The following is a 72,089-nucleotide window of genomic DNA, read 5'->3' as shown; positions in this document are numbered from 1 at the left end:
TGAAACAAAGAAGAAAGAACAAGCCATCTACTACCTGAGCAAAAAGTTCCTTGATTATGAAACCCGCTACACGCCACTAGAAAAGACGTGTTGTGCGTTAGCATGGGCAACACAACGGCTCAGGCAGTATATGATTAGGCATACTACTTGGTTGGTTTCCAAAATGGACCCAATTAAGTACGTGTTCGACAAACCGATAATCACTGGGAAGATTGCCCGATGGCAAGTGCAATTATCAGAATTTGACATCATACATGTCACACAAAAGGCCATCAAAGGTAGTACCCTAGCTGATTACCTAGCACACGGGCCGACCAATGACTATCAATCCCTTCAGGATGATTTCCCCGATGAGGATATAATGCATTTACAACATGAAGATCCTAAGGATGATACGTGGACCATGTATTTTGATGGAGCCTCCAACATGCTTGGACAGGGGATTGGAACAGTATTAATCTCCCCACAAGGAAAGCATATCCCCTTAACGGCAAGACTCAACTTCGACTGTACAAATAACATGGCCGAATACGAGGCTTGCGCGTTAGGAATCCAAGCAGCAATCAACAATGGTATCCTAAAGCTCAAAGTATTTGGAGATTCGGCTTTAGTCATCCACCAACTGCGAGGTGAATGGGAAGTCCGAAATCCTAAGCTGATACCATATGTTGAGCATATCAAAGACCTGATACAATTCTTCCAAAATGTCGTCTTTGAATATATCCCAAGGGAGGAAAATCAGTTCGCTGACGCCCTTGCTACACTATCATCGATGTTCGCCTTGGATAAGGAGCATGAAATGCCCATCATCAATATCCGGCGGCACGATAAGCAAGCGTTCTGCCTACTGATAGATGAAGCTGTTGACGATTATCCATGGTTCCATGACATCAAACAATATCTGTCAAAAGGGGAATATCCTGATATGGCTAGCGATAATGATAAAAAGCATATCCGAAGAAGGGCCATGGGATTTCTGTTGATTGGAGAAACCCTCTACAAAAAGAATTATGACTCGGTCTTGTTGAGATGTATAGACCAGGTCGAAGCTCAAAATGTGATCAGAGAAATACATGAGGGGGTTTTCGGTACCCATATCCCCGGGCCTACAATGACAAAGAAAATCCTTAGGGCGGGATATTATTGGTCGACCATGGAAAAGGATTGTTACCAATACGTTCGAAAATGCCCCAAATGTCAAGCATACGCCGACAATATTCATGTTCCACCAACTCCACTAAACGTGTTGGCTTCGCCTTGGCCATTCGCAATGTGGGGCATGGATGTTATTGGACCCATTGAGCCAAAGGCATCTAATGGACATAGGTTCATTCTTGTGGCCATTGACTATTTCACCAAATGGGTAGAAGCGGCATCGTATGCTCATGTGACCCGAAAGGTGGTAACATCCTTCATCAGAAAGAATATCATATGCAGATACGGTATTCCCGACAAAATCATCACTGATAATGGATCCAATTTGAACAATAAGATGGTGGAAGAACTGTGCAAAGAGTTCAAAATTCAGCATCACAACTCTTCCCCATATCGACCAAAGATGAATGGGGCAGTCGAGGCAGCCAATAAGAATATCAAGAAGATAGTACAAAAGATGGTTGTCTCATTCAAAGACTGGCATGAGATGCTACCCTTCGCTCTCCATGGTTATAGGACTTCAGTACGTACATCCACAGGAGCTACTCCATTCTCCCTTGTTTATGGAATGGAGGCAGTTCTGCCGGTTGAAGTCGAGATACCTTCTCTGAGAGTAATCATGGAAGCAAAACTTTCCGAGGCAGAATGGGTTCAAAGTCGATACGACCAATTGAACCTTATCGAAGAAAAACGACTGAACGCCATATGCCATGGTCAAGCCTACCAAAGGAAGATCAAAAAGGCTTTTGACAAGAAAGTCCATCCTCGAATCTACCATGAGGGAGAGCTGGTGATGAAGAAATTGCTACCAGCTCAAAAGGACAAAATCGGAAAGTGGGCCCCAAATTACGAAGGACCATACGTGGTGAAGCGAGCCTTCTCCGGAGGAGCATTGATTCTCACAGACATGGACGGAGAAGGACTTCGATACCCAGTCAACGCTGACGTGGTAAAGAAGTATTATGCTTGAAGACGTTGCTTGCATCAGCCCGCTAGGATGAAAACCCAAAAAGGGCATCCTAGGCAAAAGTTAGGGCAAAACGAAAAGCCCGCCAGTACAAGGGTACTAGGCAAAACAAAGGCAAAATTATCCCCGCTAGGACATGTCCTAGGCAAAAATTAGGGGCAAAAGAATAAGATGCAAAAAGTAAAGCAAGCAACGATCACTTGAATCGAAAACCGAAAAGGTGTTTCAAGTGATAATCTTCTAGAAGCAAGCGTCTTGCAGCATCTACACTCCTGGCTCAGGCATCTCACCCGAAGCAACTAGGGAACGAGAAGGGCAGCAATCACAGATGTAATTGTTTAAGCCAAAAATGTACAGCCTACCCTGGCCAGCCATTCTTCAGAAAATCCCTTTGTAAATCTTTCTGTATAAACATTTGAATATCAATAAAATATCCATTTGTTTCTTTTCTCTCTTGACCATGTGATTATGCCTCTAAATTGATGTTTCAAAAATTGTATGAAACTCTCTTAATAATCGGTCAAATAAAGAAAATTGGAGGGGTTCCTAAAATCCGTAATCTCCTGCATAAAAGGCTCACAAAAATATTCCCTCACGTCAATGACAGAAATTCCTCCAAGAAGAGGAGGATAGGGAGAGCCATTCATTTTTCTAAAAAGCGTTAATAAAATAATCAAACTTGCATTTGTGCATCACACACACATTAGTTGCACATTCAAAGACCTTATCATGAGGCAATTGCATAAAATAGAAAAAAATAGAAAATTGCTTGTGTATGACAGCAGTCAACAGAAAAGGCAAAAAAATACAGAAAAAGTCAAAAGTCGACAAAAAAAGACAAAAACTCCGCATCATACAGAATAACTGAGCCTGGAGAGGCTTGCCGAAACAATACTCATACAGAATAATTGAGCCTGGAGAGGCTTGCCGAAATAATACTCTTTCAGAATAACTAAGCCTGGAGAGGCTTGCAGAAATAATACTCCCCCAACTGTACAGAATAAATGAGCCTGGAGAGGCTCGCAGAAATAATACTCCCCAGAGAAACCTCAACTCACGCTCTTGGACTCAAAATCCCCAGCAAGAGCTATCAAAGCAAAATCGTCAAAATCCCCAATGGAAGTACGATCTCCCAAGCAGAATATCCAAGTCAAAGGACTTTAAAGCTTCCTCAGTGAAGATAGCTCTTCAACTCAGGCGTTGAGTGAGGCTAAGCCTGCAGAGGCTTCCTAAAAAATACTCTGGGATACATAAGATCCCCAAATCCCCAGTCGCCTACTCAAGAGGCATCCCTGCAAAAGGAGAAAAATCAAAAAATATCAATAAATATTCCCCAAGCGGAATCCGGCACTCAGCCGAACACTGAACCCCAATTCCCCAGTCGCCTACATAAGAGGCACTCCTTCAAAAGGAAAAATCATAAAAAGATCAATAATCATTCCCCAAGTGGAATCTGGCTCTCAGCCAATCATTGAACATCAAGGTGATATGCCTAACAGAAGAGGCTAATCAAAATCAACGACAAAATCCCCCAGTGGATAACAGCCTACACAGAGGCAGCAAAATCAGAAAACCAAAAGAGACACCCGAACAAGGATAACCGGGATACTCCACCAACGTCGAAAGGACGTCAGCCAATCATAAGGCACCGCTCACATCAGAAAGAGCATCTTTGTGTCTGCACCCCTAAGGAATCAGAAATTCCCCAGTGGGCACCAACTACGCAATGGAAAGTTGGGACACAAGAACCTATGAGTAACTGCACATCCCCTAGACGGATCCCTGCGTTATCCAGCCCTCAGTGGCACAAAAATCAAAAAAACAACCGTCTAAGCAGCATCGTGGACTGTGGAGACAAAATCATCACAAATCCCTGGAAAGGAGATATTCACGCTACCCCCGTCGTCACAAACACGGAGGTATGCAGCTTCCGGCTCGAGCAATGAGCGAAGCTATCTCTGGAAAGGAGGTACTCACTGCTCACCGTCGTCACAAAGGTACTTAGCTTCCGGCTCGAGCAAAGAGCGAAGCTAAGCCTGGAGAGGCGGTACTCACAGCTTCCAGCTTGGGCAGCAAGCAAAGCAAAGCCTGGAGAGGCGAAACTCACACTGCTCACCGTCGTCACAAAGGTGCTTAGTTTCCGGCTCGAACAAAGAGCGAGACTAAGCCTGGAGAGGCGAAACTCACACTGCTCACCGTCGTCACAAAGGTGCTTAGTTTCCGGCTCGAACAAAGAGCGAGACTAAGCCTGGAGAGGCGAAACTCACACTGCTACCGTTGTCACAAGGGTACTTAGCTTCCGGCTCGAACAAAGAGTGAAGCTAAGCTTGGAGAGGCGGTACTCACAGCTTCCAGCTTGGGCAGCAAGCAAAGCAAAACCTGGAGAGGCTACTCGACAATTTTCCACCGGAAGACGCTACAAGTCAGAAGGTTGGCACATCACCCGGACAATTGGGTCAACTCCTTTACTTGTCAGTCGGTACACCAAAAGACCGTTTGACTAAGTAAAGGGGGGGCAGCTGTAGACCTCTAAAATTGTCCGGGTCGGAAATAAGACTCGAAGACTCTCAAAGATCGAAGGAAAGTCAGCCAGAAGGACTCCTAGAAGACCATAGGATGGCTATCTGTAGGTTTAGAGGTCTTAGAGTAGCTTAAAATAAGGAAGTGGAGGGAATGAAGCCCAATACGGCCGTACTAAACTTAATACGGCCGTATTGAAGCTTCAACACGGCCGCAGTGAACTCAATACGGCGTATTAAAGTTTCTGAAACTTCAATACGGCCGTACTGAAATCAATACGGCCGTATTGAAGCTTCAATACAGCCGTAGTGAACTCAATACGGGCGCATTGAAATTTCTGAATTTCAATACGGCCGTATTGAAGTTCAAAAATTTCAATACGGCCGTATTGATTCCATAGCCCATATTGCGCCTATTCCCTATAAATATGGCGTCATTTTGATGTCATTCCACACTTTTACACACAGTTTTAACCCTCTTCTTGAGGATTCTGGGTTTTTTTGAGTAGTGCTCTGCCTAGAAATCACTCGGAGAGTTGATCCGACGAAGTTTTTGAGTTCTGAGCATTTTGCTTGAGTCTCGAACTAAGTCGAAGGGAAATCCATCGGATTTCCAAGTCAAAAATTATTTTTTAGGAAGGAGTGAGCGGGCTTGTAGAGCGAGGGAACGCCAAAAAGCTTCCCAGTTTTACTTGATATATAAAAAGCACGCTTCAAGAGGTTTCTTTTCTAAAAATCCCTTCTTTTACTGCTTTCTGTGTGCATATTAAACTGTCATCATGTAGATAGTTAATTTATAATTGCTTAGAATAAATAGGGGTAATTTAGTAATTTTATACTATTATTTTTAGAAATAATCTGTCATAGGGAACCCGAAAGGGGCGTTGTGGGGTGCTAACACCTTCCCCACACGTAACCGACTCCCTTACCCAACTCTGGTTGTAATGGCCGAAGTTGATTTATAAAATCAATTGCCTTATCCCTTTTTCCAATGTTTTGAGTAAAACATTGGTGGCGACTCCACGAACCCTTCCTTTTACTACGAAAACCACTAATCCATGGAGGGTCCCGCTTGGGATTAACATGGATTGGTGAGACATTTAATAAATAAATTGGATAAGATCGACAAGGTCTCAGTTTGAGAACAAGTCGTTCTAATAATCCAATACATTTTCAAAACTAAAATAAAAGCGAGCTCGACCGTCTTCGCGACCGCCGAGGCCCGTTTGGGCCGGTGGCGACAGATGGCGACTTCACTGGGGAAGCCTCGAGAGTCAGTCCCATTTAGTGACAGATTATTTTTAACAAATAATAGTTAAAATTACTTTATTACCCCTCACTTGTATGATAACATGTTTATCTATTTGGCTTTAATAACTGTTGTATTTTTAAATTTACGCAATTGTTTGAAATAAAAACTGCACACAAACCTTTGCACACAACAGTTCCCTCTATACCCGGGGGCATGAGTGATTAACCATAGGGAGTGGATGTTAGTACGGCCGGTTGTCGAATGGGTCTATAGGTGCCCGTAGACCGTTGTCGGAAAACATCACTCAAGGTGATAACCATGAACTTAAGTCCGACGGTGCGTTGGAGCTTTCCATCGACCTACGATGAGAGGAATTGGGTCCCTATAATGGGGGCACCTTGGGGGCCTTGGACTGGTGAGAACAGTTAGAACCTACCTTGAATATGCACCTTTCTGCAGGATACCCCTACCTCGTGATTCGCTCGTGACTGTTCGTGGATGAGTGAATTGTTTGTGTAAATGCTTATGTGCAATTGTTTGTGCATTAATAAAAAACCTCGTGATAAGGTCTAAGAATAATACCCATGCATGAAAATACCATGACATGAGAGGAAAAACCATGTGTGAAAATATAATAAAAGTAAGGAGCATAGGCATCATTATCAATAATACCTCATGCATCCTCATCATCATTTATAGGTTCACTAATACCCTCTCGATGTGAGTGAAAGAGACCCGTGACTATTGAGATTCTCCGTTGTGGAGAGATCATAGGCTAGGGAGGGTGATAAACTTTCATCTTAAAAAAAAAAAAAAAAAAAAAAAAAAAAAAAAAAAGGCAGCGCCTTAAAGATGAAAGATTATCAAGCTCACATCGACAGTGTATTCATATCATAAATAAGCTAATTAGAATAAACATTCATTTTAGAAAGTGGCTGGTCATCTCTCTGTCCTCACACGCGCAAAGAAGATCAAGAAAATGGAAGCATTCGAGGAGCAAAACAAAAAGCTCACAACCGAGCTTTCACAACTTAAAGACCAAATGGCGCAAATGATGGAACTCATGCGTCATCACAACATCCATGGATCTCATCACAGTGATCATGGGTCCCATCATGAGGGAGAGGAGGAAGAGCATGAAGAAGATCCTCCACATGCTATACCTATAGGGGCTGGAATTGTAATCAAAGAGCCCGAGGTTTCAAAAGAACAATTCCACGCCCTAGAGGATCGGTTGAGGGCTATGGAGGGACATGATTTTGACATCAAAGATGCCGCCGACATGTGCTTAGTGAGGGACATTCAATTCCCTCCTAAATTTAAAGTGCCGGATTTCCCAAAGTACGTGGGATCGACTTGCCCCAAAAGTCATCTCACCATGTACTGTCGCAAGATGGCTGCATATGCCACAATGGCATACGGGATGCCGAAGCGGGTAACCAGGTTTTTCCAAACAAACTTCTGAACGTTGGCTGCGGAGATGCAGGCGAGCGGTTCGGCTTCTATCCACTTTGTAAAGTAATCTACCGCGACGAGAAGGAATTTAACCTGGCCTTTTGCTACAGGGAACGAACCGAGCACGTCTATCCCCCACAAAGCAAACGGCCACGGTGAGCTGATACTGTGCAACTCGGCAGCCGAAGCGTGGATGAGGTTTCCATGCTTTTGACATTGTACACATTTTTTAACAAACTCAGCACAATCTCCTTTCAAAGTTGGCCAATAGTATCCGGCACGCAGGACCTTGGCTGCCAAGGTTCGCCCCCCGGAGTGAGAACCACAAATACCTTCATGGACTTCCCGCATAACATAATCGACTTGTAGGTTGTCGACGCATTTGAGCAACGGGGTGGAGAATCCTCGCCTGTAGAGCTCGTCGACTACTATGAAGTACCGAGCCGCTTGTGTTCGTATCTTTTTGGCTTCTATCGGATTAGTTGGTAATTCCCCTCAGACAATAAAGCTCTGGATGGCCGTCATCCAGGTCGATGTCTGAGTGTCAGCTGCCATGCACTCCACTGTCACACTTGGGGAGGGAATCTCCAAGTGAATGGTTGTGCGCAATTATCCTGGTTTCTGGCTGCTGGCGAGCCGAGCTAACTGATCAGCTCGTTCATTGTTGCTTTGTAGGACGTGTCGTATCTGAACCTCAGTGAAGTCGTCCTTGAGTTTTTGGAAGAGGTGGTAGTATTGCAACAGATTGGAGTCTTTGACCTGAAAGTTATCAATGACCTGTTCGGCCACGATTTTCGAGTCGGTCCAGCACCTGACTTTTTTCAGGCCTATCTCGGTTGCTAACCGCATCCCGGCCAGCAAGGCTTCATATTCCGCTTGGTTGTTAGATGCTCGAAAACTGAAGCGAAGGGATTGTTCTATGGTGATGCCTGAGGGACTAGCCAAAATTATACTTGCCCCACTTCCTTGGGCATTAGAGGATCCATCGACATGCATGGTCCATGGTTCGTCTTCAAAACGACCTGGAGGAGTGAGCTCGTTGACAAAGTCGGTTAAATGTTGTGACTTGATGGGGCCTCTTGGCTCGAAAGATACGTCGAACTCTGAAAGTTCGACCGACCATGCCACCATCCGGCCGGCAATCTCTGGTTTTCTTAGGACTTTTGCAATTGGACAATCAGTTCGGACAACTATCTTGTGACTTTGGAAGTACTGCCTAAGCCGACGGGCGGTGTAGATGAGCCTTAAGGCTACTTTTTCTATCAACTGGTAGCATCGTTCGGCATCCTGTAGTGTCCGACTGATGAAATACACCGGTTGTTGTTCATCTTGCTTCTCTTGAATCAGGACGGCACTGATTGAAGTGCCGGAGACAGCTAAATATACAACCATGCCGAGGTTGGCAACTGGTTTGGAAAGGATCGGAGGTGTACTGAGATGCTCCTTCAATTGTTGGAATGATGCTTCACACTCCAGAGTCCATCTGAACCGCTCCGTCTTCTTCAGTAAGAGAAGGATAGGTTTAGCTATCTCGGCTAGGCAAGGAAGGAACCGAGAGAGTGAGGTGAGTCGGCCTGCCAACTTCTGAACCTCTTTCAGAGTACCTGGACTTTTCATATCTAGAATGGTTTGGCATTTGTCGGGGTTTGCTTCAATGCCTCGGTTGGACAACATGAACCCCATAAATTTTCCACCTGAGACCCCGAACACGCATTTTTCGGGATTAAGTCTCATCTGATGTTGCTGAAGCGCTTGGAAGACATCAGCCAGGTCACGCACGTGCGTGGAAATGTCGCTTGATTTGACGACCATGTCGTCAACATACACTTCCATACTTCGACCAATCTGTTCATGAAAAATTTTATTCATCAAACGCTGATACGTGGCTCCGACATTTTTCAACCCAAACGGCATGACCCGATAGCAGTAGTTGGCCATTTCAGTAATGAATGCCGTCTTTTCTTCATATTGGGGATGCATACGGATCTGGTTGTATCCTGAGTATGCATCCAAGAAAGACAAGAATTTGTGACCCGATGCTCCATCAACGAGTCGGTCAATATTCGGCAATGGGTAGGCGTCTTTCGGACAGGCTTTGTTCAAGTTTGTGTAATCAGTACACATACGCCACTTTCCATTCGGTTTCCGAACCATGACAACGTTGGCCACCCATGTCGTATAGTGCACTTCTCGGATGAACCGAGCATCTAGAAGTTTTGATACTTCAACTTCGATCGCGGCTTTCCTCTCTTCTCCGGCCTTTCGACGCCGCTGTGCAATCGGCTTTGCCTCTTTGCTGATTGAAAGCTTGTGGCAAAGGAAATCCAGGTCAATGCCAGGCATGTCAGAAGGATGCCATGCAAACAAGTCTTTGTTGTCAAGAATTACTTGTCCGATAGCACTCTTTTCTTGTTCAAAGAGGACGGTCCCTAGGTAAGTAAGCTGGGAGTCCGAAGCTCCAACTTGAATCGATTGCTTATCTTCAATAGGTTCTACCCTCTCTTCTTGATCGATCCGGGGGTCGAGGTCCATGGCCGATTGCTGTGACACCGAGTGAACGCCTCTCGGCTCCTTAGGCGCTTCGTCCTTCACTCTTGGTAATCGCAAGCTGGCAAAGTAGCACTCTCGCGCAGTCTTCTGATCAGCATGAACCGTGATGACTCGTCCTGACTCGGCCGGGAACTTCATGGCTAAATGAGGGGTGGATACAACCGCACCAAGCCGATTCAGGGACGGTCGACCGAGTAAAATATTATAAGATGTGCTGGCATGAACTACCACATATTTGACTGAGATGTCACGATATTCGGCTCCTTCAAACCCAAATCGGGTTGACAACTTGATATATCCCTTTGTCTTGACTCGTTCGCCTGAGAATCCAACCAGAGGTTCATCATAAGGAATTAGCTCGGATTCTGGAATACCCAATTGCTTGAACGTGTTCCAATACAGGATGTCGGCTGAACTTCCCTGATCAACCAATGTTTTACATACAATACAATTGTGAATTTCAATACTGATTACCATCGGATCATCTTGGTCCGGGTCGATGCCTTTGAAGTCGGCCTCGGTGAAAGTGATGGTAGGAAGGCGACGACGAACTGTTTCTACTACATGCACGTGCCGAACGGCTCGCAGGTGTCTTCGTTGGGCCGATGAGGATGAGCCCCCGCCAGCGAATCCACCAGCTATGGTGTTGATGACCCGCCTAGGTTGCGCCGAAGGCTCTTCCTCTCGTCTATCTCTCGACCGACTACATTCCCTGTATGAGTGCGTTCGCGCTCTCCTCTGCTTAGGCTGATCATGCCGCCGAGACTGGTCCGCGTGTCGGGATGAGGTCGGACGGTCTATGAAGCCTTGCAGTTGCCCTTGCTTGATTAAGTCTTCAATTTTATCTTTCAAAGCCGTGCATTCCTCTGTGGAATGCCCCCGATTACGGTGGTACCTGCAAGACTTTGTTGTATCAGCCCTGGGAGGGGTCGAAGCTCATTTTGGGACTGCTAGCACCTTTGAGGCAAGTGCTTGCTCTAGGACGGCCCGCGAGGAGGCTTCTCGCGAGGAATCAGATCTTTCGGACGACTCCAGAAATTAGTCTCGGTCGGCTTGTCAAGTTTTGTCGACACCTCTGCCCTAGCTTGGTTTCGAAACTCAGCCAATTCTTCCATCTGCATGTATTTGTCAGCTCACCGACGCAAATCATCCATGTCAGTAAGGGGTTTCTTACAAATGCTGTTGGCGAAAGGCCCTGGTTTCAAGGCGGTGGTAAGGTGGTGCAGAGCTACAGCGGGGTTCAGGTCTCGGATTTCAAGCGCCGCCTTGTTGAATCAGCTCATGAATGCCCGAAGGGACTCCTTTTTCTCCTGACGGATGCTAACTAGTGCCAAAGAGGTCAACTGGTGGGGCCGGCTTGTAGCGAACTGGATGGTGAACTGGGAGGCTAATGTGTTGAACGAGTCAACGAAATTAGCAGGAAGCCGAGTAAACCAACTCAGTGCTCGCCCTTTTAATGATGTTGGGAAGATTCGGCACAAGGCGGCGTCATCAGTAGTGCTTAGAGTAACTTGAGTTAATAACACATCGACATGCTCATCTGGGTCGGTGGTACCATCATACTTGTCTAGAGGCAATGACTTCCAATGGTCAAGAAGTGTAGACTGCATGATGTTTGGGGTAAAGGGGTGTCGGTGTGCTCCGGCCGGCGTCGGTTGTATCGGCCGGCTGACCGAAGCATGGATGGCTGGGGCAGCAACAGAAGTATGTGGGATAGAGGTGTGATGGTCGTGCGAGTGGAACGACCCCTAGGTTGTCTCAGAGGGTTTCCATGTGGGATCCTGGTACTGGTTCTTGAGGGCAGCATTCTCTGCTCGCAACGCGGCCATCTCGGCGGCATCTCTTTCCCGCTGCTGTTTCATGGTGGCCATTTCCTCCTTCATTTGGCGTACCATATCAGTCAAGTTTGTCTCCTCTACTATTTCGGCATTGTCCGCCTCGGACTGGTGCTTATCTTCGGACTGGTGGTCTTCAACGTTGTTTCTTCTTGTCTTTGCCATAATGTCTTCAAAAAGTCTTCACAGCTATCGGTTCGGCCCCACGGTGGGCGCCAAAATGTACCTGCCTGAGGGTACTCTCGTAGTCTTCCTGGTGGTGAAGGGCCGAACGGATGCTTCAAACAGACTCCTCAAAGGGGGGAGGTACCTGCAAAAGGCACTCCGACGCTCAAGTTAGGACAAGCACGATATTCTAGGACAATTAATGAACAGTGACGTACCTCGTTACGTGTGACCTATTTATAATACCTGACATGGGCCTGAACGTGGTGGGCCTATTCTAATCTTTACCAAATTAGGTAATATGATGCTAATCAGCTAATCATGTCTTAATTATGCACTTGTCCTTGTTAACTGATTTGTACTATAACCTGTTTAACCTATCGGCACATTGCCAAGCCGACATGCTAATGCTCGGGGGTTGCATGTCTTCGGCTGTTGGCCGGGCCGGTAAACGTTTACTTGGTAATCCTATCGGATCGGCATTGGGCCGAGCCGATACGTAGTATGCGGGGATGCATCATGTTGTTTGCATCGGCCTTCAGCCGAGCCGATACGTGCCAGTTGACTAATCTCGGCCTTCGGCTATAAGCCGAGCCGACGTTAACGTCAGCCCTGAGTATGGTCCAGTTCGCATGGGTGTTTGACGGAACGGCACGTGTTGGTCAACGTGACCGATAGGGTCCTTCCGGTACAATAATAATAACAATATATTAAAATTTAAACTTAAAATTATAAATATATTATTATATAGATATTTTTATTCCTTTATAATATATTTATTTAATCCAAAAAAAAATGGTAAATATGTAATTTAATTTTTAATGGGTTGACAATATTTTTTCCCCATTCTCGCACAAAATCTAAGCTGGAGTTTTTTTTTTCCACTAAACTATTCTCTCTTCTAAAAATTCCATTCTCTCTTATTTCCTTCTCACATACTTTTATCTTCTTAAAATCATCGGTTCTCTTTTTTTCCTAAAGAATAAAAAATTCCATTCTCTCTCTGATTTCTTTCTCACATACTTTTATATTCTTAAAATCAGATAACCAAACAAACCTTTGATAAACCTCGTCTTAAGTTTTTTTTTTATTAAAAACTAATAAATAGATAACTCATTTGGTTCATGTCTTTTTGAAAATAAATATTTTAGTTCCTATATTTACAAATTATTTATTTTATTAAAAAATAATAAATAGATAACTTATTTGGTTTATATATTTTTGAAAATAAATATTTTAGTTCCTATATTTAAAAATCATTTATTTTAGTTTATATATAAGCATTTTCAATTTTTTGTTTTGGTCTTTGTCATTAAATAAAACTTAATGTCATGAATGATAGTTAACGTGATATTCACATATGTTGTGATATACGTTTTAGTCTCTATATTTCCATTATATTTATTTTTTATTTTTTATACTTATAAAATATTTACCTTTTAATCTCAACACTTTAAAGTTACAAATTTTAGTCCTTACACGAGCAATTTTTTTTAAATCTTGGTTGGTTCTCCGAGCAAGCGCACCCAAGCCTATGTAGTATAATGAAAAGGTTGTTGATCCTCAGGGATTAAAGTAGATCTTGGTTTCTATTAGACTAATTGCTACTTGTTAATTCAAAGGTTGAATATTCACACATGTTCAATATTTGATGTGAGCAGTAATTTAAGCTCAAGTAACCAAAATCGAATTAAATTTAAGGGAAGCAGGTATAATAAACAGTTGGGATTAAATTTCATCAATCTCCCTCCTATGTATTCCTAATGATTCTTGCAAATGATTCCATTACTCATCACCATTGAGTCCTCTAGATTCATTCAGAGCCAATTCCTTGACATTAGAAATTCTAAGATATTTAACTCAATGAATGATTCCTCACTTCATCTAGTTAAACGTCTTGCATTAAGAACCAGAACTCGTTACAACTATTAATTTCAAAACCATTCCTTGCTTTCAAAACTAATAGATGATTTGTTTCAAATCTAGATTCAGAAAACGTTTTCCAACAAAATTCTAAATCCAAGATCAAAGATAAATGATTAGTTTATCAAAGCATTAAGAACAGAATACAAATCACTGGCACTGAATAATAGATGTAATATATATATATATATATATATATATATATATATATATATATATATATATGAATCAAAAAGGGATACACAGGAGTTCAATGATTACATTCAATCCCAACCCAAGATCTTTAGCTCTCCATAGTAGAAGAAATCACAAGATGAAAAGAGCAAGAAGAAAGGTAGAAGAAAGAGATTCTCCTAAGAACTTTGTTCCCACAAGCTTCAGGGCATTCTGTTTTGTTCCTCCTTCTCCATTCTTCTCTCGTGCAACTTATGATGTTTCTTTTTCTCTCTCATCTGCCATTTTATATGTGTTGGAATCAAAACAAAAGAAGCAAGAAAGAGAAAGAACCGCTTAGCACCTGGAAACAGCTGAGCGGATTGGAGAATCCTTCATCATGAAGAAATCTGAAGGGCTGAGCCCTTTTTATCTACTGAGCGCCTAGGATAGTTCTTCATCATTAAGTAATCAAAGGGGCTGAGCCCTTTGAAACCGCTGAGCGCCTAGGAAGTAGAGAGTGCTCATTCTTCCAGTGAAAAAATTGCTTAGCCCATTTGAGGCGTTGATCCCTTCTCCTCTATTCTTCTTGGGATGCTCTCTGGCTTAAAAGCGCTCAGCTCTTCAAAAAGGCTGAGTTGTTTGCCTCCAGTCTTCAAAATCTACAAAATAAAAGGGAAATCTAATCAAAAGACTCATCACTCCATGTAATGACTTAAATTAAAAGCCCTTTTTGATTCCATTAGTATTTACCATAATTTTATCATTATATCAAAAAAAAATTGTGCTAGATAAGTGTCTTAATTCAATATTTTCATTAGAAAAATATGACACTTATCAATCTTCTTATAAGTTACATCAACTAATTTTTATTAACACAAAATTGAAGAATCTTGAGGTCGTAGAGTTTAGACTTGCTTTTTAAAAAAGATGTTGTAGCGTGTGAGTGATAATTTGTATTAGCACTCTTTGTAGTAGTGGAAACTTACTACATTATTTTTAATTTAGCTACAAAGTTAGTTAGAGATATACTATGCATCAAATGCTTATATATTCATATGACAACTATATAAGCATTTTTTTATATAATCCTTCTTGTCAATAGCCATCTAATTTCTTTAAGTCTAGGTTCTTTAATAATAGCACAAAATCAAAACTAGCAATATGAAATTGCAAAAAAAAAATGATAATTGTTAAATTGGCATAAATTATAAAATGAAAATTTTTCACCATACATCACATCCACATTCTAATACTAAAGAAATCCACTAGTTAACTAAGAGTACAACCAAGTATTATCACCTATCTAGTCTTACAAACTACTAGCTACACCAAGTACTTGACTTCCCAACTATTATTTCAAAACAAGCCTTTTTGGGCTTACCAACACAAAAGGGTTGAAGATTGTGACAAGTGTTTAACTCATTCAAGTAAGGATATGAGTGTTACACAACACTCAGGAGCACCCTCTTAACACTAAGGTTACAGGAGTACAAAAATCGCCTACTAGATGGTCAACTCAAACTTTTAGTAAAAAGCTTTTTGAGAGTTCTCACACTTAGAGAATTTTTCTCGCTCTGGTATGCTTGGATAAAGAATGTTGATGCTCTCAAATGTGGCCTCTTGTATTCTCGATGTTATCTATTCTTCAAGAAGTGTCTTCTTATATAGTTCTTGAAAAGAGACGTTAAGAGATGGTGTCAATGGACGAAGCGTTTTATGTAAGCTTGATTTAACACGTCCCAAAGAGATACAACAACTGCAACTTTAGCTTGTAATGCCATGTGGACATACATATGTTATGTCCATTGTTGCATGCAGGCTTGTTTTGCACTCAATGCCATAAAAGGATAAAAGGATAAGCATATGAAATATCATTTTTGTCTTACTCCAAATAAGGCAAAGATAGGATCATTCATACATAAGACAAATGCAACTATTTTTCCTTTGAAGAATGTGTATAAGTTAGTCACAACAAGATTATACATACATATATATATATATATATATATAATATTATACATATTTTATGCATTTAAACTACTATACACGTGTTCAACTAAATGACTACTAGATAGTCTTTTTCTGAAAAACATGACTAGACACTTTTATTCTTGTTGAAAATGGTTTTTCATGAAATTTTGTTTTGTAAAGACTCTAATGATAAATTTTTAATGCCCATTATTTTCATGCAAACCCTTATAAAGGATATAAGACTTCATTGTTTTTAGTTCCAACAACTTTTAATAATAGAAATTGTTGTAGATACCGAAAAGGCAATAAAGGTAGTTTTAATTAAGCAATTTACAAAAGGGAAAGGTGATGAAATTTTAGCAACAATAATTCAAATGACGATGAAGGATTTAAAGTGGGAAGTTGATAAAAAAAATATAAAAAAAAAGTTGCTTAGTTTTATTTACACAAGTGTTTTTTCCTTTAACTATGTTAAAAATATGAAATTTGTAAAAATGTGAGGAACATAAAAGATGGAATTGGTTACAAACCCCTTTCTTATCATGAGGTAAGTGTTGATCGCGGTAGAACATGAATCTAGAAAGGGGATTGAATAAGTTTTACACTTAGATGGCTTCTTATAGTCTTTAGAAACCTTTTCTTATTCTTTTCTTTCTTAGCCCAATTATAATTAATCAAATTCATATTACAAATAAATAATAAGATACAAAATTATCATATATAACATGCAGCGGATCAAATACTCGTAATCCAAATTGATTTTAGAAATTACATTCTTTCTTTTATTATTACCAAATTGCATATACGATGAACTGAATATGAACAACAATTGATAAAAAAAACATTTTCTTGAAATTATTTTTAACAAATATCACAAGATGATAACAGAATTATATCAAGAGATGAATGTTAAGAGAGAATTACACAATGATCTATACTGGTTCAATCATACAAGGACCTACATCTAATTTCCGACTTAGCACACCACTACATCAAGTCATTCCACTATAATATTCTTTACACACACCATGTACAAGCAATATTACGATTAGAATGAAAATCATATACAATTTTGAATCCATAAGATTTTCCAAACAAAGATTCATGTACCCCACAAAAACCTACTTGAGAAGAAAAACCCAGTCTCAAGATTTCTTTTAACTCTTCTTGAGACACCCTAACTCAAAGAGTAACACAACCCAAAAGCACAAACAAAGATTTAAGATCAAAGAAAATACACCTGATATGTGTAAATGATCTTGTATAGAGATTAGCTCAAAAATCCTTGAAATCTTTCAAAAACTCATCTTCTTCAATCAATCTTTAACACTTGTATTCTTTCTGAAAAGTTTGTGATATGATCTTATTTTAAAACATTTTTTAGAGTGTATCTGATCTCTCTTTTAAGTTTTTGAAAAGATTTATATTTATAGTGAAAATAAGATTTTAGCATTTAAAATTTTTTGTAACAGTTGTAATCTATTACCTATGAAGGTAATCTATTACTAGGTTTTAAAAATTGAAATCACATTGATTTTAGAGTAGACATAATATATTACCAGACATGTTAATCGATTAACCTATGCTTCTTAGTAAGCATAAAACTCAATTTGTACAGAGGTAATCGATTACTAGAATGGATAATCGATTAACCCAATACTAAAAACAGTTGTTTCACTCAAAAGTCACCATGGTAATTTATTACCACAAATGGCAATTGATTAAAACAGTGATAGCTACAAATTTCAATTCAAATACTAAGTTTTAGTAATCTATTACCTGAGATGGTAATTTGTCACCTCACTTAACATTAAATTCTTTTGAATGATTCAAGTTTCATTTAATGTTAAAACACTTTGTAATCTATTACCAAAACTTGATAATCTATTACATTATGTTTTCACATAAAATGAGAAACATTGAGATATGTTTACAATAAAAAAAAAAACACAAGATAAGTTTTGAAAATAAACAACATAACAAGCAAACACATACAAACCTAACTTTTATGAAACAACCAATACAATATCCTTTTAACATAGGCCAAAAATATAAAATAAAGCTAACTTAAACAAAGCTACATCAAAACTAAAACTACATCTTCAAAAAGGCTTTAGACTCAGTAAGCAAAAAACTTCTAAATCAAATAGTAAGTATAAATGATTGTCGAAACCCGAAAGATTCCAATCTTATCCACAAATGGTTTAGACTTATTATTTTTGAAAATTTCATCTATTAGGGAATGTCCGAATACCAGATTAATCCCTAACTAATGATTTTGAAAATAGTTTATGGAGTCTCCAACAATATTTTACTCAAAATATCGAAAAAAGAAGAAAAGAGTTTTAAAATATCGAAATTTACAACCAGATTTGAGTTCAGGGGTCGATTATGTATAAGGAAAGTATTAGGCACCCTACTACGCCCTAAATCGGTACCCTATAGGGTTGGAAACGGGGTGGGTCGGGTACAGGTTTCATGATACTAGTCCCCGTCCCCGCGAGTTAAACCCATCCTCGTTCCCATACCCGTACCCGTTGGGTATATGATTTTCATCCCCATCTCCGTCCCCGTCGGGTATCTGGTATACCTGTACCCGTCAATTTTTTTATTTTTATTTTTTTGTAAAAAAATATGATATTTTTAAATTATTTTTTTATTATATTATAATTATAATTAGGTTATTTCTTTATCTCATATTATAATAAATAATCACACATAAAAAATATTAAAATTCTTTGATATAATTAAATTGAAAGTGAGTATTAAATTAAAAATGGGAAATGGGACGGGTACGGGTACGGGTACAAGGCGGGTAAGTACATACCCGTACTCATACTTGTACCCGATTTAATATCAGGTTTTACCCGTACCCGTACCCGTACCCGTACCCGATCAAATTGGGTATTCCCTGTTAAAGTCGGGACAAGTTCGGGTATATTTTTCATCCCTAGTACCCTATAATGAAACTAGCGCGATCGAGAAAAATAATTTAAATATTTGGTTTCCTTTATTAACGGTTATTTACATGCTTGAATTTAAATTACGCGATTTTACCCTAAGATGTCTACATAGTTGCTTTTATTTATTGCAATAATTAATGTAGATATGATAGATGATAGAGAAAGGAGTTGATGAAATACCTCTTGAACAAGCTTTATAAAATATTCTTCAAAATGTGGAATACTTGAGGCGCTTTTTGCTACCTTACACACTATAATGTATCTCACAACTCTCAAGAAATACAAGGAGAAGAAGAGAGATAGAAATTTGAATTGTATAAGACTTTAGAAGGTAATTTTTTCGTCCCTGGGTACAGTGGCTTGGTGGTACATTTCCTGGTTTCTTTCCTAAGGGCAATTGGAATATCTAGGTCCTCATAAAGTGGTGCTGGACTGGTTTCAGGTTCCTGTACAGTTGGAAAATCAGAGTTTGATTTTGTGGAGATTAAAGGATCAGGGGTAGTTACCTCATGTAATGTTGGGTTGGATTGTTGGACATGGACAGATTCTGGAATGGCCTTTGTCTTCCTTGTATAAACCAGTCCTTTTCCAAATCTTACATTAGCTCCATCTTGAATGGATTTAGTGGGTTCCTTCTCAGTTGTTACACCTTTAGTCCCTATTTCTGGTCCCAAGCTTAAGTCAGGGAGCATAAGAAGATCATCTTCCTTTCTTGCAGTCTCCCCCTGAGGATGATCTTGGTGGAAGTAGCTTTTGTGCTCAAAAAAGGTGACATCTCTAGACACGAAAATTTTTTGTGATGGTGGGTGATAGCATTTATATCCCTTTTGTGTGGATGAGTATCCTATGAAAACACATTTTAAGGCTCTAGGATTAAGTTTACCTTTATTACCATTGTGGACATGGACAAAAGACACACACCCAAATATTCTTGGAACAAGTTGATTGGATGTGGAAACATTAGGATAAAAGGAGGACAGAACCTCCATATGGCTTTTTGAGGCTAGAATACTAGAAGGTAGTCTATTAATTAGATAACATGCATTAAGAACAGCCTCCCCCCAAAACCTTTTAGGAACCTCATGTTGAAAAAGAAGAGCCCGAGTTTGATCAAGTAGGTGACCATTTTTTCTCTCAGCAATCCCATTTTGCTGAGGTGTTTTGACCCCGGATGACTCATGAATGATACCTTCCTTTTGACAAAAGGAAATAAGCCCATGATTAAAGTAATCTTTGGCATTATCGGATCTAATCCTCTTAATGCTAACTCCAAACTGATTTTTTACCATGGAGAAAAAACGCTGAACCACATAGCTGACTTCGAATTTTTGTTTTAGTAAAAAGACCCATGTGACACGAGTACAATCATCTATAAAGGTGAGGAACCAACGGGCACCAGAAACATTTGGGACAATTGAGGGACCCCACACATCAGTATGAATTAAATAGAAGGGAAAAGTGCTCATATTATTACTAACTGGAAAAGGTACACGCTTGTGCTTAGCAAGCTCACACACTTCACAATGGAGACTTTCCACATCTAATTTGCTAAAAAGGGAAGGGAATAACAATTTTATGACTCTAAAGGAAGGATGTCCAAGACGACAGTGATGTAGGAAGACCTTCTCCTTGTTGGCCTTCATTGAATCAGAGAAAAAAGAGTTGTTGTTTTCCAGGTCTGGTGGCAAATCCGGATTGTCCAAGTAATAAAGGCCATTCCATTCTCTAGCATGTCCAATCGTCCTCCCCGAGTACTTGTTCTGCAGTATACAAACATTGTCATAAAATATGGCATTACATGATAGGTCTTTTATGAGCTTTTTTATGGAAATCAAACTGACAGACAGTTTAGAAATATGAAGGACATTTTTAAGAGTTATAGATGGGCTTATTTGAACTTCTCCTTGACCTGCTGCAGTCATCAGAGAGCCATCTGCTGTGGATATTTTCTTGTTGCTAGGGCAAGGGGTGTAGGAAGAGAAATGTTTAGGTAGGGGTGTCATGTGGTCGGTAGCCCCAGAATCTAGTATCCAATATGGGTTATAGTTTTTATCTGAGGCATTAAGTCCAAAAGAAAAAGGAAACATACCTGAATGTGCCAAAGAACAAGTACCTGTTGACTTATCCAACTTGCTGAGGAATGATCTCATCTGCTCTACTTCATCTTGGTTAAGTTGAATCACTCCTCCTTTGTTTTCTTCACTGGTGGCAGCACCGATGTGTGCTTGTCCTCCCTTTCTAGTGTTGTCTCCTTTTTTTCCCCACTCCTTGTCTCGGTTTTGGGGCCCCCAATCCTTACTAGGTGGCTTTCCATGCAGCTTCCAGCATTTTTCACGAGTGTGGCGAGGCTTGTTACAGAAGGTACACCACACTCCTTCACCTTTCTTCTCCATATTAGCTATTCCCCCCTTTTTCTGGTCTACCATTATGGCTGATCCTGAAGCTACCATGGCTGAATTTTCCATGGCTGGGGTTTCTAGCATTATTCCCCTTCTGCTTTCTTCACGTCTGACCATAGCTACTACTTCATTAATTCCTGGAATTTTTTCTTTTCCAAGGATCTGGACTCTCACTTGATCAAAATCAGAGTTAAGCCCTACCAAGAAATCATAGACTCTATCTTGCTCAATATACTCTTTGAGCATTGCTGAATCATCTGAGCACTTGGCTTTTATGACCCTGTAATGGTCTAACTCCATCCACAGGGATTTGAGTTGATTGACATACTCTGTAACAGTCTTGTTTCCCTGTTTTGCAGCCACAGTCTTCACCTTCACATCATATATTTGAGCAGCATCTTTAGCTTTGGAGTATGTCTGTTCCATGGCATTCCAAATCTCCTTTGCAGAATTAAGAAACATGCAAGTATCAGTGATTTCTGGGATCATGGAGTTCCATAGCCATGCCATGATCATAGAGTCTTCTTCATCCCATTTTGTAAATTTGGGATCTTCTTCTTTAGGAGCATCTTCAGTCAAGTGGTTAGCTTTCCCTTTACCTTTCAAAGTTCTACGAACAAGCTGGGCCCATTTTAAGTAATTCTTCCCATTCAATCGGTAGGCAGTGTTGAGGTTCTGCAGTTGTTCCTGAGTGTTATGAGACTCAGTATTCACCACTTCAGCAATTGGGTCTGCCATGTCCACCGTAGTACAACGATCCTAATGCAGTGAGTATGTATTTGATTGTTGCGATGGCAACTAAGAAACAACACTGCAAATCACAGCAGCAATGAAGGCTGGCTGTCCTAAAAAAAATGATTGACAGCAATGAAGGCTGTCCAGGAATGAAGGCTGCAGTCTAGGGTTTTGGTTTGCGCAGTCAGAGGCGGCTCCCAGAATTTGAGAGCTCTGATACCATCTCAAATTTAGAGTAGAATAATTTTTCTTCTTATTTTTTTTGAATTGATGGGTACAATCAAATAAATAAACAAGTAACAGAAACAATCCCTAAAGTTTAGGGATTAAGATAAACTATAAATTAGGAAAAGATAAACTAATATATCTAAACTATATCTTAGAATATCTTATCACAGCTAATAAAACAGATTCTAATAAAACAGATTCTAACAGTATTTATAGACGTCAAATTGATCGGAACAGCCCATTCTGGATTAGTTTGTTAAGGGTAAAATTTGAATCTGGAATGGCCCGTTCTGAAATCGGAATGACCCATTATGGATTTGAATTTTACTCATAACAACATGTGTTGAAATGGTCCGTTCCGATTTGGGAACGACCTGTTTCGACATAAGGTTTCTAGGCCCTTTTAACAGTTTGGAATGGTCTGTTTCAGGTTGGGAACGACTCATTCTAGGCTCTTAATTTATCCTTTTTTTGGGCTTTGGGCCTTCCGATATCATGTTTGATTGCTCTAATGTCATTTTCGAGCTTTCGAGAACTTCCTTTCTTCATACAAAAAGTCAACTTATTTGTTTGCGTTTCTCGGACAAAATCAGGTGTCTACAATGATTAAATGCTTCCAAAATTTAATATGGCATATAGGAAAATTGATCATTTCATCATATCTAGTGGATGGACAGGTAAGAAAAAATGATTTATTTGTAATTTTTTGGTGAATATCCCTAAAGGCATTGTTTTCATTTATTCATTTAATACTTTTGACATCAGATAATGTTGTAAATTACAAAGCAACAAGAGAAATGTTGATGTATAAAAGAAAAAACTTATATTGGACTCCATATGTTGCTCATTATATAGATTTAATATTGGAAGATTTTGAAAAACATTTAAAGGGGAATCAAGTACCTATAATGAAGGCAAGGAAGGTCACTACCATTATTTATTCTTATACTATGTTGATTTCCATTAAAAGATCCCATGAGCAAGACAATCCCTTTCCTGCAAATCACACACTACCAAAAGTCACACTAAGAGTTATGGATTTTACCTTTGGAGTATACTTTAAGAATTTTTATTGAATAAAGATTGTTTTAAATGGAGGACCATCTATCTTTGATCACCCCAAACACCATGCCGCTACTTAGTCCACACAAGTAACATTGGAGTGAGGTTTGATGCTAGTCACAAAAAGGACAAGAGTAGTTTTGTGAGATGATACAAAACCTTAATTTTCATGTTGTTGGCAAGATTATGTTAACACATCCATATTTAAACTATTGTTTAACTTAATTTGCTTCCTTATTTGGTTTATACAATACAAGTCCAATTACCTAACCAATTTAATTAACTCACATTTAATTAAATATATTGTCAAATAATTAAATTATATTTAATTAATTAACCATTAAATTAAACCCAATTTAATTGAACAACTTGTTCCAAGTTTTTACTCAATGTGTGTGATCTGAAGTTCTCACTTAATTGACAATAATATTTAAATATTATATCAAATATAATATTAAATGTTATAGACAAACATAGACATCTACCAATGCATAATTTCACCTAATTAATGAGAAAATTCGGTAGTTCAATTTTAACCTTCCACAACCAAAGTTAATGTAAAATAATTTGTCCATTCGACAGTATGTATTTAATTGTACATGATACAAAAGAATGTCATCCTTGTTAAGTCCAATCGCATGTTTTTGATATCCAAATAGATGTCCAAACACAAACATTCCCAATATCTTATATTGGCTCATTCTCGTGTGACTACACATATTTCACATCTCACTCTATCAAGAGACCCAAGGCATAACTTTCATTATGTAGGAGGGACGAATCCTTTATGCATCACTCAATCTCTCCACGCGATTCATTGTAGACCCAATTAACTACCTTTATAATTACCATATTATAAATAACATTTGATAGCATCAAATCTTACAACTCCTACATGTAGGAATCGTAGTGACTTCTAGTCAAAGGACTACTCTACTATGATTGCCATGAGAAGTGTTTATGACACTTGCATACTTATTATGAAGCCTTCTTATTGTGGGCCCATTCAGTATGAATATTACTCATAATATTTATACTTGTATGTATGACTCGATATCTCATATCCATGACTTATGAGATGCGGTCATCAATCAACTCATTTGATAGTCTCAATGTATTATTATTGTCCTAGTTATTAATAATACTTGACTACGAATAACTTAAGAATAATGTTCATTATTCAAATAATCTCACAATCAAGTCACACTTAATATATCTTTGAACAAATAGTTTATTCTAGGGATTTTACTATGTTGCAATGACACAATAATTAAAATGTCATTAAACAAAGGAAAAAATTAACCGTGATAGGAATAATCTTTTTTTAAGGATTTGGCCTTTAGCCTCTTACAAAACCTTAATAATGAATAAAAAAATAAAAGAAATCATACGAAAAACTAGAGTTAAAAATTGTTGAAAACTAGATAAAAATTGGATCCTTACAATGTGGTATGAACATCCATATTTATAGTTATAAATCAGGGCAAAGTTTTAAGCATGTTCATCTTCATCAAGACACAAAGCATAAGTGTTCTTATGGGTAAGCACGATCGTGTTTCATAGCACGGGCATGTTGCACCAGTGGTGAGGGCGTGCTTTGTTGTTTAGGAGCATTTTGAAGGAAGCATGGTCATTCATATTCATAAACACGATCGTGCTTCGTAACATGGTCATGCATCAGAGTATGTTTCTCTTGAAGCACGACCATGCATATGTCAAGCACAATCATGCATGTCTTTTGCCTTCATAATTGTTATCTTTTACTCTTCAACTGCATTGATTTCATTCTTTTTGTATTTTTCCTGTTTATTGCAAACTTAATAAAAGAAGTAAAGTATTGTCAAAAACATAATATTAAATTAAGGTAAAAAAATAATAAATCAAGTTATTTATGCAACACTTTGATAGTTTAACAACCTCCCCACACTTGAAATTTACTTGCCCTCAAGAAAAAAGAAAGATGAATTATGACTGATCAAGCTAAAATGTTCTTTCCAAATATCAATAATTTGTCATATTTAACTTTATATTTATATGAACCCATAGTTAATCAACATAGTCTAAGGGCTTGTCAAATATCATAATAATTTTAGAGGTTCCCTAGTGTAAAGATTCATTGAGTCAATCTATTGATCGTTGGTTTAGAGAGTTGGTCCAGTTTGTTATCTATGTTTCTTAGGTTTTTTATTAAGAAGGCATTTACTTGCCAATCATGTGTGGGTCTTCCATTCAAATGCTTTGCACTTGCCACACAAAGTCTCAAAGAAGTGTTATTTAGAAACTATTTGTGACGAAGCATTTCCCCAATAGCTTTTTTTAAGGATACTAAAAATTATTCTAATAACCTATGACCTCAAAAATGTGCTTAGCCAAAATTTTCCTAATTTTTAATTTTATATATTTTTTATGCTCCTTGAAATAATCAATTCTCCAGTAACTAGGTGCAATGAGTGCCACCAAGAGAACCTAATTTTAACATATATTTTAACTAAACCAACAATCTTTTCCAAGTGCTTTCATTCAAGACTTAATGATGTAGTATGTGTAGGGTCCCAATCAATTTTTTCTTTTAAAAAAATTATAGCCCCTTATACAATGTTAATTAAATTGAGATTCATATATATATATATATATATATATATATATATATATATATATATATATATTCATAACAATTTCTCAAAAATTAGGAAAACAAACAATTTCAAAGAGTAACCTTATGTAGGGATAATCATCTCATAAGCATATAATCAACCAAGTGTTTTAGAAGTACAAAAATTTAAGCGTGAAATGTAACCTTCCTCACAGTTAAGCACTAACATGGTCCTTATGCTAAATTCAGTCTAGATACATGAAAAATAAAAGACATGAAAATAAAAAAAAAACAAATTAAAGAAAACCTCCTATCATTAAGGAGGTGTAGCTCTAAGGAATTGTTGGTGAAGACATTGTAGCATAGCCATCATGGTCGTAAATTGCACAAATGACTGTTGAACAAAGGCATCAAAATGTTAATCTAATTATGTCTCATTGCATCAAAATTAGCATTCATACCCAACTCCCATTACATTTAAAAGAGTTATCACAACATTGTAATCAACATGGTATTCATGGTGTGGTGCTATTAGTGGTTGAGGATAGACCTCCTAAAGTTGGTCCTCTTTTGGTGCGTACTCGACGTGATTTTCTCCTTCATCCTCCTATTGGTGATGTTGATCATCAGTGATGGCTCTAAGGTGTCCCATCTCATCTTTGTAAAGCATCCTCATCTGCAATAATGTGGACTCTCCAATGGCTTCCATGGTCAATCCTTGGGTAGATAACAATCCAAAACATCAAAAGTGATATGTAATAGAAGAGATCAAGAATCCTACCACTATGTGCCCCTGTTGAGTCTTGGGCAACTTTTTTCCCAATGAAAAATAGTGGTGAAGGAAAAATATGCATGCATTACATCCCCTTCTAGTGAACATACACCATAATGAAATTAAGTCTTTTGTAGTAATGATGCCTTTGCTCTAGAAGTGGCCATAGATGGTTCTTGCTATCCATTGGTGTAGAAGTCTCAAGGCTAGGTCCCAAAGCTTAGTGGCTTTTGATGGACTAGGATCGTACCCACCCTCACTAGTAAGTGTGTGCATGCAACACCATCTAAAACCTTAGGGGGTAATGTTAGTAAGGCTTCCTTTTATTCCTTGGTTTGGACACTCTCTATTGTCTCAAACCTCAATAATATGTTGAAGTCTAACAATGTCATTTTCCACCCTAATCACCCCATGAAAAACGAAATCATAATAGTAAGGGGGTCAACATTTTCATCTTCATTTGCATCCTTATTTTCGTCTTTAGAAGGCTTTTACTCTCACCCCTACAAATGGATAAAAACTTCAATGCAGGCTCTCTAAAGGTCGATGCATTAATTGTAGCCACATTGAGTCAATCAATATTTGTCAAGTGATGCTGAACTTGTGGGAGTAACCCACAATGTTGTAAATAGGCCATATAGAGGCAATAAGTGGAATGCCACTATAAGTGGGAAAACATCATGTACTAGTCAACATATGTAAGGGGGATAGGGGCATTAATGAATGCTTAGCCCCATCCTGATGAGGAAGATCCAACCCCACGAGTACGTGGTTCGGTGCATGATCGCTTTCTAGAAACACCTGCACTATCCATATTTGCAAAAATAAATAAAGCCAAAAGGAGTAACTTGTTAGTGTAACAAGGGAGCAAAAGGTATCCACAGACATGTAGTAACAAGCATAGTTAGAATTTCATATATGCATGATCGTGGTTCCATTAGTACAAGTGTGGTTGAATTGTGAAGCACGAGTGTGCTTCATCATGCACGATCGTGCTTCCTATGATGAGCATGACCATGCTTGTCCATAAGCATGACTGTGCTTTTGGTAAACTAGGAATCCTTGCATCTTAATGCGGAAATTTAATAGTAACAGGAGTAACCATAATCACAAATAACACTAACATGTAAAAATATAGTTATCTTATGTATCACCTAGGCACATTCAAACTGATGCATAATCATGCTACAAGTAAACACAGTTGTGCTTATAATGCAATATTTTTAATAAAAAAATAAAATAAGATTAAAAAATCAAACAAGAAGGTAAGGATACATTACCCTTCAATGGGCAGTTTTCAATAGTTTACGTCTTGGGAAGTGCTTGTTTAACATCTTAAGCTTGACGGTAACCAAAAGAATTTAATCCTTGAATGAAGTGAGAACTTTTTCCATTCCATTTAGAGTCCATAAAGTTTCCTTTTTTAGGCCTCCTGTTATGCTTACTACCTCTCCTCATAGTAGGTGGAAGGGGGTTGTCTATTAGAATTAAAGACCCAGAAGGTGATCACCTCATCTTATAGTCTTATTTTTATTTTGCTTAAGAGTTGTCTATTAGGGCCTGCAAGGTGTGTAAAAATGATCGTCCTAAAATGATAGAAAATTCCTTATCCTCCTCCATATCAAGGACCACGAGATCAACTGAGAAAATGAACTTGTCTACTTTCACCAAAACATCCTATACTATCCCTTTTGGATATGTAATTATCTTGTTAGCAAGTTGAAGAGAGATATCAATAGGTTGGAGTTCAGACATCCCAAACCTTTTAAACATATAGAGACATCAAATTAATATTTGCTCCCAAATCACAAAGAGCTTTTTTAAAGTGATGATTGCCAATTGTATATGAAATTGTAAATTTTTCAGGATCTTTATGCTTAGGAGGCAACTTATTAAGAACTACAACATATTGATTTTCGCTAAGGCCAATTACCTTAAATTTTGTCAATTTCTTTTTATTTGCAATAAGTTCTTTTAAAAACTTGGTGTACTTAGGCATTTGGACAATGACTTCAACAAAAATGATGTTAATGTGCAATTTTTTTTAGCAATTTCATAAATTTCATATTTTGTTTATCCCTTTGCTCATCTTTTATTCCTTATGGAAAGGGAACACTTACCTTTGCCTCTTCATAAATTATTTTACCTCTAACCTCTGTCTCAGGGGTATCTTTCTCAATAAGGACTTCATCATTCTTAGTTTCGAGAGTTGGTTTCTCCTATTCGGGAGGTGGAGTCATTGTCTTCCCATTTCTTAATGTGATGACCTTAACATTCTCCTTTGGATTCCCCTTTGTTTGAGTGGATAGTGTAACTAGAGTTCTTTGAGGCACAAAATTGTCAAGTTGGTGATGATTGCTTTTAAAGAGTTAAACATGTCATTAGTTTTAGCCATGAATTGGCTCAATGTATCTTGTAGGCTCGGTCTCTTATCCTTTTATTTCTAGCTTTTATTAAGATTTTGCCCCTATTATTGCATGTAAGATGATCTGTAAAGTCCTTGGCTTTAAGTTTGGCCTCTTTGTTGACCACCCTATGAAAAACTAGGGCGATTTTTAGTGGTAAAGTTATTAGTAAGCAATAAGGGATTTTTTTTAGCTCCTGCTTGAATTTCCAACATAGTTGGCTTTTTCTACTACTTTAGCAAGAACATTGCCCATTTGACAATCTTTTCCCTCATGGGTGGTAACTCCACATTGATCACACATCAATGGTAGGACAGAAGGTCCCCATCATTTATGCCTATGCTCTCATCAAGCTCTCCATATGCTTGGACAAGGCATCCAACATCTTATTAACCAAAGATTGCTCCTCCACTAGATATGTTCCTGCTGGTTTTTTTAATATTTGTTTATATGTAGTGAGAGCCATGTAATTGTCAAAGGCCATGTTCTCAATTATTTCAAGAGCCTCATTTGGAGATTTTTCATCAACATTCCTCCACATTCAACATCTATGGACGACTTATTTTGATAAGAAAACCCACTATAAAAGATCCACATCAGCTGTCTTTTATGATATCCATGGTGAGGAAATTTTCTCAACAAATATTGTGTTGATCAAGCTCAAAATGAAAACATGGTGTTATTAGTTTTGAAGATTACAAATATAAGCATCTTGAATGAAAAGAATACAACTTGTATCTTATTTTGTGTTTTGAGTCTCTTGAAAGAAAAAAGTGTAAATTATTACTTATTGTGTTTAAAGCTTTGTTACTTGTATGCTTTGTGCTTGGTAAGTAACTTAGCCTTATATACCTATCTAGATGATGATTGATGATAAAATAAGTTTTAAAATCGATTTAAAAAGATGAATGGTATAAAAAATAGAGATATTAAGCTTTCACTAAAAATAATCGATTATTTTAAGTAATAATCGATTATTTGCTCTATTTTAATAATTGATTATTTTAGAAACTAGTTTATGGAATAATTGATTATTACTTAAAATAATCAATTAAATTGTTCTTGACTGATTTTCAAATTTGCCAAGAACAAAATAATCGATTATGTACGTAAATAATCAATTATTTTAGTTAGAAAACTTATATATATGTAATATATATATATATATATATATATATATTATCATTTTTCACATTTAGAATAGAGAGACTTGAATTTGTGTGATATTTTTTTTGAAAATACTTTTTGGAAAATGTTTTTCTTTGCCAAAAAAGGTTTAGTAACCTTTGTGGAAATCTCAAGAAAGATTTCAAGATTTGAATCGATCATCATGTTCATGAAGTGATAAGATAAGTTACTTTGGTTGATTCACTTACTATGATTTGTTCTCTACATCAGGTTAATTCGTTCCTTAACTTCTGTGTTTTGTTTTTCTTAAGTAGGTATCTTAAGAGAGAAAAATCTTATAGTGGGATTCTACAAGTAGGTGCTTCTTGGGGTGCAAGAAACGATTTCTTTAATGATGTAGAAGTGTATTGCATGTGATATTATAATTGTAAAACTTCTCGTATTAAGGATTATTGAGAAATTTCAACCGGGTTGATTGAAAATTGGCTGTAGGCCACAAGTGCATGTGACTAAACCAATATAAACTAGGTGTGCATTTTTCTCTATCCCTACACTGGACTTTACATTCTTGCAATTCTGATTTTATACTTGATGTTATGTGATATGAAACATGAACATTACATATAGAATTGAATAAATTTGAATTTCCATAGAATCTCAACTTGATAAGGAATTTGTCATATATTGTCACAAAAAATCTATCTACCGGTGTCTCTGATAATGAAAATATCATATTAAATCTAATTAATACTATATAACTATTTCAATATATCACTTTTAAATATGTTATTAGTGACTCGATGAACTAAAATAATAAAAATGCATCAATCACTCGTACTCTTAACTTTGCAAATTTTGTTTTTAAGAATGCAAATTCTTTTATCTAATTTCTAACTTCACACAAAAATTTTCATTTTAATCCTTTTTTACTTTTTTTAAATATTTTTTTATTTCAATACCATTTTTCAGCTACAAAATAAAAAGAAATTAAAGCGACACATAACTGACTAAGACACTAGAAATTTCAATGAGTGCGCTCCAAGACATACACAAAACAAAACCCAAATGAAACCGGGAACTTGAGTCGCAGCGCAGTCGCACTGTAATAACCTATCATCTCCACCCATCTTCATCATCATCATTGATCATCATCTACTTCGTTCTTCTTCTAAAGAGCGATATATTTATTGAATTTAAGGAGATTCACATCACGCTATCGAATATCGAAAATGTTGATTCAGATACCTCGCCTCACTAATTCTCTCAGAGACCCCTTCGATGTGGACCAGTACTATCTTCATCGCAAAACCATTCTCCACAACCAAAAGCCTCGCAAGTAATCCATTTATTCGCATTCTCGATTGCGTCTTTTTTTTTTTAATAAATTTTTTCTTCCTTTTCCTTTGCCTCCTGTTTGGTTGTCGATAAAGAAGAAAAAAACGAGAAAATTGAGACTTTCCATTGATGAATTTCTTCGGAGTTTGAGATGCTGCGACCGGTTTTGCGTGTTTTATGATTTGCATGTTTTGTGCTTCTTGTGCAGTTTACTGATTGATGGTTTTTGGTTTGTTTTGGATTTTGAATTGTGGCATTTAGCTCTGCGAGCTCGCTTGATGAATCGGAACTGGCGCGGAAGATTGTCTACGGGTGGGAAGAAGGTATGGTGCGGCTGTAACTTGTAAGACTAGTGTTGGTGATTTTCAATTGATGCATAAAGGAATGTTGTTAGCGATGACATGTTTGCGTTTGGTGAATTGGTGAAGCAGCTTCATCGGAAGTGCGGCAGGCCTACAAGCAGTTTATAGGAGCAGTGGTGGAGTTGGTTGACGGTGAAATGCGCTCCGAGGAGTTCCACGAGGTGGCGCTGACAGTATACCGTCTTTTTGGAAGGCCAATGGAGGAGGAGGATTATGTTGATAGAATTATTTCAGAAAAAAAGTAAGTATTGGCATTTTGAAGATTTTGTAGGAGTCACTAATCGGAATTCTGGAATGCTTGAATAGTTGGTTTTGTGATTTCACTTTTGCACTTAATTGGAATATGGTAAGGTTCTTGGTCATTAGTGCCCTCAGGTCACTCGTTAAGGAATCAACAGTAATTTTTTATATATTTTTTTTTTTATTTTTTATTTATTGGAAATCATGTTGGGGGTGCGCCGAAATCATGTTGTACTGCATGTTTGGTTTTGGGCATGTGACCTCTAGCACGCGAATTAGCTGAAGCAATCAAGAGTTACTTTTATGTCGAAAACACGAATTATAATATATACACAAGTAACGGACCCATCCGAACATACGCAACATTTTGTAATGTAAACTTTCCATTTTAAGTTCCAGAACTAATGCCTTTACATTTTCCATAAAGTAATTGTTTGATTGTGTATGACTTTTGGATCTCAAGAGTTTAATGAGTCTTACTAAATATTGTATATAGGACTTTGAATACACTATTATGGAAGTTCTTTAATTTTGTATTGCCAGGTGCATGTTTCAAAATTCAGAGGCCATAATATGGCTTCAATATTTGATTGATTATTGTGTGTCTCAAATGTGGAGAGATTAGTTAGAGTGTTCGTTCAAAACTTCAAACTTTCAGTGTGTGACATTGGGACGCAGGTTTGAATTACAAAAACTTATTGGACATACAGTTGCTGATGCCAAGTTGAAGCAAGTTGCATCTCTAGCACAGAGGCTTTTAAATTTGCAGCCAAGCAATAAAAACTCCACCATTTCTTTTGAAAGAAATGCAGATGCTGATGAAGAATTAGAATTTGGAGCTGATTTGTTTTTTCAAGCACCAGCTCGTTTCTTGGTTGATGTATCTTTGGATCATGGAGATATGATGGATTTTGAAAGCACTGTTTCATTAGAATTTCACAAAGAACAGTATGGTCTTACTGGCTCAACAGATCATTCTGTTGTTGATGGGGAAAAGTTCAACCTGACTTGGTTAAGAGAGGCATGTGATAAAATAATCAGGAATTGTAATTCACAGCTATCTCGAGATGAATTGGCAATGGCCATTTGTCGGGTTCTTAATTCAGAAAAGCCTGGTGAAGAGGTATTGTTGTGTCAATCTTCTTCAACAGCTATATGTAACTACAGTTTTCTGCAATGTTAAAACTTACTTTTTCCTCTCTCTCCTTGAAGATAGCTGGAGATCTGTTGGATCTTGTTGGCGATGGTGCATTTGAAACTGTGCAAAATCTTTTATTGGTGAGAATATGCTAATTCCACTCTCTTATCTCTTCAAAAGGTTATTGGTAATTCTTTGTGAACTTCACTTTTCCTCCATCTGTATCCAGTAGTGATTGCTTCATATGTTCTGTCAGGTTTTTCTTTTGAAATTCTGCATTTTTTTCTTTGTTAGAATAATTATTTGTGATGGCTGATGAACTTCACTTTAAGACTGAAGGCATACTTATAACCACCAGATAGTGAAAAATACTAGAGTTTTTTAATTTGTTTGCATCATAATTGACATTTTTGTGATAATTTGCAGCATCGAAAGGAGATTGTTGATTCTATTCATCATGGCTTGTTGGTATTGAAGTCTGATAAAAATGCTTCGAATGCTCAGTCTCGCATGCCTAGTTATGGAACACAGGTGTTGACCATGTTCTTTATAATTAATCTGTACTTCTTCTCTTGTATGTAGTGAAATCCAGACATGTATGCTGTCTTTATTTAAAATTCTGCCTTACTTAATGAATTACGCTTTCTAGGTGACTGTTCAAACAGAATCAGAAAAGCAAATAGACAAGCTCCGGCGCAAGGAGGAAAAGCGAAATAGACGGGGAATAGAACATGCTGGTGATGGTGACTTGTCTGCTCTGGATTTCTCATCTTTACTTCAAGCAAGTGAGAGGAAAAAATTGTTTGATGAGATGATTGGTTCTGGAGATAGGTCCGAGTCAATAGCTGTTACTGCCCTTCCTGAAGGAACTGTAAGGAAGCATTTTAAGGGGTATGAAGAGGTTATTATTCCCCCCAAACCAACTGCACCATTGAAACCTGGAGAAAAGCTGGTATATCTCTTTTATTGTAACTTGTGAGATACATTCAACTATTTATTGAGAGATTAATAATATTTTTATGACTATTAGATGAGATCATTGATACTTTATTGACATTTGAAATGAATGACGGGTGTGATACATGGAATGTTGTTTTCCTTGGATCTTTGCACATTTTCTATTTTCAAACTCACTTTTGCCCATTTTCTATTTTTAATTATATATATTAACAAATTGCATAATTATTGCTTCCCCTAATTCTCAAATGGTCTTCTAAGTACTGATTTATGATAAAGCATTGTTAACGCATATCTACCACAATTGTGCACTTTCAGATTGAGATCAAGGAGTTAGATGAATTTGCACAAGCTGCATTCCGTGGCTACAAATCACTAAATCGAATTCAGAGCAGGATATTTTCAACTGTTTATGGAACTAATGAGAATATTCTAGTGAGTGATCTATGGTCTGTCTTTCAAATATAGTTAATGATTATAGAAGCCTTTCATTTAGCAAAAAGAGAGAAAAGTGCTACTTTTCTTGTGTAATGAAGTGCTTTTCATGTTCCTGCAGGTGTGTGCTCCCACAGGAGCTGGGAAAACTAACATAGCTATGATTTCAATTCTACATGAGGTGAATAATCACTTGCTTTATATCATCTGATATAATTTATTTCTATTGTCTGAAATATCTGTTTTGAATTGATTTCTTTCCCTAGTCTCACAAACTTTCAGGTGAATGAGAAATTATGTTAAAAGGCTAGTACCCTGGTTCTGCCTTTCAATTTTCTCTTTAGTTCTTTTCATTTTTCAATTTGAAGTCTGGAGTTATTTGACAAGAACTTTAGGCTGTTGAATTTTGATAGATCTCTTCCAAATTACTAAAGTACATGACGGGTAAAAGAAGGGGTGAGGGACCGAGGGTATATGAAAGAAGCAATAAGAGGAGCAGTACAGGGGATGTTAGGAGCAGCAGGGGATATTAGGCCAAAACTGAAGTTAATTGAAGGGGATCATGCACAGGACAGTCTGCTCATGAGAGATGAAATGAGCATGATGGGCATGGGGGGAATGAATATTCTAGAAAGACACCAGAATAAGAGAGGGAAGGAGGTGTAATGGGGAAAAGTGTAACTAAGGAGCAGATAAGATTTTTGGGGGTAGGAATGCCAGCTCTTGCCTGAGGGGTCTGGGATTGTGTATTTTCAACAGAAGTTCTTTTCTTTCCTTAATTGTGTTTGGTTGGCTTCAGCATTGCAGATATACACTTCCTGACTGTAAGGAGCTAGCCTCTACTGTTCCATTATAAACTAACACTAGTTTCTGTCAGATTGAAAAGGGCATAAGGAAATCTGATTTTTGAACAAAACACTGAATCTGATGGATTTGCAGGGTTTAGATGGGGTGTGCAAAGTAGTAGTTTCAGAGCGTGTTAAAGGTTATTTTAGAAGGGTATAGGTAATTAAGTACTAAAAACTATTGGGTCAAGAGAGATGGAAATAAGTTAGACATGAGACTACAAGAAATCTTGACTGGTATGTATGTGGAGAAAGAGATAGACGGAGAAAGTTATTAATCAATCTGGTCTCTTTAAAGTTGGGAGATGGCTCAAAAATTAGATTTTGTGAGGATACTTGGGTGAAAGATATCTCCTATTCAGATGCTTTCCTTGTCTTTTTTTGGCTTTTAGCTGTTCAAAAATCTCCCTTGAAAGCATTTTTTTTTTGATTTTGCAGTGTGAATGAAATAAAACATTTCAAGGAGTTTGGTTGTTGGATAGCTAGAGAAATTGTAGGGGCTATTGTATTCATGGTGTTTCTTAATCATTCAATTGGTTTGTGCTTTTTCCTGTTTTAGCTCTGGGAAGGAGTTATTATCCTTGAATTTTGTATTTTCTTTCTATCTCAAGGAAGAAGCACTTTTAGTGCAGAATAACTTATTTCCTTTAGCTTTATGAATGACTTTTATGCAGATTGGACAGCACTTCAGGGATGGTTACTTGCATAAAGATGAATTTAAGATAGTTTATGTTGCTCCAATGAAGGTAAGTTGATGCCTGTGTTACTCTTCTCTACATTTCTCTATTCAGGTTTTCCTTTTGTTCCCTGCATTTGTGTGTCATTTCTAAGTTTAGGTTCTTGTCCTTTCTAGGCTTTGGCTGCAGAAGTCACATCAACATTCAGCCAACGTTTATCTCCTTTGAATATGATTGTCAGAGAGCTTACCGGAGATATGCAACTGTCTAAAAATGAGCTCGAAGAAACTCAGGTTTCTTGTTAAGAAAATTTGTAGGGTTAGAATTTCTTTGCCAGCATGCGAACTAAGTTCTTTTTTCTTCTTCTTTGTTTAAATCAGATGATAGTGACAACACCCGAGAAATGGGATGTCATTACACGCAAGAGCAGTGACATGTCACTGTCAATGCTCGTAAAGCTCTTAATTATTGATGAAGTCCATCTACTCAATGATGATAGAGGTCCTGTGATAGAGGCTCTAGTTGCTAGGACCCTACGGCAGGTAAAGCATGTGTGGCAACATGTGCATTATTTCCTTTTTTTTTATGTACAAATTTAATTAGGAGATTTGCTTGGATTCCTTTTTTTTTTTTTTTGGTAATTAGGACATATTTCCTTATTACTTGTAATTGCACCAAATTTGTTGCCATAATTCCTGGGTTAGCAGTAATTTCCTAACCTGTATTCATTGTTATCATTACACAATTTGATAATTAGAAATAATATACAACATTGATTACAATGGGAGCTAATTTGCATGAAGCATGTCTATACTAGGTTAATTGAGCTTACAATGGGAAATCTATAGGGGCTTATCTCTCATATCATTTCTTGTGTTTCTTTCAGCCCTAATTTAAATTTAGATCTAGAACTTTGATTATATTAGTTCCTTTCTGTGGTGGTTATGAACTTACAGATGTGGTTTTGTATGCAAGCAGAAGTGGGAAAAAATGGAAGAGATCTGTATATTTTCAACACACATTTATTTTCATTTGCTACAGTTGCATTAACATATTGTAAAGACTTTTAATGCATCATCCGAAATCAAAGTTATTATTTTTATGAGATCAATCTGTCTGATAATGGTTTTGGTGTAATTTTTTGTATGGTTCAGCAATCTGTGTGTTGGTGATATTCCCAGTACTTTGTGGTGCCACACTGCCACTATATCCATTTATTATCTTGTATTTCTCCCCTTTATAATTGGCTATTCTTCCATAATTTTGTTATCAGGTGGAATCTACTCAGTCAATGATACGGATTGTGGGCCTTTCTGCCACTCTTCCTAATTACCTGGAGGTCTTTGATCCAAATAATATATACTTGTTATTATTACCTCTATTGACTTTGACATTCTGAATGCCAAATTATTTGCTGGGTATCACTTGCAAGTTCTGACTATTCACTGTCACCAGGTTGCACAATTTCTCAGGGTAAATCCAGACACGGGTCTTTTCTTCTTTGACTCTAGTTATCGTCCAGTGCCTCTTGCACAACAGTATATTGGAATTAGTGAGCCAAACTTTGCAGCTCGTAATGAATTGTTGAATGATATATGCTATTCAAAGGTATTGATCTTTATTCTCTTCAAAACATGATAAACCTTGTGGTATTGGCTAATTTGCTAGCTTTAGCTCTTTTTTGAGTCAGGTTGTTGATTCTCTTAGGCAAGGTCATCAGGCAATGGTATTTGTCCATTCACGAAAGGACACTGCAAAGACGGCTAATAAACTGGTTTGTTATTTTGAAAGTTTTATATAGTCATGTTATTTAAGGTTCTTTGTCCTTGTGTTAGTATTTGCTCAAATCATTATTATAGTTGCTATTTGTTTCTGTGCATGTGAGCTGATTATTCTTTATCTGTCCCATGCTTTGCTTCTAGTATCATCACTTGTATGTTGTGTTTGACAGGTTGAACTTGCACGAAGGAATGAGGATTTGGATATTTTTAGTAATAATACACATCCACAATATACCTTTATGAAGGTGGTTAAAGAAACCATTTATTTGCATTTCGCTTATGATATCTATGCTTCTTTTGAGTTCATAGATTTCTATCTTATGCATTTCAGAAAGAAGTCATTAAGTCCAGAAACAAAGATCTTGTTGAGCTTTTTGAATTTGGTGTGGGTGTGCATCATGCTGGGATGCTACGTGCAGATAGAGGACTTACTGAGCGGCTTTTCTCTGATGGACTTCTGAAGGTAGAGCTTATGACTCGCTGTTTTTCCAGACAAGAGTTTCAGAATTTCCCTGTAGTTTCATGAAATTATGTTTCTTTGCTGCTTTCAGGTTCTTGTCTGTACAGCAACTCTGGCTTGGGGTGTCAATCTACCTGCACACACGGTTGTCATTAAGGTTTGTATCTACAGCAACTCTGGCATGGGTTAGTCTTTGTTTTATATAAATATGGTTTCATTTATTTCAATCCAATTATTGAATCATCAAATATTTTATTGTTGATCGTCTATTTCATATTTAAAATAATTTGTTTTTCTAAGTTGAAGATCTAGTTGTGAATAATTTGTGTTGAAATTTAGGAATTAGATGGAAAAGTGATACGTGATTGGCATAGATCACAAGGACAAGAGTGGAGTTGACTAGAGATCTTGTGGGATATTCTTGCATCAGTCGACCACAAAAAAAAAATTATATCTTGATATTTAGTTTTAGGACATTAATGATACACTGCATGGACTAGTAGAACCCAAATCAGTTTCTAATTATGCTAAAATTTTATGAGCATGACCTATATGGAGGCTTATTCTACAAAGAGCTATATAATGGTGTAACTTCCGTTTCTCACTTCCTTCCCCCTGCTGTTTATAGATCCCATGATAGGTATCAAGTGAAGATGGAAATAAAGACCCAAAGCATCTGTATTATTTACATATTCAGGTCTGGGATTAAAGACCATATAACACTATTTACAGTATAAATGAAGAAGAGAACAATGAGAGAAACTCTCCTTATGCACTTGGAGAGGCCTAAGTTCTTCCAAGGATCCCAAATTCAACTAAATTCTCGCCTAACCCATCTCCTCCCACATCTCTCCACTTATACGTACCACTATTTGTTTATCACGGTTTTCCCGCCCATCCCCTCATTTCTGCACACTACTGCTAACCAGTTAGCTGCTCCTTTCTCCCTTTTGGCTATGATCAGGTGCATCACACCTTTTGGTCCTTGTCACATACACTTTGAAAATAAGGGGCTTCTTTGGGCCCGTATCATATTATGCATTTGTTTTTGTCAGTTCTTGGGAAAGTAAACAAGTACATTTGTGCATGGTATTGTGTGATATTGGAGTTCTTTTAAAGCCATCAGTACTACAGTATTGAGAATTGAATGGCTAGCAAACATGTTTTTTATATCATTTTTTTAATACAATAAGAATTTATTTGGTGAAAATGAAAATCAGAACTTGTTAGGATTCTGGTGAGAATACGTCAAATAGTACTGAAGAGAATAAAAAAGTGAGAACTGTCTTTTACTTTTTAATTACTCACTTTCTTGATGGTCAACTTGCTTTGATTTTACTTTAATTTTTAGGCTTAATTGCATTTTTTATACCTCTAGGATTACAATTGTGCGATTTTGATCTCTAAGATTTTTAATTGATCAATTTTAATCCCCAAGTATCGCAGTTGTGCAATTTTGGTCTTCCAAATTTTAATTAAGCGGTTTTAGTCCTTCAAGTATTGCAATTGTATGATTTTAGCCCCTCAAGTGTTATAATTATACAATTTTTGACCTAATTAAGTTACATACATTATAATTTTCATTCATGTATTAAATGATATTATTAAAATTACTAATATATGTAACTTAGCTAGGTAAAAATTTGTATAATTGTGATACTTGAGAGACTAAAATCATACAATTGCAGTACTTTAGAGACTAAAATTGCTCAATTAAAAATTAAGGGACCAAAATTGTACAACTGTGATACTTGAAGGACTAAAATTTCTTAATTAAAATTTGAAGGACTAAAATAGCACAATTGCTATACTTGAAGAACCAAAAACATATTTAAGCCTAAATTTTATTGATTAGCCGATCTGATCTAGAGCTAGATTGGACATACTTCTCAATAAACAATAATAGGGGAGGAAAATAAAAAGAAATAAGAGTGCAAAAACAAATCAAACTTCTCCAATAAGTTAACATTAACTTATGAATCTTAACTTTTTTAGAAGCTTCCTTATCTAAATTCTCTATAAATTTGGGTGCATATGTTGATTTTAACTTGTGAAAAAAGTTTGATTTGTTTTACCTTCTCATTTTTTTATCATCTCCTGCAAGTGTTTTTTGAGATGTTTGACCCAATTTAGGTAAACTTCTCAATAAGCACTTAGGGTGCTTTTAAAATTAAGTGCATATCTAATATAAGTTGTTTCTGTAATTGAAGAAGAAAAGGAAATATGATTAAATTATTTTCATATAAGTTGTAAATTGTTTTTATAATTTATCATGGAGAGCTTACTGAAATAAGCTAAAAACAGTTTACAAAATATCATAAGCTCTCTCAAACATTTACACTAGTGCTTATGTCAAAAGATAAGTACAAAGAAACTAAGGAGGTAAAATAAAACAAACTTCTCTCGTAAGTTAAAATCAACATATGCACCTTAGCTTTTATAGAAGCTCCCACATTTAACTTCCCTAAAAGTAAGGTGAATAACTTGATTCTAAATTGTTGAGAAGTTTGATTTAGTTTACTTCCCTATTTATTCTCTTATAAGTGCTTCTTGAGAAGTTTATCCAAATAGAGCCTTATCCAAACTTGCTCCTTGTTTTCTTGACTTGCACATTTATCATAATAGTTCTAAAACCTTTATAGTTTGCTTATCTAATTATCTTATATGAGTCAGCTAGATGTAAGTGTGATCTATCATGTGTTGTAAACCCATCCATTTATCGTAGTAGTTGGCAGCATGGTATTGTAACTGGTGGTTATTGTTGGTTTACTTTCCTGTTGCAGTTTTTTAGGGTTAAAAACCATTTTTGAGCTTACACCCAAGAGCGTAAGGTCTTAGTCTTAGGAGTGTTGGTCCTTAACATTATTAGATCCACGTTGAGCAGGTTGTTAAGAGTTTGATTCTTGTTTTTTTTTTTTGCGGCAAATGTTAATTGTTAGTTGTTAGTGGGGAGATTCGAACCCACACCCTCCTTATCACTCCAACCCTATATCCCTCCCCCAAAACCACTTGGACCACCTTATCACTCTGAGTTTGATTCTTGTTGTTCTCATTTATTCATAAATGGATGAGGTATGGTGGACTTGTGCTTTATCTACCTTTTTCTCAAAGGGTTTTGTTGTGAGTATATTAGAGATGATAATCATTTTGATGCATGCACCAAATACCTTGAACATTTAGGACTTACAAAGAGTTGTTCCTTCAGAGTATGCATTAGCTTTTGAAACGAGCTTACAAAAGTCCAGGTTTATATATAATATATATTTTTTGAAATGGATTTTATAAATATGCCTTTGCCCTAGGAAATGGATTTTGTAACAAAATCCTATTGCTAATGCATATTTTTGTACTGAAGTCTTATAGTGCTAATATGTAAAACTTTATTTAGGTAGCTGCTGATCTTGTTTTCAGATTTTTTTTTTTCCCCTGCTAATCAGTGTCAAAGTTATTGTATCCGATAGGTTCTTATGGGTCTTTAGTTGGTTTTGTGATGTAATTTGTAAATTAAACTAATGGCTGTTGTTCTCCAGGGTACCCAATTATATGATCCAAAGGCTGGTGGGTGGCGAGACCTGGGTATGCTTGACGTTATGCAGGTAAGGCATGGAATTTTCTGTACAAAGGAAATATGAATTGTTTAGGACCTGCTTACTTTGTGAAAATGTTTTTTTGTTTTCAATATAGTTACAAAAATGCTACCTTATTTTTATTTTATTTCCTGTTTTCAAATGGTTTGTATAGGAAATCAATAGAAACTTTTTCACAGATAGTTTGTTTCCTATTTTTACACTTAACAGAAGCTGTAAAAATAACTTCTTTTCACTGTATCCTGTGCAAACTTTTGAAAATAGGAAACAAATTGAAAATAAGATGATATTTTTGTAGATGGAAGTGAAAATAGAAACTGAAAAAAGGAAACATTTTTGTTGCACCAAACAGCCCCTTATTTTTTCTACATTAGCTAAGAGGGTGATTCTATGACATTTTTGATGCAGATATTTGGGCGAGCTGGGAGACCTCAATTTGACAAAAGTGGTGAAGGTATCATAATTACATCTCATGACAAACTAGCATATTATCTGCGACTTCTGACAAGCCAACTCCCTATAGAAAGCCAGGTAATGATATGGAAAAATAGGGAGGCAGTCATATTTATGTTTGTTCTTCAAATCTATGTCTTCATATAATATCATGCATAAGATTTTCTTAATGTATTTGACATTGTGTTCACTGACTTCTTTCTTTCATCATTTGCAGTTTATTAGCTCCTTGAAAGATAATTTAAATGCAGAGGTGGCATTGGGTACTGTAACTAATGTTAAGGAAGCCTGTGCATGGCTTGGCTATACATATCTTTTCATAAGGATGAGGATGAATCCTTTGGCATATGGTATTGGGTGGGATGAGGTACCTTACTACAAACTTTACCTTTGTTGAACCAGTTGTATGATATATTTGTAAGCTTTTGGCTTGTTTAAGTTTGACATCTGTTTGCACTTAACTAACCTCAGATATAAAAGGTGTATGTTGGAAAGCATAAGGTAGCTAGGGTGAGTGCAGTGCTTGAAACCTAACCGTGTTATATCACAACTGTCTTAATGGCATCTAACTGGACATCAACTGATTAGGTAGAAATAGGAAGGTGTTTCATTTGAGACTGGAGTTTTTTGTGTTGAAAGGAAGAAGAGGAGGGGGAGAGCTGCAGGGCTCTTGAACATCCTGGAAGCTGTGTGCTAGAGTATCTGATTTATTCTGTTATTCCTCTATAATTTCTTTGTGCAGTCCATCCTTGATCCTGTATCAGATTGTATTAGATTCAGGGACAGGAGAGCTTTATCAATAGTATTAATTTTTCCATCTTAAATCAGATCCAGTATCTATTACTATCCTGTAATCATTAAAATGTAGATGACATTTTTAACCTTAATTGTGGAAGTAGTGATATGAAGAGAAGGCTCTTATCCAGAAGCTAACTATTGTTTGCTGTGAGAAATTGGTATCATATAAACTACAAATACATATTTCTTATTCAGATTTGGGAATTTACTTGCCTGCTGGTGTTTCAGATGTTTTATGAGGTGTACTCTCTACTTGTTTCAATTTTCAACCGCATCCAGCCTGCCCCTACCCAAAAAAGCTTATGCATATAGAAAACCGACTGATTAAAAAAAATAAGAACAATAATAAAGCCTAATAACACTAGGCAAGGTTGGCTTTGTGGGTCATATGATGCCATTGGGCTTGTTTGAATACTAAATTCTTGGGGATGTTATTCACCATGAGATCTTCCTTGACTATGTCCTCAAATGCCTTATTGTGCTCTCTCCCCACTTTTCATAGGGTTACCATGAATCTACTACTCTCCTCACTGGTGCTTTCAATGACCTTATTTTCACTGATTAAAAAAATAAGAACACATACTAAAAATAAAGAACTTATATTTTATTTTTCTGATATGATCAAAGTCAGTAGTGTTGTCTTTTTGCATACTCTAAAAGATAAAGGTTTTCCAGTGAATTTTCATTTAGATTAACACTTGATTTCTCAATGTTGTATGCTTTAGGTGATGGCAGATCCTGCTTTGAGTTCGAAGCAGAGATCTCTTGTAATTGATGCTGCACGTGCACTTGATAAAGCAAAAATGATGCGGTTTGACGAGAAAAGTGGCAATTTTTATTGTACCGAGCTTGGTCGCATTGCAAGCCATTTTTACATTCAATATTCCAGTGTTGAAACGTACAATGATATGTTGAGACGCCACATGAATGACAGTGAGGTTATTGATTGTGATTCATTGTTAACAAAGTTTTAATTAGTGTTAAAGATTTATGTTCATACTTGATATATACTATTTTATGGGGCTTTTGTTGCCCTTAAATTTGACATGGGACATTAAATGTTTTGTCTGTAACTGTATGCCATCTCCAATATGCTGAGAAATTGGGAAGGATTGCTGCATTCCTTTTGTACCCCAACCCCTCCCCCCCCTCTCTCCCCAAAGCCCCCCATTTTTAATGCTTTTGATGATTGCTTAACATGTGCCTGTCGCTTGTTGTACTTTAATTATTTTCTGTTGTAATTTTTTCCCTATAAAAAAGGTGCTTTTCTACTGTAAAAGTGATTATTTTTTGTTCATTATATATATATATTATTTTATTTTCCTGTAAGATTGGAAAAGCTGTGCATTTTGATGATTAGTCATCTTATGTATCTTTGTTCTGTTCTTTGTTATATGCCTATAAGTAATATCAGAATTTGTCCTTTTATGTTATTTTAACCTTTTCTGTCACTCTAGGTGATTAACATGATTGCACATTCATCTGAATTTGAGAATATTGCTGTTCGAGAAGAAGAACAGAATGAGCTAGAGATGTTGGCACGCACATCTTGTCCATTAGAAATCAAGGGTGGTCCTTCCAATAAGCATGGAAAGATTTCCATTTTGATTCAGGTTTTGTTCTTAAGTTGTTGACTTTGTATGCTTGTTAGGATACCTGAATAATTGAATGAATAACATATGGCATGTTGTTTGCAGTTGTACATATCTCGAGGTTCTATAGATTCTTTTTCTTTGGTGTCTGATGCTTCATATATCAGTGCAAGCTTGGCCCGAATAACACGGGCTTTATTTGAGATTTGTTTACGAAGAGGCTGGTGTGAGATGACTCTTTTCATGTTGGAATATTGCAAAGCTGTGGATCGCCAAGTTTGGCCACATCTACATCCTCTTAGACAATTTGACAAGGATCTTTCTACAGATGTTTGCTCTTAACTATTGTTTTATCTGTATTCCCTAGCTTAATTACATACTGATAGTGATGTGTGACATTTTTTTTTTGGTTCGTAGATATTGAGGAAGCTTGAAGAACGTGGGGCTGACCTAGATCGCCTGTTTGAGATGGAGGAAAAAGACATTGGGGCATTAATTCGATATGTGCCTGGAGGAAGGGTATGTACCTTTTAGTAGGATGGTATTCAAAGTTTTCCTTTAGTTGGTTCAGATGCTGAAGAAATGTTTATTATCATCTTCTTATGCCTTCCACTTTTAGTTGGTCAAGCAATACCTAGGGTATTTTCCATCACTTCAATTATCAGCAACTGTGAGTCCAATTACCAGAACTGTGTTGAAGGTATTCCACGATGATGAATTTTTTCCAGACTGCTCAGTTCACAACTTTTTTTGTTGATTTCATCGCATCAAATAACCTTGATATCCAATTTTACATAATCACTCATTATTTTCAGGTTGATTTGATCATTACGCATGTTTTCACATGGAAAGATCGATTTCATGGTACAGCTCAACGTTGGTGGATTTTGGTAGAGGTGAATAAATTTTCATGTGATGATTGGTCACTTTGTAAATTCCTTGGTTTTTGTTAAAAAATATGATCCCTTGTTATGAAAGAAGAAATTTATCAAGATGAAGAGATAATTTCAAAAAGAAAGGAGAACGAGGAATCCTTGTGAGGACCTAAATAAAGGAATAAAACATTAAACAACTAGGAGGAAAGTGATAATCAGACAGAAACAAATCTTCCCAGTTGCTCAATATAACTTATAGTGAAACCCCTTAGAAGCAAATAGATGCTGAACACCTGGTATTGTACCAAACCAAGTAATGTGCCAAAGAAACCTCCTGTAAAATTACTAGATTTATGCTTCAACTCATAGGAACAGCTTGTAGCATGCATAACAGATTTATACAAAAATTTGGCCTCTTCACTTCTATCAAAACATCGAAAACCAATTATCAATACTTAGTTGAGACCTTGTACACACCCAAATTCACTGAAAATTCTGAATAAGTAATGCCATAAAGAGACTATGGCACAACAATGTAAGCAGGTGAGAACATATTCTGAGCAAGCACCACACATTACACACATATCAAGAGAACGAGTTTTTTGTTGCCTATGCAGCTGCTGCAAGTAATTAGTATTACTTTTATTAAATACCACAGTCCAGACGTAAGATCATACCAAAAGGTATCTTTGAATTTGTATAAGAGGATATTAAGATAATTTTTTTCTTATTCTATGAATGAGTGAGGAATTAAAAAGAACAAAAAAATTGCCTCAGAAGGTTCAAGGGACCAAATACTTTTATCTAGGTGAGAAGACAGATGAATGGAATCTAGAATGCCCAGAAGGGACTCCAATCCTGTGGAGTTATAATTATATGACCACCTGCAGGAAAATTTATCTTGATTAGTAATGTTAGACTATCCTGCATGTGTATGAGCAGTTTGTGGCCTGTCTTCTGTCACAAGTATTTCTGCATGTGCTATGATTGAGTTAGTTAGCTGTTAGAGTTGGTTAGATTTTGTTATAGACTGTTGTAAGGCGGTTAAAATTCTGTTAGATCTAAACTGATGGAATCTGTATAAATATTGGAACTTCTCAAAGGTCTTATAGTAACATTTTTCAGATGTCAAACTCCCAACCAATTTGCTGATCTCTATCATACGTTATCACTTTCTTGGTTGGTTATTTTTCATTAAGCTAAAGTGCATAAATAAGACTCATTTTTTCTTTAGAAGGAAATTTGCTTTCCATGAGATGATGTGATTTCTGCTGTCTTTTGAGGCTACCTTTTCTTTTTATCAGGATTCCACATATTCCTCATGTCAATCATTTTTCAACAAATATAAAATTAAGGAACTAATAAAGATGAAATGAAGAAAATTAAAAGGAATTGGAGGGTAAGGATTTCCCATAATGGAAAATAAAAAAAAAGTAAAAGTAAAAGAAAAAAGAAAAAAAGAAGACATGATTGGGGCAAATTTGCCTAATCCATTAGCTTATTGATTTGGAAAGCTTTCTTAAATGACTATGTGCTCTATGCCATATGGAAGCCAACAGCCTAATCTTAGTCCTGCATTGTCATGACAAAGAAACTTTAGAAGTTGCTAAAATGTTGTTGCGTTTTATCCAGCCTAGGTATTTATGTTTTGATTTGGTTGAACTGGTTTTACTGAAACTTTTGTTTTTGATAGAACACCAATGGCATTGATTGATCCTTGTAGCTGGCCCTGCCTAACGGTTTTTCTTGTTATAAGTATTTATATTTTCATTATTTTGGTATGCACTATCCAATGTGTTATGCTTTTTAGTAGTCAGGAATCAGGATCCTTTTTTTAAAATCTTTAGGAGTTGTTCATGTCTCTAAATCATCTTCATTTTGATGTTTGATTTTACCTAAATTGCTAGCTTAAGTACTTATGCATTAACATATGCAATGTCTAATGTTTTTGAAGAATGTGTGCTAGTATATTTATGCTAGAAATAAACCACCATGAAAGCTTGTCATCTAAGCTTTTCCTTTTAGACATCATTTTAAACAACAAAATTTTTAGTTAGTTATGGCTTGATGTTTGCTAACTCCAAATTGGATGCTTGATCTACTATTTCAAGCAGGATTCTGAGAATGATCACATCTACCACTCAGAACTCTTTACCTTGACAAAGCGAATGGCTAGGGGCGAACCTTACAAGCTTTCCTTCACTGTACCTATATTTGAGCCACATCCGCCACAATATTACATTCATGCTATTTCTGATTCCTGGCTTCATGCAGAGGCATTCTACACTATTACTTTTCACAATTTGCCATTGCCAGAGGTATTATACATATACATTTCTTTTTTTGTTTCTAGACACTAGGCTATTGTATGGCAAATGCTCCTGTCTGATCTGTGTCTCACTTAAAAACTATCTTTTTCAGGCTCGTACTTCTCACACAGAACTCCTTGATTTAAAACCCCTTCCTGTGTCTTCCCTTAGCAACAGTGCTTATGAAGCATTATATAAATTTTCACATTTTAATCCTATACAAACACAGGTTTGGTTCATTTGCCTTACTGCAAAATTTGTTATGCACTTCGGGTTTAAATACATAAACAACATATGAAGACTGTTCTGTCATGTCTTTACTGGACTTTGGCAGACTTTCCATGTCTTGTATCACACGGACAACAATATTCTGTTAGGAGCTCCAACTGGGAGTGGAAAAACTATATCTGCTGAGCTTGCTATGCTTCGTCTTTTCAATACTCAGCCTGATATGAAGGTTTGTACTTAAGTTTGTCAATGCAGTTAGAGAAAGAGCATGAACTTAAGGTGCTTACTTACACCAATGGACTGCTTTGAGACTAAGTGAAAGAATCAAATACATTGTAAATTACATTTATTCATTTCTGTTAATAAACGGTGAACTTCATTTACACATTGTGTAATTTTTTCACTATCAATTATTTCATATAGAAATAAATTGTCTGTTACCTATACTGCATATTATCTTATGAAGTGTATAAGTTACATTGCTGTATGAACATGCAGGTTATTTATATAGCTCCTTTGAAAGCTATTGTTAGGGAAAGAATGAGTGATTGGCAAAAGCGTCTTGTCTCTCAGCTAGGGAAAAAGATGGTACTAATGTTTGTTTTGATGAAAAAAGATGCATAAACTATGTATGGTATTGGTCGTAATGACATGCTTTTTATCAGGTTGAAATGACTGGAGACTATACTCCTGATTTGATGGCCCTCTTGTCGGCCGATATCATCATATCAACTCCTGAAAAGTGGGATGGAATAAGTCGTAATTGGCATACTCGTAGCTATGTCACAAAGGTGAATCTATGTATTGAGTATTTGTGGGTGTGTAAATTATTTATTGAAGCTACATCAATATTGAATCCATCTACGTCATATTTTAATGTTTATGGAATTCTGATCAATAGGTTGGACTTATGATATTGGATGAGATTCACTTATTGGGAGCTGATCGTGGGCCTATCCTTGAGGTATATGCTTATGAACAGTGGTGACTTACTATTGACTTTGTCTCATTTGTTTATCATATTTCTGGATAGCACATTGGGTACTGTGAATCTGTCAGGAACCAAGAATTTGGAATGAGAAATAAAAGAGAGATTTTATTGAGTAGGATGAAAAGAACATGAAATAGGAGAGAAATCTCTCCTCCAAGGGGTTTCCTCTTTTACAACAAAGCCACTGCTCTATTCCCACAAAGACTTGCTGATCTGAATCCCTCCCCTCTACCTAGTATCCTCCTATTTATAGATATGATGGACCTGGCCCTGATATCGCTCTAATTAGTAACTACTCTAATTCCTTTTATTCTTGTTGGGGATCCTATATCGATTAGTGAGAAGATTATAATAATGTATATAAGTGGGGAGCAATCCTCACTTTACAAATTGGTTTGTAAGCTTTAGTTAGGCTCTAATTCGCTTTCTTAAGATAGTATCAGAGCCTATCCTAGGGATTATTGTGTGTTGCTGGGGATATCAGGCCACCCCACTATAGGCCCATTAGCGGAGTAGTCATTACATGAGGGTGTTTGTGTAAGAAATCTCACATTGAGTAGTGAGATGGTCATAATAGTATATATAAGTAAGGAATAATCCTCATCTTACAAGCCAGTTTGTAAGGTTGAATTAGACTCCAGTTTACTTTCTTAAAAATTCTATATGCTAACAGAATCCTCTAGTTAAATTAGAGACTGATAATTACCAGCTGTTTTTTTTAAAAATATTTTTTTATGATTTCTTATAAGGAATCTTTTCTATCTTGAGTTCTATATTATTTGATTTGTCAACCTTCCTTCTAAACACAATATACTGGTGTTAAAACTATTCATAAGCTTTCACCTAAAAACTTGAGCTTTTGGGAGAGATAGATCTTGAAATGGTATGAGACTCTTTATAACCAAGCGGCCAAAAGTTTGATCCTTGCCGTCCCCTCTTTTATTCTAAAATTAAAAAATAAAAAAGAATTTTAACACAAGGTAGGAAGGAACAGTGCATTGTCCACACTACAAGCCTAAAAGGCTATTGTTTAAAGGGCTGTGTTAGAGATAGAGCTATTAACCTATAAAACTTAGCTTTTGGGAGAGTTGGTTTAACAGGAAATACACAAGATACTTCCAGGGACTGAACAGAGAAATACGAAGGGAAAAACGATGATTGAAATAGCAGTAGAATCAGAATTAGGAAGCTGATATATTAGCCCAAGCTCAACATTTTAGTCTGTGTGATAGAATCTGAGTTTGCAGGAGTTAGAAAATGATGGAAAGCTAAGTATTAGATAAAAGTAGAAAGAGATAAAGATTTAAAGAGAAACTTCATTTCATTCCAGCACCAAATGAATACATGGGTTCCAAAATATATAGGAGACCCTTCAGTAATACAGCTGTAAAAGGAGCAGCAGAGAGAGAAAATAAAGGACAGGTGTCACTCTACACCTAGGAATATTCTGAAGTTGTAACAGAATGCAAAAAGTGAAAAGCTAACAAACAAATATTCCCTTTTTAGATTTTATACACTAATACTAAGGAAATAAAAAAAGAGAGAGATCAGAATAAGAGAAGCTACACTTGTTATTATCAGAATGAAAAAATCATCTCTGTTCAAGCCTTAACTGTTCAGCTGTCAGTAACAGGACATCATTTGGCTGTACATGCATAATGCAGGACAAAATAACTACTTTAATATCATGAACATTTATATCACTTGGCTATGCTGCCTTCAAATTTACACTTTTGAAGGAAGGCAATGGTTCACATGCTAACATTTGGGAGGAGTATTGGGTATGGACTTCCTTTCTTTTTTGTCTGGCTTTCCTACTCAATTCTCTAATCCACAATATTTAGTGTTCAATTCCCCACTTCTTACTCGAGATTTGCATTCCCCCCTCCTAATTTAAACATTTGGGAATCCTTTAAATTGTAGACTCTTTTTGGTTTCCCTGATTTTGTTCATTCAAGTTCTCTTGTCTCTTTGATCTTCAAAGGGTGTTTTCATGTGAATATTATTTTCAATTCCAAGTTTCCAACTTCATTCTTTAAAATCAAGTTCCATTCCACTTTGATAAACCTATTTGGAAGTCTAGAACAGTGTCCTAGGTTGTCTTTATTTGGACAACAATGCTTCATGCATATAGATTGACAAGCTTTTCTTAGTTATGAGAGAGAGAGAGATTTAGAGAATTTAGTAAAACTGTATTATTGATGAAAATGAAAGATATCGTTCAAGGACTACAACAAACATATATATAGACATAACAAACTTCTAACTACTATAACAACTAACTAACTTCAATACACTTAATAAAGGTATTTATTATTCTATTCTCTAATATACCCCCCACAAGCTCAAGGGGGATGAAATATAGTGGATGAGTCAGTCACATTGAGCTAGAAACAGGAACCTCCTGGGCGACAGAGCTTTAGTTAAAACATCTGCATATTGATGCTGAGCAGGTATGTGAGAAACAATAAGAGCTTTGCTTAACACCTTCACTCGAACAAAAAAGATGTCTAGTTCCATATGTTTAGATCTTGAATGTAGAACAGGATTGTGAGACAAAGAAACAGTACTTTGGTTGTCACAAAGTACTTTAGGAGTATTGAATTTGACTTGCAATTCCTTTAGAAGGGATTGGATCCATAATACTTCAGTAACTGCTTGAGCTAAGGCTCTGTATTCAGCTTCAGTGCTTGACCATGCAACAAGCAACTGCTTCTTGGACCACCAAGATACCAAATTAGGACCAAGATAAATACACGCAGTTGAGGTAGATCTTCTATCATTAGGATCAGCTGCCCAGTCAGCATTAGTGAATGCAGTAAGGTTAAAAGGATTAGTAGACGTAGCAGGTGTGAACAACAGGCCATGACCAAGAGTCCCTTTGAGGTATCGAAGTATCCGTTTAACCATTTTCCAATGCTCCTCCATTGGTAAGCACATAAACTGACTTACTTTATTAACACTAAAAACAATTTCTGGCTGTGTAATTGTGGCATATTGCAGAGCACCAACAATGGACCTGTATAAGGTTGGATCATCAAATAATGTGCCATCCTTAGTGAGTTGTTGACCACCAATCATAGGAGTGGATATTCCTTTACAATCCTCCATTTTAACTCGAGTGAGAAGGTCAGTAATATACTTGTCCTGAGATAAAAACAGCCCGCCTTGAGAAGTAGCCTTAACTTCAATACCCAGAAAATAGTCTAAGGAACCAAGATCCTTGAGAGAGAAATTGGCATGAAGCTCATCAACCAATTTTTTGCAACAAGACAGATGAAGTACCAGTAAGAATGATATCATCCACATAGACAAGCATATAGACAGTGGCTGTGGAGTGAGAGAGAATTAACAAACTCGGATCACATTTGCTTTTGGTAAAACCAAGCCTAAGTAAAACAGATGTCAATCTTTCAAACCAAGCACGAGGGGCTTGCTTTAGACCATAAAGAGCTTTTTGCAATTTGCAAACAAGATTTTTGTTACCAGATTTAACAAAGCCAGGAGGCTGAGACATATAAATGTCCTCCTCAAGCATTCCATTAAGGAATGCATTATTAATATCCAGCTGTCGAAGAGGCCATTGAAAAGATACTGCTAGAGAGAAAATAGTCCTAATTGTGACTGGTTTAACAACTGGAGAAAATGTCTCAGAAAAATCAATGCTAGGTTGTTGATGAAAACGTTTAGCAACAAGTCTGGCTTTATATTTGTTGATAGAGCTATCAAGATTTTCCTTAATTCGAAAAACCCATTTGCATCCAATGGGTTTTCTGCCAGAGGGTAATTCAACTAAAGTCCATGTTTGATTGTCATGTAGAGCTTTGATTTCTGCTTTCATAGCATTTAACCAGTTAGAGTCAGTGAGAGCAGCCTTCACTGTTTTTGGTTCAGTGCTAGATAGTAAAAGTGTGGGATTGATTCGTGGTTGAACAATTCCATTTTTGGATCGAGTAATCATTGGATGAACATTAAGTGGCCTAGCAGGAGATGAGCTTGAGGAAGAAGCAGTTGCAGCACAAGATTGTTGCTGAAAAACTGAAGGTGAATGAGAGACAGGAGTATCAGCAACAGATTCAGAATTCAAATTGTTGAACCCTGAAGAATCTGAGTTTGTGTTGAATGTAGACTAAGTTGGTGTTGACAAAGGTGGATTATGAGCACAGATTAAAGAAGGAATTGTTGACACCGAAGTTGCAGGGTTGGTAACTTTTGACTTGATAGTAAAAAGATCATGGTAGGGAAATCTCATCTTATTAAAAACAACATCCTTGCTGATGTAAATTCGGCCAGATTTACTTAAACACTTATAACCTTTATGGCTAGGAGAATATCCCAAAAAGACACACTCCTCGGATCTGGGTTGAATTTTGTATTGATTATAAGGTCTAAGTATAGGAAAACAGGAACAGCCAAAAATCTTGAGAAATTGGTAATCAGGATTCTTATGGTAAATCATTTTGTAGGGTGATTGAAAACCAATTGAGGAAGATGGCAACCTATTGATTAGGTAAGTAGCAGTCAAGAACGCATATCCCAAAATTTTAATGGAAGTGAGGCATGATGTATCATAGCTAGTCCAAGTTCAACCACATGTCAATGTCTCCTCTCAACCATGCCATTTTGGTGATGAGCATACGGACATGTAAGTCTATGATCGATGCCTTGTTGTTGAAGGAAAGAGGCCATAGAGCGAAATTCACCACCACCATCAGTTTGGACAAATTTTAAAGGATATTGAAACTGTTTTTCCGCAAGAGCTTTAAAATTCAGAAAGTGAGAGAATACATCTAATTTCTTGTGAAGAAGGTAAATCCACATATAACGTGTACATGCATCAACACACGTTAAGAAGTAAGAATAACCACAACTAGATTCTAATGATGCAGGTCCCCAAACATCGAGAAAAACAAGTTCAAGCGGTTTAGAGTAAATTGTTGTTGAAGATTGAGATGGAATTCTATGAGATTTTGCAATACAACATGAGTCACAAAAGTAAGAAATTTTATTAACAGTAGGAACATGAATATTACAGGATTTTAAGGCCTTAGTTAGTGCATCATGATGGGGATGCCCTAACCGCAAGTGCCATTGTTTGTAAACAGTAGGAACAACATTTGTACATGTTTCAGTAAGAAAAATACAGGATTTAGGGAAACTGGAAACTGAATTTTCTGTAATATCATCTTTTAGTGATGCACTCTTTGCTAAAGATGGATGAAACCGATAAAGACCATCTTCACCAAGTTTTCCTTCAAGAAGAGTCTCGTTCAAATCCTGTGATTTGACAAAACAAGAGTGAGGATAGAATACAAAGTAGACATTGTTGTCTTTAGCAAACTTGGAAACACTAATAAGATTTTTGGTTAAATTGGGAACAAGGAGAAGATCTTTTAAAGACAGAACAGTAGAAGGACGAATGGGGGACCGAAACATATTAGGACCAATTGAGGTAATAGATGTACGTTGACCATTAGCCATAACAATATGCTCAGCTCCAATAAATTGAGCACTTTGAAGTAAATGCTGTGGATCGGGAGTGGCGTGGTGAGAAGCTCTTGAATCAGGAATCCATGCTGTGGCAGTGTTCAAGACCGGAACAATTCGCTGTGAAGAGGATGCAGAGCTCAGATGAGCTTGCTGAGTGGCAGATGGTGCTGCTTGGAGTGCAAAACCAGGTGGTGTGAAGCCAAAATTAGGTAAAGTCGACCCAAAGGAACCACTTAATGCATGAGTTGGCCATTATGGTGAGCCTGGGTGTCCAAAGACATTGGTTGATCCATGAAAAGGTAGAATTCCAGTATTAGGAAGGAAGCCAAAATTTTGAGAGCCATAGCCGGTTTGAGGTCCAAGACCAAGACCAAAATTCTGAGGACCATAACTAGTTTGAGATCCAAATCCAAGGGAAGTGTAGGGGGAGAAATTAGGACCAAAAGGTAATCCAAAACCACCAAACGATCGTTGATAGCATGTTGAAGCTTCATGTCCTCTTTTATGGCATATTTGACACTGAACTGATGATCCACGGTTTCGGCCACCACGTGAACCACCACGACCACATCCTCCATCACGGTTCTGACCAGAAAAACTTGCATTGTATCCACCCTGAGATTTGAAAGCAGAGTTCTGAAACATATTCGGCTGAGAATTTGGCATTTGTGACTGTTGAAATGCCAGATTCGCATTTGGAACTCCATTGGCAACTGAGGTAGTTTGAGCCAGATTTATTGTCAAAGGTTCTTGAATTACCGATGTTTTGGCTTGTTCCAACCGCGCTTCTTGAGCAAGAATCATAGTTTCAATTTCACCAGGGGAAAGAACTTCATCACGACTAACAAACGCTGTAATCGTGGAGATTAACAAATCATATTCAGGTGGAAGACCTCCAACAATGCATTCAACATGCTCTCTGGGTGAAATAGGGCTTCCAATTGAAGCTAGAATTTCAACTATAGTGCTGATTCGAAGGAGATATTCAGAACAAGTTCTGGTACCCTTCTTGATGGTGCGAAGTTCAAGCTGGAGCTGTGTGGCTTTGATTTTAGTAAGAGAGTGAAAATGTTGAAACACCATATCCCAAACTTGATATGAATGACGACAGGAAACCACTCGCGCTTGAATTGAGTCGGAGAGTGTAGTTAAGAGCCAAGAAAACAGAAGCGAGTCCTTGCGATCCCATGTGGTGTATTTTGGATTAACATTGTTTGCATCACGATCTTCACCGGTAAGGAATTTCATCGGAATCTTCGGATTGACAACAAACTCTCAAGGTCATGAGCACGAATTACAGCCGTGACCTGTTGCTGCCAGGTCATGAAGATTTTCTCATCAAGTTTACACGTGACACTTTGAGAGAAAGTGTTTGAGACAATTGAGGAAGCCTGATTGGAAGCGGAAGCCATTGAACAAAGAGAAACAAAAACAGAGAAGAACGCACAAGAATATTCAAGAGCTGAAAGACGAAGACAGAAAACAGCACAAGAAAAACGCTGCGCAAGAAGAGAACCTCGAACCAGAGCAAAAACAGCGAGCGACACAATCAGCCAAACGCAATGCAACCAACCAAAAACCGAACGCAATCAGCGATAGCGAAACAGCGAAACGCAGCGAACAAGCGTCAGTGAAGCAATGACGAACAAAAAAGGAGACGAAAATCACGCAAACACACCAAGATTTGCGATTCGAACCGAAGAACAGGTGCGACACAACCAACCGCAGCCAAAAAGCAATGCAGAAATTGTCGTTCACGAGGAACACTCAAGAACAACATAGACAATCAGAAGATCGAAGACGAAAAGGGGAAAAGAAGAAGTAGTTCCCGGACCCTAGCTCACGATGATACCATATGAGAGAGAGAGATTTAGAGAATTTAGTAAAATTGTATTATTGATGAAAATGAAAGATATCGTTCAAGGACTACAACAAACATATATATAGACATAACAAACTTCTAACTACTATAACTGCTAACTATCTTAAATACACTTAATAAAGGTATTTATTATTCTATTCTCTAATATTAGTTGACGCTGTGTCTTTCTTGTGCGCTGTTGGTTGTGTTTTTTGGTTTCTTTAAGGAGGGTATCTCATTTCTGTTCTTGTACCCATTTATCTCTAATATTTCTTTTTAACTGAAAGCTATGATTTACAGCTGTTAACTTTCTGTGCATGCATATTATGACTGTTTTTGTGCTATATATATGCTCTCTGAATGCTCAATTGAGGAAATTTCTGTTTCTAGGTTATTGTTTCTAGGATGAGATACATATCATCCCAAACAGAGCGTGCAGTACGGTTTGTAGGCCTTTCTACAGCACTGGCTAATGCTGGGTATGTTTACTTTCTCTCCACCCTTCTGTAAATACAAGTTCAATTGTTTTTTAATAAATAATTTCTATCTTCCACTTTCTTAATTTCTTATCCACTCTACTAATTTTTGTCTATCATCTCGTTGCGCCACACTCTCCAGCTTCTTTAAAGTTATTTTATATATGCACGCTCATTGACTTCTTGTGAATGATCGAGTATGTGTGCATGTAGTGAGAGGTAAAGCCCAGGAAACGAATTGTTCAATTAACTTATATTTCCTTATTTTACCCTCTATATGTAGTGATCTAGCTGATTGGTTAGGCGTTGAGGAGATTGGGCTCTTCAATTTCAAGCCAAGTGTGAGGCCTGTACCACTTGAAGTTCATATTCAGGCAAGTGGGTCTGGTTTTTCACATAGATTATGCCTTAACATGTCCATGTCTTTATCTATTATATAATGAGGGTGTGATTGATAGGAGTAAGAGTGGTGGTGGTAATGGAAGAATGAAAATTTGGTACGCATATAAATTTTTTTCACATTTATTCTCCACCTGTTTACTCCTAATCTCCTATTAAGCAAACCCCAAGTGTTGCATACTCAATAAGATTTTTACAAACATGTTAACATTACTTGGTTTTCTTATAGGGTTATCCTGGAAAGTATTACTGCCCAAGGATGAACAGTATGAACAAACCAGCATATGCTGCAATATGCACACATTCACCTGCAAAACCTGTTCTTATATTTGTCTCATCACGACGCCAGACAAGACTTACTGCACTTGACCTAATTCAGGTGCAGAGCCAATCTCTTGTGAGAAATAGTATTTATTCCATTGTGGTTTGCTGTTATTAATCTTTCTTTCTTCTCTGTGAACGAAGTTTGCTGCTTCAGATGAACAATCGAGACAATTCCTTAATTTACCAGAAGAAGCCCTGCAGATGGTTCTGTCTCAAGTCTCTGACCAAAACTTGAGGCATACTTTACAATTTGGCATTGGATTACATCATGCAGGCCTGAATGACAAAGACAGATCTCTGGTTGAGGAACTTTTTGCAAACAACAAGATTCAGGCATACATTTATTACCTTAAAACTTGAAAATGGCCTTTTTCTTTCTCTTAAACAAAAAGAAATTGAAAATTACATTTGTTTTGGTTTGACCTTAACTGGTTAGTTGAATAATATCAATGCAGATATTGGTTTGTACCAGCACATTAGCTTGGGGTGTGAATCTTCCAGCTCATCTAGTAATTATCAAGGTGATGTAGTTGTAGAGGTTTCTTCCTTTTTTACAATTTGTTGGCTATTATTTTGAATGGTCTTTTCCTGTATCAGTCCTGTTTGGTTTTTATTTATTGGTTTGTTGACTACTCACCATTCGTGAGATGTTCTAGCTGCTGTTACTTTGCTTTGAAATAGAGTTATTATTGGATTTTACTTGGATAAGGTTTTCTTTACTAAAAACCTTTCCCTTGGGTGCTTGTTCAGCATAGATTAAACTCAAATCCAAAGTCACTTCCAAGTGAAAGACTAATATAATTCTATTGAATTAAAACATTAAGAAGTTTTCATTTCTGATGTGCAATTGCTGGGCAGTGTTGCTGCAATATTGTTAAGAATGGGCAATTAGTGCCCTTTCTCAGTAGCCTTTTACACCTCTAATGTGTTAATATTATTTTACTTTTGTTAATATGAAAACCAAATTTATTACATTTTACGTTTTACCTGTGTGGGATGACTAGTTGAAGCAAGCTACATCTTTCAAGCATAGATTGTTTTTATCCTGGGTAAACCTCGTGGGTGGGTACTGTTTTGCTCTCGGCTTGAATGGAGTCCTGATCCCATATTTGGTTGTCTTGCTGGGTAAACCTTGTGGGGGTAGGGGGATATTGTTTTGTTCTTTGTTTGAAGGGAATTGTGATCTCATAGTGGGTTGTCTTGCTAACCCACGACCTGGGCCCATGACTCCATCTCCTTTTATGTGAAATACAACCTAAATTCTACAAAATGAGCAGTGAACCAAAACCACCAGGTAGGAATACAATATTTTGTCAACTTTCCTTGTTTCCCCATTAAATACTAACAACTCAGGAAAAAGAGCTATCTTAATTAGGTGGACAGGAAAATGGGACAAAAGATTTGAATCTCAATTGGTGTTACCATCTTCCACTTTTTATATTAATAATACTTTGTATCTTTTGCAGGGGACAGAATACTATGATGGAAAAGCAAAGAGGTATGTTGATTTTCCAATCACAGATATTTTGCAAATGATGGGTCGTGCTGGACGGCCACAATTTGATCAACATGGGAAAGCAGTGATTCTTGTTCATGAACCCAAGAAGAGCTTCTACAAAAAGGTCAAAATTGAGATTGATGATTATATTTATCTTGGTTGGTTAGTCTACTGTGCTGAGAATACTGTTTTCTCTATTATGTTGCAGTTTTTGTATGAACCCTTCCCTGTTGAAAGTAGTTTGAGGGAGCATTTACATGATCACATAAATGCTGAAATTATTTCTGGAACAATTTGCCATAAACAAGATGCAGTGCATTATCTTACATGGACTTACTTATTTCGTAGACTGGTAAGTATGGTTTGTTGCTTCACTAGTACTAAAAAGGAAATAGGCAAAAGTAAAATGTGTTCATATGCTTGTGTGAAATCAGTTATGGAGTCGTTTCCCTTATTAAAAAGCCATATTTGGATACATCAATTCCATTTAGTATTAGTGTATTACAGATATTAACTTCTGATACCATCCTCTTCCATCATAAAAAATAAAAGTTGTTTTCTATACCTGTTACCACAGCTGAAGTTGTTGGATGAAGGTAGATTAATGCTTCTGTATCTAAATTGTGTAAAGGTGGAGGAATGACTGTTGTTAGAGGTGTTATGAAAGTATAAACCATTCATTTGCCTTCACTTAATATCTTAACTTTTGGAACAATTGATGCATGACAACTGTAAGATTATAAATCAGTTTCATTATCCTGTTTGGGAATATATAGGAATGAAAACAAGAACAACTCGCAACCTAAAATCCTTCAAAATAAACATTTTAAAACTGGAGAGAAAGTTGAGAAAATCAAAATATTTAGTATTGTATTATACACTACCTATTTGTCCTTAAGATACCGGGAGAACAAAAATTCTTAAACTAGTTACGGGTAGATAATTGATATATAATTTTAAAAATTACTCTTCTTTATCATTATTCCCCATCTCTTTTCTCATTCTTTCCCCATTCTGTTTTGTTCCTAAAGGCATAACCTAATTCTGCAATTAAAAATGGAAAATTACAAAAAACAAAAATCTTAGTAAAATGTTCCTAATTAGGAACTGTTAACCATTGAATTGGTTAAAATAATGATGTTTAAAAAGTGGATTTAATTAACTTCTTGAAGGGTTAACTTTTCCTCAACTATATATGGTCTTATATATATATATATGGAGGGATTCGCTTACTCCAACAGTAAGTCTATCTATACTTACTCCACTCAATAACTCATTCTACATCAAATTTTAACGATCCAACTGTTGAATTAAATGTTTTTAATGCATAGATCAAGTTTGCAAATTAAAAAAAAAAAATTAAAAATTATTTGATACTTCATTTCAACAATCCAAATTGACAGATAATCATAAAAATATTTTATGTGTTGATTTAAATTAATGAAATGGAGTATCAAATAGTTTTCAAATTTTTTAAAATTTGCAGACTTGATTTATGTATTAAGCACTTTTATTTCAAGGATTGGATCATTAAAATTTGATATAAAATGAGTTATTGAGTGAAGTAAGTCTAGGTAAACTTAGTCTTGGAGCAAGTGTGTGTGTGTATATAATATATATATATACACTTAGATTTACTTTACTAAATAACTCAAGTTTTACATCAAATTTTAACGATCCAACCATTGAATTAAAAGTTTTTAGTACATCGATCAAGTTTGCAAATTTGAAAACTATTTGATATTCTATTTCATTAATTCAAATCGACGGATAATCATTAAAATATTTTATACTTTGATTTAAATTATTGAAAGAGGGTATCAAATAGTTTTCAAATTTTTTAAAAATTTGCAAACTTAATCTATGTATTAAAAACTTTTAATTTAACGGTTGCATCGTTAAAATTTGATTTAGAACATGAGTTATTAGGTGGGATAAGTCTAAGTAAACTTACTGTTGAAGTAAGTGGATCCCTTCTTATATATATATATATATATAATTTCCAACAAAAAGTTTTCTAGGAATTTTAATAGTGAGCAAGAATTTTATTTGTATTTGTAGATTCACCAATTGTTTTATGATGATTAACAGCCTTATTTTTGACAGATGGTTAATCCGGCTTACTATGGATTAGAGAATGCTGATTCCGAATTTCTAAATTCATATTTGTCTAGGTAATGGAATGGAATGAAATACCAAATATTTCTTATGCCCATGTTATGATAATGTTGTCACTGGTTTTAAAAATGGTATTTAGGCTGACAGTTTTTTTTGGCAGCCTAGTGCAGAACACATTTGAGGATTTGGAAGACAGTGGATGCATAAAGATGGATGAAGACAAGGTGGAGGCTATGATGTTGGGTTCAATTGCATCTCAGTATTACCTCAGCTACATGACTGTATCAATGTTTGGTTCAAACATAGGTCCAGATACATCACTTGAAGTAAGACTTACAATTTTAACTTTTCCTGTCTTTAGGACATCTTCATTGTTTGAATTATCATTTCTTTCAATACCCTAAACCCTAAACTCATTACGCAGAGTTTTTGTGCAGGTGTTTTTGCATATCTTATCTGCTGCTTCTGAATTTGATGAACTACCTGTGCGTCATAATGAGGTAATTATTTTTATCACTGAAAAAAGTACTTTTTAAGATAACAAATACAAATGAATATTTAAGTTGGAACTTTAGAATTTGGTGCATGTGAAATGCAGAGTAAACCTTAAAGTGTAAACTGTATAGTTGATAACTGATAAGAAAAATTCAATGCGTTAATTTTTATATATTACAAGCTGAGTATTTGGATTCTTTGGAATGTAGGGTGTACTTTCAAGCACAAAGAATGGAGTTGATAACCATTAATGAAATATTCAGAAGTTTAGATTTTTATAAATATGAGAAGAGGGGTATCAAACCATGGATATTATCATGTCATTTGAATTATGCTATCATAGTTTATCTTTAGGATTTAGTTTAGCATTATGTTATTTGAATTTTGTTATCATAGCTTATCTTTCAGTTTTATCTACTTTTGTCTATTTTAGGGAGTTAGTTGAGGAGATGATAATAAATATAGAGTAGTTAGAGAGACAGAGATAGTTTTGGTGAATTTCTATTGAATTGTATTTGGAGCTTGTGCTCTGGGAGAGGGAGGCAATAGATTAATCTGTCAATCTCTTTTTTCTATTTGAAATAATATACCTAACCATTCTTGGGTTTCCATCAGAAACCAATCCATTGATTTTCTCATCATTCATTATCACTTGTATTTTAATCTCTAAAGTCAACCATACACAATAGTTACCAGATTTGTGCCTATCCCACTTGTCTGTTGATCTAACTTGTGCATAGCATATCACTGCACTTTTGCTATATAGATCACTGAGGTATAAAACAGAAAATTGGTTTGCATAGTTGAAATGAACAAAAGCCAATGAAGAAGAAAGCAGATAACACAAGGAATAAGTAGTAGCTTTTGCAAAGATGGGATTCTATAACTGTCAGGCAAGGACCTGGTGGAGAGAAAATAATCTAAGCTTTGTCAAATACCTCATTTCAACTTTTGGTTAAAAAAGGTCTTAATGAAATGCATAGTTTCAGCTAATGATTGAAAATTTTATACAAAAAAAATCTTAATGAAACTAATGGTTTCAATTTGTAGTTTAAAATTCTCTCAATAAATAAATAAATAACCGCTGGCTTAAAAAACTGGAAAGTAATTTTGGAAAAAAGAATTTAATATGAACTATTTTAAAAAACCTGTAATTCTGTGTAGCCAATTGAAGCATACCAAATTCTTAGGAGGTTCTCAACTCTGACTGGTTGTAGGTTAGGCTCTCCTTGGCACTTTAACAAAGTCAAAAAGTAAATGTAAGCCCTTTACAGGTGGTCGTTGAGCTTGAAGGTTTTTCCTGCCTTTGGTTGGTGTACCATCCCTACATCCTAAAATTTTATCTACAAAAAAACTGAAGCATACCAAAGAAGCTTGCCCGTGATGTATGGTTGTTGGAAAATCACCTTAATTGTAGTCAGCCCTTGCCTACCTTAGTTACATCCCCTTTCCCATACCATGCACCAGAACAACTCATGTTACTGATAAATACTTGCATTTGATGCAAAGTTAAGTCCTAATTTTATAAACATGAACTATTGCCCTGTCTGTAATAATGTTATTATTCCTACCTTTTATGATATGTCAAATTTGGTCTTTCCTTGATCCAAAATCAAATTAGTCCATCATAGTAGAAGACCATATATTATTCTTTTTTTTTTTTTGTAGGAAAAATACAATGAAGCACTGTCTGAGAAAGTTAAATATCCAGTGGATAAGAACCGTCTGGATGACCCTCACATCAAAGCAATTCTTCTATTTGAGGTCAGTCATGTCAATAACCATGAATTTAGCATGGTAAAATTTCTCTTTCAATTTTGTTTTTTTCTTTTTTGTTTATTTTTGTGATCATATGTGTTTTGGACACAGGCTCATTTTTCTCAACTGGAGTTACCAATTAGTGACTATGTCACAGACTTGAAATCAGTATTAGATCAGAGTATACGCATAATTCAGGCCATGATTGATATATGTGCAAATAGTGGTTGGCTTTCAAGCTCAATTACTTGTATGCGTCTTCTGCAAATGGTCATGCAGGTATTCATTCTGTTTTGTTCTGCTGATGATCTGTTATCTTTCTTGGCAGTTGCATAGTTTTACTTGCAACTTGCAAAGTGCAATTTGATTCTGATTATTTTACACTGTAAAAAAAGCTTTAAGCTTTTTCTTGAACTTTTGATCATAAGCTTTTTTTAAAGCTTTAATAAGCCAATCTGAGGCCCAAATATGCACTAAATGTAAAGCTTCATTCTTGATTTATAGACATCGAACAATGAATGCTACTTAACTGCCCCGCTTAGAACTTTTGTACCATATCATGTGTGCATTTCAGATTGTCCAAAGGTTTGGATGCACAAATCATTTCTGTCCCTAGAAAAGAGGTTCATGATAAATCTTACGATTTTATAGCATCTCTAAGCAACAGATAGTTTCCATGTTGCTTTGCCTGGTTGATGGAAAGGCTGATGTGTGCTCACTTTTCATGCCCTTTCAATGATTTTGATTTATAATGTAATTTGTATCACATGATCCATATATCATATAATTTTAAAGTTACTGATTATTTCCTTGCCGCTTTACTTAGAACTAAGTGCAGCATACTTTTTTCATGATTTAGATTGGGATGGAAACTGATGGTTAGGGGCAGTTATGACAGTTACAGCCCTAACTATCAGTTCCCATCAGATTGTAACTTGTATCAATTAAGTGAAGTTACTGTATGCAGTCATCGTTTTATCTAAAAAATATCCTTTCTTTCCTTTGATTCAACTACATATATTTCAGAACATAACTTTGAACGTAATGTCAGATCTGACGGTGAAAGGACAAACTATGATTTCACTAAAATTGTGCATATATTTGCTCCTTAAAGGACATTTACACTTCTTGATCCAGAATATCCTATACAATTCACTCCTCTGAAATCTTGTGACCTGGTTTTAGGGTTTGTGGTTCGACAAGGACTCTTCCTTATGGATGCTGCCATGCATGAATACAGATCTGATAAGTTCACTTAGCAAAAGGGGAATTTTCAATGTACAGGAATTACTAGACATTCCCAAAGCAGCATTGCAGACTATAACTGCAAATTTTCCATCTTCAAGATTGTATCAGGTAAAGAGTCCTAATTACATTTTCTTGCTTTTGTGCTTGTCCTAGATTTTTTTATTTTGCTTAATTGTATTTTTAGTCCCCATATTTTGGTTTATGTTCAATTTTATCCCTCTAGTTATAATTGCTCCCATTTTTGTCCTTGTATTTTTTTATTTGTTAGATACATGCCCCTTATCCATCTAATAGTTAACAGGAATATAATGGAGGTTTGGCATGATTTTGATTTGTATAGATTGACTATGGATAAAATATATAAAGTATTTTAAACAATAAAAACTAAAATGGTTTTTATTTGGAATGATGCTAAAGAGGGGAGTGAAGCCATTTTTTGCTTGGTCAATTTATACAAATCTATGTCATGTCACACATATATCACATAATTAAAGATAATTTGGAATGAGAAACTTAATTTTAACAATTGGGAAACTGTGAGGATTAGATGTGAGTAATTAAAACTAAGGTAAGGGCACAAATCACATATAAACTATAGAGTATGAAGACAAAAAGTTAAATTAAGATTTTTAAAATGTATTTTTTTTTTTCTTTCGAATGTAAAACATTTTTTGTGTTGGAAGTGCAATTAAAGTCCCATATTATTTGGAAAGGTGGAGAAACAAGGGTTTATAAAGCACATCTTCATTGGTATGAGACCTTTTGGGAGATGACCAAAAGCAAAACTACGAAAGTTAGGTTCAAAGTGGACAATATCATATCAATGTATACATGTGCTTGGGAAATCCCCATTGGTGCACCCTAACAAGTGACGTTTGTGGGGATATGTCAATGTCAATCCTGGTGCACGACAAGGAGCAGCGACAAGGCCGATGGCAGTCAGCTTGAACAAGTATGATGGAATTGGTGGATTCTTGATAGTTGGGCCATATATGGAAGTGGAGGTCTTCCTGATAATATGGAGGTCAACAGCATGTCCCGTTTCCATGAACTAATGGTGGAATAGCGGGGATGCGGTCTATTCGTTGAAGGGGAGGTTAAATTATGGTCCTTTATTTGAGGGAGGATTCTTGGAAGTGCAATCAAAGTCCCAAATCATTTGAAAAGGAGGAAAACCATGGGTTTATAAAGTACACACATGTTTCATTGGTATGAGGCATTTTAGGAGATGACCAAAAACAAAATCATGAAGGTTTTAGGCCTAAAGTGGATAATATCATATCAATGTGGACATGTGTGTGAGGAACTCCCCTTGGTGTAACCTAACATTTTTGGGTGAGGAATAGGTGGATTCAAAGAAAGATGGATGAGCATTTTTTTTTTTCCCATATGGATAATATTGCAAACCATGGGTTGTTTAATTAGCATAAAACTGCACCAGTTCATTTTTGTTCTCTGTTGTTGTCTTTCAATACTGGTGTATTTATTTAGCTTAAAACTGTCTTTGATTATTAATTATCAAAATGTAATTTTGGGTATTTTTTTGAGCATTTGTATTTATATAGTATAAATTATTTAATTTTTGTACAATTTTTTTAATATAGAAGCCATTCTGCTAGAGCAGTTTTGGGGTCAGCTGCCTTGTGCCATTATTTAGGAATGATGAATATGAATTGGTGCACCATATCAATTTTGCAATAACATTGTTATTAACTTATTTGCAAAGTATAGTTGATTATTAGCTGTTGGTTTACAAAAACTATGGAGTTTACCCTGGTAAGATCTTGCATAGGCCCAAATATTCCCATTAGCTACTTTTGTGGTTGAGTTGGGCAAAACCCATTTCAATATTGTATCAGAACCTATCCAGGCTTAATGTTGGGTGACTTGGGTCACCTGTAGATGTGGCACGAGGGGAGTGTGTTAAGATGTCCCACATTGACTAAAACTATGGTTAGAATACTCCATTGTAAGACTTGGCCAATCCTCCCGCTTGAACCAGTTTTAGGGTCGAGTTAGGTCATGTCCATTTCTAATATAGCCATGTTAGCTCGCTCTCCTCAAAATCAGGCTATAATGATTGTTATTCACTACATCATAGGTGGTCTTGTAGTAAATTCCAGTTATTTTTCTTTGAAAAATCTTTATGTTAGGTTATGTCCACATTTCGAAGTCAATTTATAGGATGTTATAATTAATTCCTGCTTACAAATGTTATATTTTCACAATAATACTTTTACCTGGCTGTGGCGTATCACCTATTTCTGTTTATATATGTTGTTTCTCTTTTTTTGGACCAGGATCTACAGCATTTCCCTAATGTTAAAATGAAACTAAAAGTTCAGAGGAGGGACACTGATGGTGAGAAGTCCCACACATTACATATCAGATTAGAGAAGACCAATTCTAGACGACATTCTTCTAGAGCATTTGTACCTCGCTTTCCAAAGGTATTTTTTTCTTTAAAAAAATATGATCTGTTATGATTTTGTGTGTAAATATTATTTACTTTTTCTTGAATTGACTACAGATAAAAGAGGAACAATGGTGGTTGGTTCTTGGTAATACCTCTACGTCTGAGCTATATGCTTTGAAAAGAGTTTCTTTTTCAGATCACTTATTTACCTCAATGAAATTGCCTCCAACTCCAGAGAATCTTCAGGTAAATGATTTCTCTCCATCCAAACTGTGGTTCACTTTAAGCTCATGTACTCGGTGTAAATAATACGGACTGTACACAATTTCTCCCATATATGTTTACACAGGGTTGAAATGAAGTGTTCACCATTTACTTTCCATCAATTGGGCCCTTTAATATATAAAATGGGCATCAAGATAATTAAGGGATAATATTAGAAGCTCAAGCGTAATAGTTTTCAACCATAACTTTTCCATTTCTACCTAGATCAGACAACTTAAAACTAAAACATTTGCTCCACTCCCTATTTTTCAACTGTTCATTTTCAAGATCTTACCAAGAACATCTTAAAGATTGGCGGGGAAGTGCCAGTAACTTTGTTGCTCATGCCCTAGTAATTTGACCAAGATAGCCCCGTGCTTACAAAATATAAAGATTTTAATTCAGCTTCTATTTAATGATTGTCAACAATATCTACTTTGATTTGTTATTTCAACATTTGTTCCCACAATAATATAAACAAGACTAATAAGAAAGGAAAAGGATTACATGACTTACATAACTTAGGCTTCCCTGTGCTTGTGTATATGTAACCAATTGTTCTTCAAATACAATAGAATGGAGGACACTAACTCTAGAACATGAAAAGCTTTTGGCACTAACAGAAGAAGCCTGATTTTACAAAATTGGCCTTGAAAGTCCAAACTGAGCTTTCGTGCCTGCTCTCTTTTCTATTCCCTATTTGAGACCTCTCCTTCTATTCCCTATTCGTGAATTTCCTTCTGATATAAATGATTAGGCGTGGATGGATCTCCTTATTTATATTTTTCAATTGAGAAAGATTTTTTTTTTTTTGGTGGAAAATTTAGATTTTAGAGACATACAAGAGTGTATGCATCCCCAAATAATGCATATGGTATTAGTGTCCACTGCATAAGTAGATATTGTTTCTCTTAAGCTTGTAGCATATCTGAAGCATGGATGAATAATGTGATTATCTTAAAAAGCAAATATTCGTTTCAATAGATTTGTTGACAGCTATTTATTTGATAATTGACTTTATATTGTCAGGTATATTTCCGTTGTTACTGAATATCTTTTGTTCGGTTTTTGCTAATATTGTCTTCCAGGGCATAAAGCTGATTTTAGTCTCCGATTGTTACATTGGATTTGAACAAGAACACTCCGTTGAAGAGCTTGTTGTATGTTAAGTAGTGGAGCCATCATTGGTCAGTGCTATTGTACATGTTCTGTCCAAGTATACTTTTTCTTTGTTGATGTGGTAGTGGGGTGGTTGCCCTAGTTTTACAAAAGAATTGTTTTTGTAATTTGAGTAGCTATTTGGCTTCCAATAGGATTTGCAATCTCTTGCATTTGCCTGTGCCATAGGTAATCATCACGGTCCTGTTTATAGATTTTTTTTTTAATTTATTTTACTAGTGATGTCACCATTTGTAAGGGACTATGGTGACTGGCCTTGGCCTTGGATATATTCAAAGCATTCGTAAATATAGTGCATGGATCGAAAGATTAGTCGACGTATGTAAATTTGTAGAATGCTTACCTGGCTCACTGGCTTCAAAAGCTAAAGAATTAGACATACTGCGTTATAGTTCTTCAATTAGAGAAATGTACGAATAGAACAAGCCTCAAGTTGCAGCAAGCATTACTATATGAATTATCCATAAACCCCCTCTTGATTTTCAGTGCTTGAACGGAATCCCAAATCCAAAAGTATTAGAAAGATAAGAACTTAATTAGAGAAATTCAAAGGTGCTCCGTACTTAACAACTGATTTAATTTCAAATTTATCAATAAATATTGTTTTTCTAATGTATTTTGCAGTTTGCATATTTTATTATTATTATTATTGAACTGTGTGATGCAGTATACAATAACTTCTAAATTAGTAGATTATAGAAGGGTAGTCAAGAAACATCACATAAAAGACGGAGAGTCAAACTTTTCAAAGGGTAAATTAACATACAATTTTTTTTACCAACCAGAATATAAATACGTGTAATGAACATATATGTGAGCAGAAATCAACAGCGAATGAAAATAAATGTAACTTGTAATCAGAATATATTTTTGCTTAACTGTGTTTAGTTCCATGGATATAGTTAAGTTTAATTTAATTCTGATTTTTTTTAATTTTAGCTTTTATAAATTTATTTGTATTTATATTTAAATTTATTAAAATAATCTGGTTGCTACTTATTAATATGTGATGTATATTTGATCATGTTAGTTGCAACTAGTATTTTAGTCTACGCATTATTATATAATTAAATTTTATAATAAATTATATATAATATAAATAAGTATTATATTTGAATATATAAATTATATTTAAAATTAGTATATATGAATATTTTAAAACAAATTATGTTTTCGATTTATGATAAATAATTTATATTGTAATAAGAAATTATTTTTATTTATTGATGATTTATTTTAAAATATTAATAGTTAATTTATAAATAATTATCATAAATAAATTTTAATTAGATAAAAGTTTAAAAATAAATTACAAATGTTTTGTTGAAAAAAAGTTCCTAAAAATACATCCGTTCAAGATAGAAGTCTATTTAATATATAAGACTTAATTACTATACATAAATAATTTTAAATATATAAATTATATTTTTGATTTAGTATAAATAATTTGTATTGTAAAAATTTTACTTATTGATAATTTATTTTAAAATATTAATATTTAAATAAAAAATAATTATAATAAATAAAGTTTAAATTAAATATAAAAAAATTTACAAATTCTCTCGTTAAAAAAATACTTCTAAAAAATATTCTCATACGAGATAGAAGTTCATATTTAATATATAGAAATTGATTTATAATAACTTATATGCAGAAATCATTGATTAGTAAGTAAAAATAAACATTATTTAAAAAAATTATGAGCATTAAAGTAACAATAAAAATTCGAGGACAAACTAAATTTAGTCACAATATATAAAGATTCAAAATTTATTTTTATCCTGTTTTTATATATTTCACGAAAGGGCTCTTTTAATCAATATATTCTAATTTGATATATCAATGTCGAATTATTTAAAACAAATGGAGGACAAACTAAATTTAATCATAATTTATACAATTAAAATTTTTATATTTTTGGCATGAAAGAAAAACTTTTCTTTTTCTATTTCACGAAAAGGGCTCTTTTAATAAGTTAACTTGATATATGCATTTTTTTTATATAGAATTTCACATTCCTAACTATGTTAGATGCTAAAAATAACTTATATTATTTATGTTATTTTCTATTATTAAATCAATTACGGATAGTTGAGATAATTGGTAGACATGACAATCTAACTTGTCTCCGTGGGTACCCGCCCGAACCCGCCCCGATTTGGATGGGAAAACCCGTGCTTATCAGGTTCATGTTCGAGTTTTTCTCAATTGATAAAATTGGGAGGGGGGCAGGGACGGGGATGTTAATACCCACGCCCTGCCCCCAACCCCGTAGCCGCCCCGCTTAATAATATAATTAAAAAGTTATATATATATATATATATAAACCAAAATTAGAAATATTTATATGTAAAAATTTGTATTATTTTACTTTTTTTAAAAAAAAATTGTTCATATTTATTTATAAATAAAAAAAAAGAGAAAAAAAAAATAGGAGCGGGGGCAGGGACGAGAAACGTAAAATCCGCCCCTGCCCCGACCCGTTGACATGCCTAATAATTGGAGGTTGATTCACGATACATATGCAATAATTAAATTTCTTTTTACTAGATCAAATTTCAATCATTTTGTTTTTGTCGAGAATTCTCAAAATGGCATTAGAGTGAGAATTCTTGCTTTGCTTCCGTATGAGATCAATTACTTTAGGACGACAATTATGACAAGTGACTAGTATTAGACGATAGAGAATTAAATGACTCATGAGTAGGCATGGCAACGGGATGGGGTAGATTTAAACCGCCCCCGCCCCCGCCCCCAATACCCGCTAGGCTAAAATCTAGATACCCATCCTCGTTCCTGACGGGGTTCGGGTTTCCCCTCTGCCCCCACCCCTGCTCCTACCTTTTTTTTCTTTTTTATTTTAAATAAATATGAACAAATTTAAAAAAAAAAATAAGAAGAATAGTAAAAAAAAATACAAATTTTTACATATAAATATTTCTAATTTTGGTTTATATATACATATCAAAATAATTTTTTAATTATATTATTAAGCAGGGCAGTAGCGGAGGCGTGTATTAACACCCCCATCCCCGCCCTCGTCGTCGATTTTATCAATCGAGAAAAATCTGAACCCGAACCTGATAAACACGGGTTTTCCCTGTCGAAATCGGGACGGGTACCCATGGAAGTGGGTAGATTGCCATGCCTACTCATGAGCAACGCATCATAATTTACGGTTCAATAGAAACTTTCAAAATTATCATCATACTAGTAAACAAATATAATTTCGGCCATTAGTAATTTTTAAATTAATTATATTTGTAG

General features: G+C 35.9%; 1 protein-coding gene across 1 annotated transcript; it reads left to right on the top strand.

The window, feature by feature from the left end:
- The first annotated feature begins 31,259 nt into the window (after positions 1-31,259).
- Positions 31,260-69,293, top strand: LOC109797750 (U5 small nuclear ribonucleoprotein helicase). Its single transcript, XM_020357876.3, has 49 exons — positions 31,260-31,569; positions 31,830-31,891; positions 32,000-32,171; positions 32,849-33,293; positions 33,383-33,448; positions 33,735-33,839; positions 33,958-34,260; positions 34,584-34,700; positions 34,822-34,881; positions 36,220-36,291; positions 36,399-36,515; positions 36,603-36,764; positions 37,496-37,561; positions 37,678-37,830; positions 37,913-37,996; positions 38,174-38,248; positions 38,335-38,466; positions 38,555-38,620; positions 41,994-42,059; positions 42,459-42,581; positions 42,721-42,870; positions 44,027-44,239; positions 44,759-44,914; positions 44,999-45,223; positions 45,311-45,412; positions 45,513-45,593; positions 45,709-45,789; positions 47,883-48,086; positions 48,190-48,306; positions 48,412-48,534; positions 48,804-48,893; positions 48,971-49,096; positions 49,207-49,269; positions 57,038-57,126; positions 57,407-57,497; positions 57,752-57,901; positions 57,988-58,179; positions 58,302-58,367; positions 59,313-59,468; positions 59,553-59,696; positions 61,451-61,518; positions 61,623-61,788; positions 61,900-61,962; positions 63,626-63,721; positions 63,827-63,994; positions 64,901-65,071; positions 67,264-67,413; positions 67,494-67,625; positions 68,732-69,293. Exons 1-49 carry the CDS (start codon positions 31,463-31,465, stop codon positions 68,810-68,812), a joined length of 6,267 nt encoding a protein of 2,088 aa, XP_020213465.1. The 5' UTR covers positions 31,260-31,462; the 3' UTR covers positions 68,813-69,293.
- The last annotated feature ends 2,796 nt before the right edge of the window (positions 69,294-72,089 follow it).

This window comes from Cajanus cajan, chromosome 6 (genome assembly GCF_000230855.2).
Source record: "Cajanus cajan strain Asha chromosome 6, NIPB_CcT2T_4, whole genome shotgun sequence".
Classification (NCBI taxonomy): domain Eukaryota; kingdom Viridiplantae; phylum Streptophyta; class Magnoliopsida; order Fabales; family Fabaceae; genus Cajanus; species Cajanus cajan.
The sequence above is the reverse complement of the archived record's forward strand: the minus strand, read 5'-3'. Positions and strand labels throughout refer to the sequence as shown.

What these genes read in the sequence shown, in the direction of transcription:
- LOC109797750 (XM_020357876.3), top strand. Translation starts at nt 31,463, where the DNA reads ATGTTGATTCAGATACCTCGCCTCACTAATTCTCTCAGAGACCCCTTC. An exon ending in TGCCTAGTTATGGAACACAG is followed by an intron (nt 33,840 to 33,957) that starts GTGTTGACCATG and finishes TACGCTTTCTAG; the next exon opens with GTGACTGTTCAAACAGAATC. An exon ending in AGATTTCCATTTTGATTCAG is followed by an intron (nt 44,915 to 44,998) that starts GTTTTGTTCTTA and finishes TGTTGTTTGCAG; the next exon opens with TTGTACATATCTCGAGGTTC.